This window comes from Hemiscyllium ocellatum, chromosome 37 (genome assembly GCF_020745735.1).
Source record: "Hemiscyllium ocellatum isolate sHemOce1 chromosome 37, sHemOce1.pat.X.cur, whole genome shotgun sequence".
NCBI lineage: Eukaryota > Metazoa > Chordata > Chondrichthyes > Orectolobiformes > Hemiscylliidae > Hemiscyllium > Hemiscyllium ocellatum.
In genome coordinates, this window is record NC_083437.1 from 12793586 (window position 1) to 12865674 (window position 72089).

Genomic DNA, 72089 nt, shown 5'->3' on the forward strand with positions numbered 1-72089 from the left:
CCATGCATCACCCTTTGTATGAAAATGTTACTCCCCAGATCCTTTATAAATTTTACCCCTGTTACCATAAAACTAAGTCCTGTAATTTGGGAGTCCCCTAGTCTAGGAAAAAGACCTTGGCTATTCAACATACTCATGACTTTATGAACCTCTATAAGATCACCCCTCAGTCATAGAGTCATAGAGATGTACAGTATGGAAAAAATATGAAAACCTTCAGTCCAACTCATCCATGCTTACCAGATATCCTAATTGAATCTCGTCCCATTCACCAGCACTTAGGTCATATCCCTCTAAACCCTTCCTATTCGTATACCCATCCAGATGCCTTTTAAATGCTGTAATTGTACCAGCCTCCACCACTTCCTCTGGCAGTTTATTGCATACACACACCACCTTCAATGTGAAAAAGCTGTCCCTTTTAAATCTTATCCCTCTCACCCTCAACCTATGTCATCAGTTCTGGATTCCCCCACCCCAGGGAAAAAGGCCTTGTCTATTTACCCTATCCATGCCCCTCATGATTTTATGAACCTCTATAAGGTCACCCCTCAGCTTCTGACACTGCAGGGAAAACAACTCAAGCCTATTCAGTCTCTCCCTAACGTGCAAACCCTCCAACCCTGACAACATCCCTGTAAACTTTTTCTGAACAAGTTTCCAACATCCTTCCTAAAGGAGGGAGACCAGAACTGAATGCATTGTTCTAAAACTGGCCTAACCAATTTCATGTACAGCTGCAATATGACCTTCCAATTCCTATACTCAATGCTCTGACCAATAAAGGAAAGCATACCAAACTACATCTTCACTATCCTATTTACCCGTGACTCCACTTTCAAGGAACCATGAACCTGCACTCCAAAATCTCTTTGTTCAGCAACCCTTCCCAGGACCTTACCATTAAGTGTATAAATCCTGCCCTGACTTGCCTCTCCAAAATGCAGCACCTCACATTTATCTAAAATAAATTCCATCTGACATACCTTGGCCCATTGACCCTCTGATCAAGACCCCATTGTACTCTGAGATAACCTTATTTGTCATCCACTACATATTTTGGCATCATCTGTAAGCTTACTAACTATACTTCCTATATTCACATCTCAAACCCAACCTATTCAGCCTCCTCTCTGCAGCTCAAACCCTCCAGTTCTGGCAATATCCTTGTAAATCTTTTCTGCACCCTTTTCAATTTAACAACATTGCTCCTGTAAAAAGGCGACCAGAATTTTACACAGTATTCTAAAAGTGGTCTCATCAATGCCCTGACAGCCGCAACATGACACTCCTACACTCAATACTCTGACTAATTAAGGCAAGCATGCCAAACGCATTTTTCACCATCCTGTCTACCTGCATTAATTCTGTTTCTCTCTTCAGATGTGCTGTCAGATCTGCTGAGTTCCTCCAGCATTTCCTGTGCTTGGTTCAGGTTTTTAATATCTGCAAAAGTATTTTGATTTTATTTGAGAAAAACAGTGTTTCTCCCTGCTATTCTCAGTCGCTCAAAACTTGATGAACCAGATTGGTCAAGGTTAGACAATTTGCATATACCATCATGGCTGGGTAGTCAATGAGTGTCTGAACATCAGCTGCAATTCATTCTCCAGGATCCATGTCCCACCAGAATCTATGGCCTGAAATCCCCTTCCTAAGACATGACATTTGTTCCTTTAAAATACGCCTTAAAACCTCCCTCTTTGATCAAGTGTGCAGTGTACTAACACCTCTTTAAAAAAAAGGGCAAAAACTACTAGAAATACTCATAACTGGTAGCAGTTGGGGGCAAGGAAATAGATCAGACCTTTCAGGTCAGAACTAATTCAGCAGCAAATTGTTTTTATTTCAGATTTCCAGTATCCATTGTGTTGTTTTTATCGTAATGTCTCCTTCAGTGGTTCAATGTCAAATTTTGTTTTGATTATTGCTGCAGTGAACAGAGTTGAGACATTAAAGGTAGGTGGAAATTAGCAATGACTTGGTATGTTCTGTTATTTTCTTTCTTCAGTCACTAGTCAAAGGCAGATCCATATCTTAGCACAGCAAGGTGCGCCACAGCTAGGGCAAAGAAAGAGAAAGATCCAGAATCCATTCTTGGCAGAAAAGAAGTCAAACATCATGCTGTTAAACCACTCTGACCCAGGGCAGCCAACTAACCCCTGTGGAGTTGGGGTTTCCTTTTGTGACAATACGTACTTTTACAGACACATAGTAGCTATGAAGTAGTAGGAGTGGGATTTCAAATGAGAAAGCTTGTTGGCTCTGATTGATATTCATTATTCCTGATGAAGGGCTTTTGCCTGAAACGTCGATTCCTCTGATTGATATTGTCCACTTGTGCCACAAAGTTTCCTCTGTTAAGGAATGACAATTGGTTAGATAGCTTGAGGGGCACTATCCCATATCAAGATTAGATTACATTAAATTCCCTACAGTGTGGAAACAGGCCCTTCGACCCAACAAGTCCACCCTCTAAAGAGTAAACCACCCAGTCCCATTTCCCTCTGACTAATGCACCTAACACTACGGGCAATTTAGCATGGCCAATTCACCTGGCCTGCACATCTTTGGACTGTGGGAGGAAACCAGAGCAAACCCACACAGACACAGGGAGAATGTGCAAACTCAGCACAGACCTGGTACTTTGAGGCAGCAGTGCTAACCACTGGGCCCCTTGAGTCCCTATGATTATGTGAAGAGTAGGTCCAAAGTCTACCTCAGTCAGGAACAGGTATTGGATCCATGGTCTTGGTGTTATTCTAAGGTGTACGTCAGAAATGAAAACAGATCTATCCTGCCAGAGTCAAAAAGTGTGGCGCTGGACAAGCACAGCCAGTCAGGCAGCATCAGAGGTGCAGGTCAGTCGACATTTCGAGCACAAGCTCTTCATCAGGATGAACAGCTTATGCTCGAAACATCAACTGTCCTGCACCTCTGATGCTAGCTGACCTGCTGTGTTTTTGCAGTGCCACTTTTTGACTGATCTTCAGCATCTACAGTCCTCACTTTCTCCCAGATCTATCCAGCCCCTTTGTAGATCATTAAGCTTGCTATATAAATGGTGGTGTTTATTTATCTCTACTGCAACAATGTCTGTAAAGCACAATTCACTATTGATGTTACCAAAACAATGAAATATGACTGAGTCACTTTCAAGGATTAGCTGTGCTCACAGGACATATTTCAGAATGGTCTGCCCCAAACAAGTGTTTTATTTCCTTATAGTATTTCCCAGATATTAAAGTTAGCATCTGTGCTAAAATGTCTTGGAATTATGAGCATTAAACATGAACAATACAATCCTAAACAACTGTTCTGCTTATTTTTCACAGAACAAGAATTATAGCAATTAAATTTTCTGAATGAGTTAAAACAAAGGCAAATTCCAATTCAGTAACCTCACCACGAGGGCGCTTCCATCCTCATACAGGGAAGATTTATAACATAGATATAACAGCAGGAACCAATAACCTCGACAAACTTTTTGACTCTAACCAGAAAACAAGAATCTTATCGAATTTGATGATACTGAATTAGACTGATGCATATAACCAATATGCAGAAATGTTTTAAATTAACAATGTGCACGTCGACCCCCCTAAAGTAACAAATGGAAGATACCCGACGTGAGCATCGCATAGTATGGACGGCCGTCGGGGGGAAGAGGGTTCGCTGACGTTCCACACACCAAGTGGTGACGTTTAGAACAGAGCATGATGACGATTCACACGAACGCCCTGGGAGAGCGCGTGTGGTGAGGTCGTGGGCGCCATTTTGTGCGCGATTCTTCGCTGAGGAAAGAGGCAGCTGCTCGCTCTCCCTCCGTCCGTCCGCAGGGGTTCACCGCCAGTCAGCCCCCCCCCCCCCTCACACAGCTCTTCTTTTTTCTCTCTTTGTCCGTTTCAATCCCCAGCTTTCACCGTGGCGATGGCAGAGTATATCCGTGTGGCGGAGGAGGAGTCGGAGGAACCGATGGAGATACCGAGCGAGGACGACGGCACCGTGCTGTTGTCCACGGTGACGGCGCAGTTCCCGGGCGCCTGCGGCCTGCGCTACCGTAACCCCGACAACCAGTGCATGCGCGGCGTGCGCCTGGTGGAGGGCATCCTACACGCCCCGGACAACGGCTGGGGCAACCTGGTCTATGTGGTCAACTACCCGAAAGGTGCCTTTGTTCGGGAGGGTCGGTCTGGGGTAGACGGGGTGGGGGGAGGGTCGGTCGGTGCGGGGTAGACGGGGTGGGGGGGAAGGTCGGTCGGGGTGGGGGGAGGGACGGTCGGTCCAGGGGAGGGGGGGGAGGGACGGTCGGTCCGGGGTAGACGGGATGGGGGAGGGAGGGTCGGTCCAGGGGAGGGTCGGTCGGTGCTGGGGTGGGGCGGGAGGGAGAGGCGGGTTACTCCCACTCCCCGGGGAAGGGAGGGAGGGTAGGTGCGCGGAGGCGGGAGTTGGCGGTAATCGCTTTCTCCTTTCATTCAAATGCAGTTTAGCGACGCCGTTGTCTCAGCCTCGTGTGCTGTTGCCCGGGCGCCATTAACTCACTCCCCCCCCCCCCCCCAAGTCGCTTCCAGCAAGCGTAATGTCGCCTCAATGACTCCTTTCTTCTGTTCTGCAAGCTCACAGCCCACCTTTTTGAAAACTGATTTGCTCTTTACATTTTTTACACCCTCCTAATGGTTTTATGCTCGCGATATTCAACGAGTACGCCTGGTGTTGCCGTAATTGGTTGGCTTAAGATATTTCAGTAGCAATTCCTATCCCCAACTGATTTCTGTCTCCTTGAAAATCGTTGCATTTCTTTGGAAGGGCGACTGCTAGTGATCAGGAGTGGTTTCTCTACAGTTTTTCCTAATGTCTAAACTGCCTTTGCAATCAGATTTTGGGGCGGAGTGGATGGTAAATTTTTTACTACTAAAAATTGGGTATGATGTCCATCAAAATGTAAAACAAAATGCATAGGCTGAATATTACTAGCGTTTTGCCATCCCTTAAGCCGTAGAATAGATTGCTAAAATAAAACAATGCAGTTAATGGCGATATGAAGCCAAAGATTACTGGAGAAAGTCAGCAGGTTTGCCAACAGTTCTGAAAAAGTTCTTTTACTCTCTACACAGATACTACCAGATCTGAGTTTCTCTAGCAGTTTCTTGTTTGAGTGGTTTGTTAGGCTATCTGAGGCCAGTATAGTCACCATAAACAAAATTTAATTCCTCTGATGTGGAATTCTAACTGTCTAAACCAGTAAATGTCTGAATTATATTAACTGCTCGTCCCTACGTTCAAGTGATAAACTGCACTAGTGCAAATATTATGAATGTATTAAGATGTTACTGCACTCTTGGATGACCAAAACACATCACTGGGGTTATGAAATATGCAGTGATTATGGCACGTGAGTGAAAATCTAAATTCTGATGCTGGATGTTAGATCTGCATGCATATGTGCAGACATACTTGGGCGTTTTAACACTTTTACAAGTGGCATTTTCTCAGCCATTCAATGATATGAGTGATCCTCAACTCCACTTTTCTACTTTTCCCAATCGAAGTCCTTTTCTGATTAAGATCTATATTGCTCTTAAGTAATCAATGACCCTGCCTCCACAGCCCTCTGAGGAAAACAATTCCACAGATTCACTACCTTCTCAGAAGAAATTCATCCATGTCTCTGCCTCAGATCAGTGAACCCTCACTCTCAGTGTATTCCTAAACTGTCCCACAAGAGGAAACAACCTTTCTGCATCTACCCTGTCAACGTCCATATGAATTTTGTTGAATTTAATAGTAATCTCTGTTCTAAATTCCAGTGAATACAGGCACAATCTACTCAGTCTCTCAAGACTTGGTTGTTGGCAATCACTTGAGTATCATTGTCCACCCAGAAAATTCTGTATCATTGGGCATAGCTTCCATGGGTTCTTGCATGGTTTGTGTCAGACCAATGTACCCCCAGTGCCATTATATTGTGCCTTTAATAAGGGGTCCAAAACTCTTCACCCTATTCTACCTGTGGTTTGACTAGTGCTTTGAACAGTTTTGGCAAAACCTCCCAACTTTTTATACATACTTCCCATTGAAATAAAGGCCAACATTCCATTTATCTTCTCTATTGCTTTTGATTGTTACTTTTTGTGATTTGTGGACAAAGACTCCAAATCTTTCCCCTGTTGCATTTTTCAGTCTTTCTCCATTTAAGTAGAACTTAACTCCTATTTTCCTTACTAAAATGAGAAGCATTCAGCTTCCCACATTATTTTTAACATTTTTCCCTCGTGGCAAGCTTTGAGAAGATTTGTAGCTCCAGTTGAGATTCCGGAAGCTTGTCCGGTGACTTTCTGAAGATGTTACTGAGAATGGTGACGAAACATCTGAAAACGAACCTTCCCACTCAGCAAGATACCTACATGCAGAATTTTTCTCCCTTGTTTAACCTGTTCTAAACTCTGTTGTCTTCCTATATGTGCTTATCTGCCAACTTGGCTGTACTACATTTGCTGTTCTCATCAATATATAGTAAGTAATTGCAGCCCAGAAATGATTGCTGAGCCAGTCCACCAATCTCAGGTTTGCATCCTGAAATGCCCATCTCTCAACTCTGGCTTTTTGTTAGCCAGTCCTCTTTCCATGCTCAAGAACAAGAACTCAAATTACTGGAAAAGCTCAGCAGGTCTAGCAGCATCTATGAAGAAAAATCAGAGTTCAAGTTTCAAGTCTGGTGACCCTTCCTCTGAAGTCTATCTATGCTAATATATTGCCTTTTGATACCATGGGCTGCATTGGTAAGGATGGTTATATGCTGTACCTTATCGAACACTGAAGCACTTGATTAGTCAGATTTGCTTAGGATGCTGAGAAACAGGTAAATGATGACTCATTTTCTCTCTGTATCTAGATAACAAAAGGAAAATGGATGAAATTGATGCATCTTCAGCTGTGAAGGTGAAGAGAGCAGTCCAGAAAACATCGGACCTCATTGTTCTTGGACTTCCCTGGAAGACAACAGAACAGGACTTGAAGGATTATTTCAGTACTTTTGGAGAAGTGATTATGGTGCAGGTTGGGTGACAATTTAATTTTAAATTGATAGTGATGACGCTGTATATGGTAATCACAAGATGGAATCCTTGAATTCCTGTGTAGAGCTTGTTTTAGTTTGGGCTATTGAAACTGTTGTTGCGGTTAGTAGTTATAATTAATAATTTTCATGTTATGCAGGTTAAATTTATCAGTTGGATCAAGTTCAGGCTTTATGTAAATGAACAAGGATGTGAATAATGTGGAAACATTGCTACTGTTTTTGTATTCAGTCTTTTGAGGTTTACAGAGGAACCTCAATTATCTGGCATTTGATTAACTGAATTTCAGATATCTGAACAAGATGGCAAGGTCACAACGCATGGCTAACTGTTATCCGGTATTTGATTAACCGAGTGAAATACTCACCACTCATGTCCTTCAGATAATCAAGGTTCCTCTGTGTACAAATTCTTTGGGATGCTTGTAACTAGTGTTACAGAAAATACTTAGTGTATTTTCAAGTTTCCCATAACCACCGTAAAGGGATTGAAATAGGTACATCAGTTTTTCAAAATATTCAAATTCCAGATCAGTGTTTCTGTTCCTTGTTAAAAAATCACACAACACCAGGTTATAGCTATCACAATTGTTAGCAGCTAACCCGAGAAGGCAACTTCAAAAAGAAGGGTTTTGTGATTTACACATGAAAGAAGTGAAACTATCACTGTATTCTAACAGATGAAAGGCTTAACAGACAATCAATTTTTCGATGTATAATTTCAGTTACATCACACCGCAAATTTTTGTTATAAATTCTGTTACGATCGAGCCTTCCACAATCACCTGATGAAGGAGCGTCGCTCCGAAAGCTAGTGTGCTTCCACTATAACCTGGTGTTGTGATTTTTAACTTTGTACACTCTAGTCCAACACCGGTATCTCCAAATTTGTTTCTTGTAGTATTTAAAGATTGTATTGAAATATATTTGCCATCATATCAATAATGGGATTGCTGCTTATGAAGCATTTGGTATAGAGAGGTTACCATAAAAATCCTCCTTTCTGAACGGTGCCCGAGATGTGGTAACCCTTGGCTCAAATCCATCACTAGTTATCTCTGTACTGAGCGAGCAGACCTACTGTCCTCTGGGACAGTGGTGTCTTTGTCTTTTAATTCGTAAAGTAAGTGTGAAATACTGGTTTGCTGAACACAGTGAACACTGTGGTGGATGTACATCCCAGTGATGAAAGGTTGAAATCTTGTTTTTGGTAATGAGCTATCCTGGTCCTCACTTTCAACAACCAGATTGTAGAATATGAAGTTTTTCAGTGTGTATGGAAAATGACATTTTGCTGTTTTATTTATGTTTGTGACTGATTCTATCTCCTTATTCACAGGTAAAGAGGGACACGAAGACAGGGAACTCTAAAGGCTTTGGGTTTGTCAGATTCACAGAATATGAAACACAAGTGAAAGTGATGTCACAACGGCACATGATTGATGGGCGATGGTGTGACTGTAAACTGCCTAATTCCAAGGTAGAACTTTTTTCACTAAAGTAACTGAATGCAGTTTTCATAAGAGTAAGCTTAAAAAGAAAAGGAAGCAAATGGCATCCATTTGGAAAGTGCTTAGTATCTAAGTGATTGTTAGGTGTACAACCTAAATTTCGGGGAGTCCTAGAGACAGTCAGCACACTGAGTCTGATTCTGAAGATGTTGGCTGAACCAACATACTCATAATCAGGCACTTCATCTGGTCAGTCTTTTAGCCCAAAGAAAAGCCAAGTGTTCAGCAGATTCAAAACAGTGTCCTTAAGTCCAGCCTTCTTGTTTTCTGTATATGAGCATACGTTCACTGATTGTTGTCCCTTTTCTTGTAATGAAGTCTCCCAAGACATTTTACAAGTTTATTAGCAAACGATTTGACACAATGGAACACAACCTCTCGTCTTCCATCCTAATTTTATGTCAGAGATTGGTCCTCAAAATCAAAGTAAAGAATGGAAAGATGGGGCAAGGACTGAATTATGGCTGCCATTTATGGAGCAGTTTAAAATTGACATATTTAAGAGAATGGAATGCACAGATCTCAAAATATAATAGGGCCAGAGGAAACTGGAATATGGATGAGCTGAATGTATAGGTTTAAATATAAGGGTGATTAACTTTAAAATGGTGTTGCCAGGTGTGTCGGAATGATGAGTGAACTTGGTATAACGAAGAATGAGGGAAGTTTATGGCAGGTGCAAAGGTGGGTGGCTGTTGAGACAAGCATGTGAAATAATCACATCTAGAGGTAGCAGATATGAATGAGAGTTTCAGCAACTGAGTGGAGGCAGAATTGAGTCGTATTAAGGCAATTGAAGCAGATGTGTGATTTGAATTTTACGATTAAGTCCATGCTAAGGTTATGGAACAGTTTAGTTCAGGTTGTAAAGGGCTGCATGCAGTATTGAACAGATACTTAGGAATGCACTTGTCTACATCCTGTGTTTTTTATATATATTTCTCCCAATCCTAGCAATTGCGGCTTTTTCAGTATTGAATTTTGCGTTAGTAATTGATTTATAAACTGTTCACGTTTTTTTTCATTGGATTCGGATGCAGGATTCCCTTCAATCCTGCTCGCCCAATTTTATAAGATAATGGCTGATCTGTCTGTCTATAATTCCACTTCACTGACTCCAATAATTGACAATGAAAAATTTATTCTTAAAGGCACAATTTGCTTTTAAAATGTCCATTGATTTGTCTTTGGTGAAGTGATCCACAGACTCTAAATCCAATGTGAAGAAAAAAGAAGTCTTAATATCTCGCTCACTCTCACACCTTATTTTGAACTGTGCCCTATTGCTAGACACTCTCAAAAGGGGAAATTCTCCTCCAACACTCATGCTGTGAATTTGCCTTGGGTCCTGTATGTTTCAATGAGATTGCCCATCATTCTTCTAAACTTGTATACACATACTGAATCTTTCCTGAAGATAACCCTTCTCTGAAGTGCTTATGTATTTTATCCTTAAGTCAACAAAAGTTATACACATCACTCTAAATGTTGTTCACCAATGTACAATTGTAACAAAATACCCTACCTATAAATTGCATTTCCCTTGCAATACACAGTTAACATTCCATTTGCTTTCCTAATTTCTTTGTCAAAATGTTTCATGTACCTGACCCCTCTGTACCGCAGTTCTGCAATATCTGTTGAAATGGTATACAAATTTTCTATCCCTGAGAGCATCTCAATTATTCGGAGAAGCATTTGCCAATTTTTGACCCACTTATGTATCAAGTCCTTGTCCATTGCTGACTTCCTATGTCATCTTCACAGCTTGCTTTATTAACTATCTTAATGTTGACACCTCATACCATCATACATCCTTCATCCGTAGACTTGATTTTAAAAGGTGTGAATAGTTGCCCTTGATTGATGCCCTTTGGAAAGTTTAAAACACTGGATCCAACTGTTTCATTTCTCGTTGAACAATGTTATCGTCTCTCATAGCTCAGGTTATCTGCACTATGCAAAATTATTCCTGGCACATTGCAAGTTGCCAGTGGTAGAATGGCCTGTTCTCTGGTTGGCTGTGGAGCATACTGATGTAAGAAAGTTTCTGGGGTTAGAAATCAAGAAGAAAGCAATCTTTGGAAATAAAGTTTAATTATTTGTGATGGTCTTTCATTGTAGCAAAATGCCGATGAGCCTTTGAGAAGCAGAAAGGTATTTGTGGGTCGCTGCACTGAAGACATGAGTGCTGATGAACTTCGTCAGTTCTTTTCCCAGTTTGGTGACGTGACCGATGTATTTATCCCAAAACCATTCCGTGCTTTTGCTTTTGTCACATTTGCTGATGACCAGGTACCTGTTCTTAGTATATATTAAGATATAGTGTTTTTGGTAAAGTTTCGATTGTCTTGCGGATGAGTAGCTTGTGCATGTTTTTGAGGGGGGCAGGCAGGAAACTTTAAAAATCAGAAATTTGCTCATGCAGCTTCTTGGTGATCAACGCCTGTAACCATGTTATGGCTGTTGAGCAGAATTGAACGTGAAAACCTCAGACTGAAATGCCTAAATTTTAAATTTATATCAGTGTGTGCCATAGCAGATGGTTTTCCTTATGGTCGTTTGGACTTGCATCATGAAGCTGTCTGTAAAAGCAAGTGATAGGCCACGCATGTCTTTAGGGATACAGGACCATGTAAAACTATTTTGTGTGCCACCAAACATAATTGGGCACTCCTGAATGAACTAAATGCTGGTCAGTGTTCCCTCTAAGCTGTACATTTGTACATGAATCTCTGTCCGGGCACACTATTAATAAATCAATTCCCTAAATGCTTTAATGGAACGGAGTGTTTAACTTAACTGCATTCCAGCAAAATAAGCTTTTGGGTTGTAATTATTTAACTTGTATGGATTTCCCACAGTTCCTGTAAGTGGTGTGAATGCATGAGAACACATATTTGAAAAGTACCATGCAGTCCACTAAAATATCATGACGTGCATGAATGACCATTTTCATAAAAAATGAACAAGTTCAAATTGGCAAGTACACAGTTTTAAAATATCTCAAAGGGTCATTTGACTTAATTTGTTTTGTAACCAAGCTACGAGTACTTGTGTTCAAGTATTATGTACATTTTTATGGGGCCTATATTTTTAACACAAAACTGGGATTTAAATAGAGAAATATCCCAAAAAGGGGTTGGGACCCAAAATGGGACTACCGGCTGAGATATTGGGCCATGAGCTTCAAAACGGCAATGTCTTCTGTAGAGATTTTCAGTTATAACAGTTGTCTCCATAGTTTCAACAGACATGTGACCCCATTCATGACCTTGCCCCCTTTCTGATCTCACTTTGGAATCGTGACAGTTTTTGTAAAGTGGGGTCACAGGGCAAAGATTTGAGAAGGACTGCTGTAAAGCCATTCCAAAAATGAGTATACGTTATATGTGTATTGATATTTTCAAATAAAGTGCAAAATAGCTGACTCCCATGATCCTGGTTTAAAATTAGGAATAAACCCCTAAAGAATGCTAAAGATGGCTTCTGGTATTTCTAAGACCATTCCTTATTTATCTCTTTACTCCAGCCTTGGCCATGGATGACTTGTATTCACTCATTGCTTTCCAACAGTCCAGTCATGTTGGAAGTTGATGTTAATTTCTGGATAATCTTGATCTTACAAGCTATCTTGGCTAACAATGCAGTAACATTAAAGTGTCTCACTAGACTTCCAATAAATACAATGGATTAAAATTTTTAGGGGGTTTTCTCTTTAAGATTAACCAATTTGAGTTTTGGGAACATGCCTAATTACTGAACAAGTTTGAGCTGTGAACAGTTAGAACAATAATGGCAGTTGTAGTAATGGAACATACTGGCTTTTGTTCTCTTCTTTCACTTTTGGTATGATAGTGTGACGAGTTACCATACATTATTTTAAGTTGCCCTGTGATTCCAGTTTGGTAAAAACAAGGCCTGCAGATGCTGGAATCCAGATTCTGGATTAGAGTGGTGCTGGACTTTTGCCTGAAATGTCAATTTTCCTGCTCCCTGGATGCTGCCTGAACTGCTGTTTTTCCAGCACCACTCTAATCCAGAACCTGTAATTCCAGTTTGTCTAATTTAAATTGGAACTGTTCCCTTGACATACATTCATGGAGACTGTGTGGGTTTTAGGTTTTGCTCACTGTTTAGTACTTTGTTAATTTGCACATGTAATTTCATTACAATTTGTTTTCTTTCACAGGTTGCACAGTCTCTCTGTGGTGAAGATCTGATCATTAAGGGGGTCAGCGTACACATTTCTAATGCAGAGCCTAAGCATTTGAATGCTAGACAGCAGCTAGATAGAGGACGATACAGTGTCAACACTGGAGGCTTTGGCAATCAGGGTGGGTTTGGTAACAACAGAGGTGGTGGGGGAGGCTTAGGTGGCAGTCCAAACAGTAATATGAGTGGAGGTGGAATGAATTTTGGGGCTTTTAGCATCAACCCAGCAATGATGGCTGCAGCGCAAGCAGCCCTACAGAGCAGTTGGGGAATGATGGGAATGCTAGCCAGTCAGCAGGGCCAATCAGGTGCAGGAGGGGCAAACCCTCAACAAAACCAGGGAAATGTACCAAGGGAACAGAATCAGCCATTTGGAACCAACAATAATTCATACAGCTCAAATTCTGGTGCATTAGGGTGGGGATCGGCATCCAACTCCGGTGGTCCTGGGTTTGGCTCTGGTTTTCCATCTAGCATGGAGTCCAAATCGTCAGGGTGGGGAATGTAAAATGAGTGTTAGGTGTTTAGCAAATGAGCAGATGGGAGTTTAGAATTCTAATAATGGTAAGTAAATAGTTTTTCCACGACATTTTTTTCTTGCTGCATAATTGAACATTTTTTTAAACGTGGTTGTGTTTTGTGATGTCGTTCAGGATACTGACAGTAAGGTGAATTTTGAAAGCTACTGTATTGAGGAACGGAACTTGCAATTCAGTAGTGCTCTCCCTGACTCATTGCAGTATGCAAATTTTGTCTCTGGTTGAAATCTTTAATATGCTTTATAATCTGTGTGCACATTGTTATTCCTTCTCCCTATGTTCTGGGTTTGTTAGTAAAGTAAGTCACATTGAGTCGAACAATGTGGGTAACTTCAGATTTTTCATGACTGCATTCTGATGCTATGCCTTCAATTATAAATTGCTAGCATGTTCTTCAATTAGATGCAACTTAATTCAAATGCATGGGAATGTTGCTACTTTTTATCTTATAGTAAACTGCATTCTCTTAGAAAAGTAACCTTTTCACTGAGTAAACTAGGTTTTCTCTTTTCTATGCAAGCTAAGTATCTGGAAGACCGTATCTTGTTTTTTAATCACGTTATATTGTATTTCCAAATACTGCATGTTGAATAGAGAAAATATTTTGTTAATCAAAAAATTGTAATAAGACCTGACAGTATGTAAACTAGGTAAGCTCACGGGTATCTTGTAAATCCCATTTTGGTAATGACTGGTTTGTTCAGATGCTGCACTGAATATAAATATTCTTAAGATTGATCAGCTAAACATCATTCTCTACCATTAGTTTTAAATGCCGTTAAAGACTAGTATTTAGTATCTGGCACTTTCTGGCTTTTTTTATCATTCTGGTCTGAAGTAATAATTCAAAACTAGCTTATTTAACTACATAATACAGTGAAGCAGAGGGTTGGGGTTAAGACATTCCATAAATTATTGTTAGGAACTTGAGTTGTGACCCACTCAGATTTTTGCAACTGTTTATTGTACCTTTGTGGAGTTGATCTGTTCTTCACCATTGCATATTTGGCTGAAGTGGAACCTACACTACCTAAGACACCTTTCAGTAAAAGGGATGAGTGAGTTTGCCTGTCTATGTAACTAGTTTCTTCAGAATAGCGAGTTTCGACCCTCAACGTTTACAAATAATGTTTCTTGTCTCAGATTCCTGGTTTACCCTCCAGTTTAGATGTTTTGATTATTGCCTTCTAATTCACTTACCCATACTATTTTTATTCTCTACGGTGACAGTACCATTTCCAGGGATACCACTTTCCTCCTTCCTGAGATGATTAGAAGGAGCATTCCAATTAGTCAAAAATATTACTCTGCTTGACCTGACTTAGATTTCTTGTATCATAAACATTTAATTATCTTTCCAAAATTCATATGCTTTTCAGTAGCTATCATAGTATATTTTGCCTAGTAACACTTAACGGTAATGGTTATGTCCAAAGGCTAGTATAATGTTTTTAATTTTAGCATCTTTAATGTATTCTTTGAGGTTTGCAGAGTCCATTATGAAATACCTAAAATGGGTTGCATGCTTTTTCTAAAGATGCAAGTGAATTGTGTGGGTAAACATGGCATTGTAAAACCGTTTTACTGTCGAGTCCAAATGGTATTCTTTCAACATTTTTGGGCCTTGTTTTAGAAAATAATATTGATAAGATTAAATGGCAGTCAACAAACTGCATATGCAATTTTGAAAGCAGTATGAAAAACCTGAAAATACCCTAGTTGAAGATATCTTTGGTTATTCTGTAGTGCTCATTTACTAAGCTTCTAGCATTTCAGTCTACATTGTCCTTTGCATATGAATGCAGTTGGTTAATCTCATCAGTATCTAGCAGTGCTTCCACGTGCACTTGGTTATGCTGTTTCATCCACATTCTATCCATCTTAAAATTAGTGAACTACTCCCACATTGTAAGCTATAAAGATAAAGAAGTGTGTCCATAATGTCACGACAGGTAAATGCAGCCTGACAAGGAATTGAAAGAACTATATTGTGGTGCAAGAAACTTTTTATATAAATATAGTTTGCAAAATCTTTAAGATGGCTGGAACATATTGAATGGTGTATTGTGTAGATTTTTCAAAAAAATTGAAATGTCTTTTTAAGGAAGTGGCCTGGATCGCCAAGCATGAACACCTACATACTGTATAGAAAATGCTTTCTCTAAACCATCTCTCTGCATTGCTTCAAGCTACATGGAGTTGCAGGTTCTGTTCAAAGGGACCACGGTGGGTGTTCCATTTTTGTCCTCTACTGTTCTTTTCAAGGATTCGTTTATCAGCGCTGTGAAACGAGATGATGTGCACAGAGCTGTGGTGACTTGATTTTGAAGCCTGGTGTGGGATTGATGCTTATGGTGTTGCCAACGAATGAGAGGGCTAGTATGAGCGAGGAAGGAGAGAGCGCGTGCAGAAACCTGGTGGTGCATTTTGAATTTTTAAACATGGCAAGATGTGGCTCTCAATCCCTTGGCATGGTGAGCGAATGCAGAGGAGAAGTGGGATACAGTACGAATGGTTTTTTCTTGCGTTCACAAAGGACTGTCCGTGACTGAGGGGCAAAAGACTCTAGTGTGGTGATACTTGCTTGTAACTTGAGTAATTGGAAACTGTTGGATGTGTTCAGTGAAATGAATATATCTAGGGGTTGAAACCGAGGAACATAGGGGCTCCACAAATTACAAAAATTGAGTTAAATTTACTTTATCTTATATTTCTTAAAACTAACGAGAATGTTTGAAAATTGATTTCAGAAAAGTTATTCTAAATTCTAATTCTGTCTTATTGGAGAACAAAAATTCTAAAGTGTGCATAAGGAATTGGTAACATAAATTACAGGTTGATATATAAAATTGGGCCAACTGTATTTGAGTTTAGTTTCAACCCCTGAATATTTTTTGTATCTTCCTTTTCCTTTCCCCTTCCCTTCCTGTTATTTGTGTGTGCCGAATGGTTGGTGATGTACTTTTGTATTACTGATATGTAAGTGTGAATAAGTGATATGATGTGGAGTTATGAAGGAACAATACTTTGTGGAGTGTATTGTGGCATTGCTGCCTGCCAGAGATGACTTGGGTGAGCTCAGTGTCCATCTCGAATAAGAGTGTACGATTGTCTGCTTTCTGCGAGTTTATTACGAATGCGGGGCTTAATAAATGATTGCTTGAGTTTAGTGTGTTTTGAAGCCCTTTTTTAATATCTGACTGTAGGGAATTCTTAATAAAATCTTGACTTGACTAAACATTTTTGTCTCTGCATCCTGACATGAAATGGGAAAAGCAACAAAACAGACTTTGATCAAAATGTCTATATGAAATATGCCAAAGCTACAAATCAATGTTCTGAACTATTTTATGCACAGATTTTACAATTCTAATGCTGAATCTGCATCCAGAACAATAACCAGTCTCTTGAATGTCAATGATTATGTATTGCAGGAATTTTAATCGGTAAATTCTACTTGTACATTCTGTCAAAGGTATTCATTTAGTGGTTTCTATTGGCCTATCCCCCTGAAAGTTAATGTGAAGTCCAGTTTCTCCCTATCGGGTTTATTTTTTCATGCTCTGATACAATTTCTATGGTGCTGACAACCCTCATCTCACCTAAGTGGGCAATCTATTCTCATCTGCCTGTACTATATCACTGTTTGTGGGCTGAAGAGCTGGGATAAAGATTTTCTGTGCATCGCAGCTATCTGCCACTGCTTAATATTTAATTAGAATCTGCATTCCTGGGTTAACTTGTTTCCAGACTAAGAATTGATCGTGTATCTTTTCTGTCAGCTTTAAGCACAATATATTCAAACATTGGACCAGATTTAACTTTGTTTTGATAACATTACCATTAATCTCATTTGGTTGAGTGTCCCATGGATTGCCAGTACAACAAATGAAAGACTAGGGAGAATCTACAGTAGAATTTGTAGATAGTGATAACTGCAGGTGCTGGAGATCAGAGTGGATAAAGATTTTTAACTTTGCACACCTCAGTCCAACGCCAGCAGCTCCAAATCAAAGCTTGATCTGCTGTGCTTTTTCCAGCTCCACTCTTTATCCATTCCTATCAATAGAATGACATGGAGAAATACAGCGCAGATGGTGTAAGGTGAATTTAGCTGAAGCTAGGGCTTGAAGATGGATTTTGTGGAGAATAATGAGCTTTTGGGTTACTTGAAGTTGGAATACTGTTTTCTCGATTGGTCCTCCAAATTCTAGAGTCTGTGGGGTTAATGCAGTGATTTGTGTCCTTAGGATATTTAAATAAAACTGACAGGAATGATCAGTACTGCTATTCCACTACTGTCAGTGACTCAGTTATAGAGTTAATAAGAGGAAGTGGTCAAATTAGCTGTGACTGACTTTGATGTAGGCATAACACCAGATGACATAACCTGCCAGTACTGTCAATAATCTTAATGCAGCCATTTGAGTCCATTCATTGTGGAACACTAATAGCAGATATGCAGGCTAGCAAAATGCTGGAGAAGTAATTGAAGGAAAATAATTACTAAAATCAATTAACTTAATTTAGATATTTATGCATTGCAGTTATGCAGATATGTATGTTTCTGATATTCTGACAATGGCAAGATATTAAGTTAGTATTTCTTTAAAATTAAGTGTCAAAAAACTCTTAATTCTGTAAGTGAAGCATTTACTAATGCAAACTTTATCTAAAGTATTTTGGAAGCTTTCTATTGATCATTTATTTGCAGGGATCTATTTATTGTCCAAATAAATTGACATTCCAAAACCAAAACCGAATACATAGGATGAGATGTCTGTTCTGCTTCCACCCTGGCGCTAATTAAAGAACAGTGGTGTCCTGGCCAAATCGACCCTCAGTCTACACCATTGAGATTAACTGACCGCTTAACTCTCCTAAATATGGGATTTTGTACAAAATGACTGTATACAGCAACTTTGAAAGAATTTATTTCCTGTGGTATTTGGTACATCAAGGAAGTGAAAGAAACTTGTACGTAAGTGATTTTGTTACAAGATATTCTACATGGTGGGGAATGTTGAAAGTTGTCTCTGTCTAGCCTTGTACATGTTTTGGTGATAGTATTTTGTTCTCGGCATATACAATTATAAATGTGAAGCTTTTCAATTTAAGAATTGTCATTTGTAAAATAATTCAGATATCGCAATGCCTCTGTAATAACTTGAGTACTGAGATGTAATGTCTGTCTCTGGCATTTTAAAACAGTGAGGCCATTTAAAATACCAGTGAACAATCTAGGAATAATCTATGGTTGTTGAAGTACAGGAGGGCGCTCAGAACCCAAGAAATCTATACTCTTGTCAAAATCTGCCTGACCACAATTCTCAAACTCCCCCGTCCCATTCCAATGTTGTAAAAAGCATACTGTATCCTACACAGAAGTTGTTGTTCTTCACTACATTATATGTATTGGTTGCCGAAAGGGCACCGCCATCACAGTTTATTTTGCTTGTTATCCACTTGGCAGTGTAATTCCTAGTATACGTACAAACATTTTAAGGAACCTTTGGCAGGTTTTATACCAAATATTCCACCCTCAAAGCCCTTACACCGTTTATTTAAAATTAGAGTTAAATGCCTCTCCTTGATGTCCTTCATGAATAATTGCATTTTCTAAAATGATTTTAACTGCAGGTAAACAGTGTTCCCACAAGTACTACACCATTTGAAATGGGCATCCACAATATGCAGCAGAAAAGGACTGAATATGACTCTGCCAGCAAAAACTTTATATTGGAAATTGTCAGGGAATTTCTTCCTTTTGTAAATCTACCAAAGATGCTTTGATCCTTTCACTCTACTGCAAAGGAATGTAAAAATAAATGTCATGGTTATGTCTATTTACTACCTTTTTTGAGATTGATAATTTGCTATCTGCTATAATGTTTCCTCTAGGACGAAGAGGATAGTGGACTTACATGCCTTTTCATCGACTGCTGTCTTTGCAGCTTTGTGAATGTCCAGTTATGGCCTCTCCCTACCCTGGCCCCAGTGAGATTTGAAAATCTAAGAATGAAGTGGTTTCTTCAGTCTATGGCTAACAACGTAGAAAACTTTCTAAGTGTGTATTAGTTTCTAGTGGTGTTTCAATAACTCCCCCTCAAATCAAACTTGTACATTTGGACATCATTCCCCAAAAATATGAACGTCTTGTGAAAACATGATAATCGGGCAGAATGATTTCACTTACCAAATTTTACATTGGCTTATTTATATTTTAGTGGTTCAGCACATCAGAATTGCTGTTTAATCAAACAGCTATTTAGAATGGATAATGTCACAGGAGGCTTCATGCGCAATTATGTCTGAAGACACAACTTGTGGGCCAAACCTGGCTCTGGTTATTTGAGGTAAGGTTCTTCGGGCTTATGCTACCTATTTGGTATTAAACATAAATAGTCTATTACATCTCCTCCAGTATGGATATTTGCATGTGTGGTGCATGTTTAAACTTTATAAATCAGTTTTGCGGTTTTACAGTTTACAAACCTACAATTCTAGTAATTATTTGCACATTGTCTTTTTGACAGTCAAGCTACACATTATATTGTGACTGTTGCCTCCATATTGACTTATCGGTTGTCTAACTTTAGGTTTTGTGACAAGGATGCCTTTTCTAATTTTTGGTAGCAAATGCATGCATGAAGCTGTTGTATGTTTGAAGTCTTTGTCATTTCTAAGCTTCAGTATACTTTCAAGTATTAGATTGTTGTCAACTATTTCAGTTATCACCCTAATACCATAAGATCTATGAAGACTTTGCTTCCCCTAATTCAGAAGTGACTTGCATTTTTATGGTTTGAGGAAAAACTGAAGTCACTTGTTTTTGTCCAATCCATTTGGCAGAACAGTTATATATCTGGCTGATTTGACCACTTAGTGACTTTTTTAAAAAAAAGTCACTAACTTCCATAATGTATGTAGAGGAGAGTGTTGATCTCTGTTTTGGAATTTCATTCTGAATGAGTAATTTCTAAATTGTATGTGTTTGCACCATATATACCTTCAAACATTCCTTTGCCTGGAGAAGGTGAAACCAGTATTGCAAAATTCAATGACTACGTTGAGTTTCAGAACACCCATTCACAATTTGCAGATCTGCACAAGGTTAATGTCGTCCAATGAAAGAGGTTAAGTGGAGCCAAGGGCTGCTCATTCTAACCAAAGAATTAGTTAACCAGAGAGACGCCTTTAGAAGTGTCTGGAGATAAGCTTTCCATTGAATTGGGAATAGAATATTCATGTCCACTTTTTAGATGAAATACAATAAATATTTAATGTTTTTAAGCATTATTTTCTTCATAACTGGGGAGTGTTAACCACTTATTGCTGCACTAATCTCAATAAAGAGTTCATTAAAAAGTTGTACGATGAAAGCCTTTTATTTTGTCATTGGCTCACCCTTCAAATATTCTTCCCGAACATTTAATGGGTTTGTTGTATGTTAGAGAAAACTAAATTAATCTACACACGAGGAAAGCGACTTGATATCACACTCTGCTGTGTCACATATTTACTTATCAATTACCTTATAGTCCTGACTCTTATTTACCCTACTATTGTATGATGTGTTTAAATTTGCTCACACCTTCCCAAGGTCTGAGCAATCAACCTCACTTCATCTTTTCTTAGTATGGATATGTCTGGAATTGACTCTTCCTTGAGCCTTGTTTATAAAGTAAATCAAAAATTGTTTCATTATGTTGTACTTTCTAATGTTTTAGGTTGGTGAGCTGCCATGGAAAATTCAGTTCTTGCCATTGCATGAACGAAACATATTGCCTCTCGAGTATGACAGCCAGTGTCAGAGTTCCTATTCAAAATACTACTTGTATCCTGTTTTAATGAGAGAGCGAGAGATGTTCCAGATTTAGCTATCACCATAACTCGTTCAAGTGCCTATCTTTATTCATTGAAAATGTCAGCTCACCAACTAAGGGGATAATTCAGCCAATAACCACTTGTTCTTCTCGAAATAGTCACTGTATAATATTTATGTCTGAAAACGTGGGCACATTACTGCTTATATAAAGAAAAGATTATGGTCTGAAGCAGAATTCTTTAAATTCATTGAATCCCACCAATTTTATGCTCACATTTTAATTCTTGGCAATATTGAAATTTAATGGTACAGTTTTCCTTCTGTATATTTGAGAGTTTGACCTGCAATCTGGTTCAAACCTATGCTTTTCTCGTAAAAGGGTTATTCAGTCTCATATCCATTTTGGCTGTCTGCAAGAACTCATTAAGTCTCATTCTGCAATCTTCACTGTGACCCTACTGTCCTGAACAGTTACTTCCAGATGCCAGTTACTAATGCAATTAGAAGTTTTCTTTCCTCTGGTAGCCTGTGACAAAAGAAACTAATCACGTTGATTACCTGTCAGTGGAGCTGTTTGTTTACTTATTGTTCATGTTGATTTTGAACATCTCCACAAAATTTCTGCTTGCCTGAAAACTAATTTCGCTGATGTCTTCATGAATGCTACGAAGTTTGTTGTCCTGAATTGGACACTTCCAGTGAGGCCAAAAATGTTACGTAAAGGTTTTCATGCCCAGTCTGGGCATGCACCTCCTGGACAGATGGGATTTTATCCTGTACATTCTGATCCAAACAGAGAATTGTGCTTTGTTAATTTATTTCAGTGTAAAATTAATTGACATTTGGCAACTCCTCAAAGAAAATGCCCTATGAGTTTTTTAGTTGGAAGAAAGTGAACAATGTCCATTTTTATTCCGACCACTAGCAAGCTCATAGTTTATAATGTTTTGAAATTGTCTCAACTCCAACTTTGGAACTGTTTTGTGTAAGAATAAAGTTAAAAGGTGAAATCCCATGTATTGATCAATAAGAGAATTCACTATTTGCTATTACCCTGTCACTAAATTTGCCTGGGAGTGGCACTTGCTCTTATGTAAACTAGTAAACGTGTTAGAATATGCTTCAAACACTTCTTGGAAGTACAAAAAAAGTGCTTCATTAGAATTAAATGCAGTACTTATTTGAGAGCATGAAATTAATAAATTCTTGTGCTTTTTGTTGCGGATTGTCTCTAAACTATTTCATAGTAAGAACATAAACAAAATTTTGTCCATTCACATTCATTGCCATTCAGTGAGATTTAACAGTAGGCAAGTGAAATGGTGGAACTTGCATATAAAGCTTCCTCTTGCATTTTTGTTATCCATAGTTAGTAACAATAGTTCAATCAAACAAATCTTCAACTGATGCCAAACAAAGATGGTTCAACTGATGAAACCAGTATTATGTAGAGTTGTTTCCTGTTGTTCAATCTCATTTTCTAATCTTTGACTAGCTTTGAATACGATCACTCTTTGGGACAAAAATACATTGAAGATTGCTGCAATTTGATACTAGTGTTGGATATTTGAGCTTTAAATGTACTTTTAAATTTAACCCAACTGTATCTGCTGACATATGAGTTAATCTATATTACTATTATGGATCATGTTGGCAAAGTAATAGAAAACTTTAGGAAATCAGGCAGTTCATGCACACTTACAAACAGGAAGCCTTAACACAGGTTTGAAGTTCATTCAGTTACAGTGAACTTCATACTGGTTGCAGCATGCATATAACTTCAGTAGATATTTTGTCTGTTCTTAATGTAAGGCTGCTTCTATGTCACTAGCCTTGACAGTCTGAGGAGATCAGAGTAAACAATATTCTATCACTTCTCCCACAACTCTACAGTGCAATAAACAATTTAATATTATCCAAAATTGGATTCCCTTCGGGAGGAAATGTTTCATTTCCAGCAAAGGGCGTAGATATTAACAGGAACATTGTATTTAACAGGCTTAAGTTGGTTAATAGTGTACTTACCATCCTCTTCTGTGATACTAAGATGTAAACTTCAAAGAAGTACAGTACCAAGGACTTCGGGCGAATAGCTTAAAAATAGAATCGAGCTGAGCAAAAACAAAGTGGGGAGTGTAGTAAAATTAGTAAGCTGTCAGAACAAGTCATTGCTTGGAATTGAGGTGGCAACATTGGCTGTTATTTAAGAATTGTGTACAGGACGTTTTGGGAAAGATACTGGGACAGATGTGGTTTTGAGCTGAGCACCAGTATTTAGTTCTAATTGGTAGGCTGTCTGCAATAAGCAAGTGGAGGAGGAAATTATAATATGATGTGAACTTTGGTAATCTGTGGCTTAAGTTAATGAAATATAGCCACATGGTAACAAGGTGAAGGACAATGAAAATAATTCCTGGAATGTATACTGATTATTGTGTTTTGATTGCAATGTAAAACTAGTGGGAAATTGTAAGCAGGAGTCTGACTGGAGAAGCGTACTCTTTCACAGATGCACACATGCACATGGGCAAGACATGACAGTCAACTTTACTGGTTACTAGAATGGCAGGCATGAACTTAATGGCTGGGTTTTTTTAAAATGGCTTGCTTCTTATCCTTGAAGTTTAACACAGCATTTTTTCTTGTCCTATGGATATAAGGTGTTTGATAGCTGTTCTATTAAAAATGATTATAATTTGGATTTTGTGGTGGCTTGTGAGTTTCCCCTCCGTAAATGTTTAATAGTTTCAGAAATACTAAGAATTCAATTATCATGTTTTCAAAGCGTGGCAGTGCTTTGGGTGATAGTTTGTTTGAATTCAGGGAGTTTACAAAGTAAATATTGAGAATTAGTTTTGTTTGTTTAAGGATGAGGAACTATTTCATGAGGGGTTTGAATGCATCGCTTTGAAGGCTTTTGTTTTTCAGTTGAGATCTTACTGGAAGATGGATACGTGAAATAGTTTTTCATGAAAAAATAAGATAGTTGAGAATGATAAGGAAACTGACTACCTTGCTGTAAGGATTTTAATTTGACAGTTCCAGTGCAGAAAAATTGGTTGGAAAGTTGATAAAATTTCAGTTGTGACTAATTGATGTAGAGACTCCTAAAGACTCGAGACTGGAAATTCAAAGAACAGTTTGGGACGCATGAGAAGGGAGCCCTTTCTGGTATTTGTATACAAAGCATGTTGGTGAGAAGGATTGTATTTTTTTTACTGTTTTGAACCCTTTCAAATTGTTATGTGTAGATAGTTTTATTCTATTTTATCTTTACATAATAAACAATTTATTGTTGAAACCAAATCTGCAAGATGGTTTGCTTGTTTCGGTGAAATACATTTTATTAAATGATGACATGATCTGTCAAGCCAAATTTCAGCCTGGTATTTGACTTGTCCAGCAATAACAGCTGAGATCATAACACCTATTTCGTTCAACCTTTCTGCAACTAATCCAGCAACCTTCAAGAAGTTTCCCGGTTTCTTTTTTTTTGCATTTAGCATTGTTTTCAGCATGGAGGTCCAGTCTTCCTACACTTGCATTGTTCTGGGGGTTAATGTTGGGTACTTCACTTCGTCCTCAGGTCAAATCTGGCCAGAATTATGTCGAACAATGTTTTCTTTAATTCCACTTGGTTTCTCCAAATGAAAAATGGCAGTCTTGAAAGATAAATTGGTCTTGGAATATGTACCTTTTTTGTCCATATGGAATATTATTTGTTGACACCCTATTCAAGATACCCCATTTCAGTCCTTTGTTCTTCATTTAGTACAATAACTCTTGTTAACACCAGTTTAATGCTGTCATCCCTCAAGATAGAAAATAACTGCTTTCAGTATTCAGATTCATCTTTTACATGGTACATAACTGTTTCTTCCTTATGATTATCTCCATTGTAAGCCCAACAACTCTTGCAGTTATCTCAATTAATTTCCTCAAAATTCTAGTTTCTCTATCTCCACAGCATTGGTTCTGCCAGCTTCCTGCTAGTGCTGCAATACGTCCTTTTTCTTCAACCAACGATTCCCTCCATGGAGGTTGACTGAAGTGACAGCCTGTCCACTTGCTACATTACTGCCATCATTCCTTTGTTTCTATCCTAGAAGCATCATATAGTCTGCTGCTTATTAACATCTGTCCAAGCAAAATCAATATTCAACTGATCTATTGCTATTTCCAATCCAATGCTACAGTTGTGGCACCTTCCCTTTCAATCCCATTTCTCCCAATGTTAAGGGAAAATCCTGTGTGCATCCACCATTTTTAACCTTTTAAGTGAGCTCTGCACTTAGCGGGTAAAATTTCATTACCTTTATTTCCAAACATCCACAATCTTCATTTCATGGTTTAACTTGTGTTTCAATTTCTGGTGGAAACAACCAATATCTGCAACAAATTGAGTATTTGGCTACTCTGTACTTTTTGTCCTCTCCTACTTCCTGTCAGGAATCTAACGCTTTGTTTTTTTTTCCCCATTCTAATTGTTTAAATAATAATGTCATCTTCCATGCCAGTGCTTCCATTATGTCTTTTTCTTCAGCTGAGAATTTTCCACCATTGTGACAACAGGACACTTGACTGCACCATTCTATTTCTACATTTCTGCTTTCATCAATTAACCTGTCTTGAGAACCTCCTTCACTTTAGTCACGAGCCTTCACATTCAATTAATCACTCTCCAAAGATCTTTTTCCTTCCCGATTCAACTCTGTAAGACTTGCTGAGATGCAATATGTTGGAGGAATGTGCAGTCACACTGGGAGGGTGGGAGTGTTATGCTGGGGCTTTTTTTGTGCTTGATTTCCAGCTGTAAGTCTGGATATGCCTTGCAAATACTACAACACCACAATGGGGCTAACAACATAGGCAAGGGTAGAATGGAGGACCTGTTTGAGGATTATCAAGCGCTAGAAATGAAATTAATGAACAAGTCCTCAAGGGTCATAATCTCCAGATTACTGCCTGAGCCCAATGCAAGTTGGCCTAGGGAACCAAAAAAAAACTTGACTAAGGGAATGGTGGGAAAGAGGGGTTCCATTGCATGGGACATTGGCATCGGTTTTGGAGCTGGGGAGGGTGATGGAGGAGAAGAGATCTGTACCGATGGGATGATCTCCACCTGAACTGTTCTGGAGCCTGTGTTCTAGAAAGAAGGTCATCACTAAGACTTCAGATTTCTCCAGCTTCCTCATTTCCCCTCCCCCCACCTTGTCTCAGTCGGTTCCCTCAACTCAGCACCGCCCTCCTAACCTGCAATCCTCTTCCTGACCTCTCCGCCCCCACCCCACTCCGGCCTATCACCCTCACCTTGACCTCCTTCCACCTATCCCACCTCCATCGCCCCTCCCCCTAGTCCCTCCTCCCTACCTTTTATCTCAGCCGGCTTGGCTCTCTCTCTCTTATTCCTGATGAAGGGCTTATGCTCGAAACGTCGAATTCTCTATTCCTGAGATGCTGCCTGGCCTGCTGTGCTTTGACCAGCAACACATTTGCAGCTGTGATCTCCAGCATCTGCAGACCTCATTTTTTACACTAAGACTTCAAACAAGAGTTGAAAAGGGAAAACAACAGGAAGTATGGTGATACACAAAAAGTTAAGCAGCAGGTTAGTATGTATGCAGGAGAGCAAGTTCAAGACAGACTATGAAAGAAGCAAAACTGAAGGATAACTTGGGAGGTATTAGAGATGTCAATCAAAATGGTAAGAAAGCTAGCATAAAGGCACTTTACCTGAATGCCCGTCGTTTTCATAACAAGGTTGTTGAGTTAATGGCACAAATCGTGAAGAAGGGCTCGTGTCCATTACGTCAATTCTCCTGCACCTTAGATGCTGCCTGACCTGCTGTGATTTTCCAGCAACACATTTTCAGCACAAATCATCGTGAACAAATATGATTTGATAGCCATCAAGGAGACATTGTTGTGGAATGGTCATGATTGGAAATTAAATATCCAGGGATACCAGACTACTCAATGAGACAGGAATGCAAGAGGTGGTGTAGCTCTGATATTCGAGGACAACATCAGAGTGGTGCTGAGAGATGATATAGGTTCTACGAAGCATCAGTCGAGTCTATTTGGAAGGGAATTAAGAATTCCAGGAAGAAAATGTCATTGATAGCCTATAGACTAAACCTATCAAATAATATCACATTCAGACAGGCAATATAAGGAATAACTAATGCCTGCAAAAATGGTACAGCTATTATGAGGAGATTTTAATCTGCATACAGATTGGTGGGGCCAACTCAAGTCGGATTAGCCTTGAGGGGTCAATTGAGAGTATCCATAATAGTTTTTGTGAACCACATGTAATGGAACTAATGAGGGAACAAGGGCAGGTCATGTTTCATGAATCTCCTGGAATTCTATGGAGACATTTCAAGCAAGGAGTAAAACGGCGATCCAGTCAATGGGATGTACCTAGATTTTCAAAAGGTCTTTGACAAGGTGCCACACATGAGGCTGCTGCATAAGATGAGGATGCATGATATTAGGGGTAGAGTATTAGCATGGATAGAGGGTTGTTTGACAGGAAGCAAAGAGTGAAGATAAATGAGTGTTATTCTGGCTGGCAATCAGTGACTAGTGGTGTGCCTCAGGGATAGGTGTTGGACTGCAATTATTTACAAATTATACAGATTTAGAGTTGTGGACCACATGTACGGTGTCAAAATTTGTTGATGCTGAGTGGAGAACAAAGTGTGCAGAGGAACATTGGTTCACTAGGTTGATTCTGGCGTTGGGGTTGACTTATGAAGAGAGGCTGAGTAGGTTGGAATTATATTCATTGATATTCAGAAGAATGGGGCGGGGTGGTTCTAATAGAAACATAAAATTATGAAGGGAATCGATAAAATAGAAGTATGATGTTTCCACTGGTAAGAAAGACTTGGACAAGAGGGCATGGCCTCAAGATTAGAGGAAACAAGTTTAGAACTGAACTGAGAAGGAACTTCTTCATACAGAGGGTTGTTAATGTATGGAATTCGTTGCCCAGGGAAGTAGTTGATGCTACTTCAGTAATCACCTTTTAAAGCTAAGATAATACTTAGAAAAATAAAGCAATTAAGGGTAAGTGGAGCTCAGTCCACAAAATTGCGTGGCGAAGCAGGCTCGAAGGCCTGGACGGCCTGCTCCTAGTTCTTATTTTCTTACACACTGTTTTGAACAACTGGTGGCCATAATTCTGCTATACCCACTTACACTCCTTTAAACACAAAATTTGTTTCTTGTCACATTGCCACCTCCTCTTGGCTTGCATCATTTGTTAATTCATCATCCTTGCTTTCCATCCTATTGGAGGTCTTCCTTTTGTTCCTCTGTTCCCCCTTTTCAAGCCTCTCTCTTTGCTTAATACCTATTACATTTCTAATCTTTGTCTACTGATGAAAAGTTATAGACCTAATAGGTTTCCATTTTTACAAATGTTGCCTGACTTGCTGAGTATTTTCATAATATTTTGCCTTTATTCATGATTGACATTCAGAGTGGGGGTTGTCAGAAATATTATACAAATAGGCTCGTCAGCCCCTCATTCTGCCAGTCATCAAGCATCTAACCTCTGGGATGCCCGGACCAACCAACCCAACCACCCCGTGGCTCAACACTTTAACTCTCCCTCCCACTCCACCATCGCCAGAACATAACACGACGGTTGGAGGAAGAGCGCCTCATCTTCCACCTGGGAACCCTCCAACCACAAGGGATGAACTCAGATTTCTTCAGTTTCCTCATTTCCCCTTTCCCCCCCCCCCCCCCCCCCATCTTGTCTCAGTCGATTCCCTCGAACTCAGCACCACCCTCCTAACCTGCAATTTTCTTCCTGACCTCTCCGCCCCCATCCCACTCTGGCCTATCACCCTCACCTTGACCTCCTTCCACCTATCTCATCTCCATTGCCCCTCCCCCAAGTCCCTCCTCCCTACCTTTTATCTTAGCCTGCTGGACACACTTTCCTCATTCCTGATGAAGGGCTTTTGCCCGAAACGTCGAATTTCCTCTTCCTTGGATGCTGCCTGACCTGCTGCGCTTTAACCAGCAACACATTTTCAGCTCTGATCTCCAGCATCTGCAGACCTCACTTTTTACTCATCTATTTATTGTAATTCTATTTTCAGTATTTGGCCCATAGCCTTGTATGTTGTCATAAGAAAAAGAACTGCAGATACTAAGATTTTAAAATAAAAATAGAAATTGCCAGCAATTCCTGATCTTGTATGTTATAGTGTTTCAAGCACCAATCTAAAATTTCTTAAATGTCTTTGAAGCTTCCTGTCTACTAGAATAAGACAATATCCTTTATTATAATAGAATATGCTGGCCTCTTTGGCAATGAATTCCAGACACCCTATGTGCTTGGTGTGTGAAAAAATGTTTTTTTTTCTCATTGACTCTCAACTGTCTGCTCCTTGCCTTTTAAGTCTGTGCTTCCTGGTTACTGACCCCTCTAATAAGGGGATAAATGTCTGCCTATTGATCCAATCAATGTCCCTCCACTTTGTATGCCTCAATCAGATTCTGTCTCCTCTTTCTTCCCCTACACACTCCCACTCTTCACTACTCTGGGGGGTGGGGGGAAGAGAGGTTGTCTTTGAGAAGGTGGAGTGAGCTGCTTTCTTCAACCACTACTCTTTGTTTTTGGCAAGCCCACAATGGCATTAGGGAAGGAGCAGCAGAATTTTGACCCAGTGACCTTGAAGGAACAGCAATATGTCTTCAAGTCAAGAGGGCAACTTGCAAGTGCTGATGTTATCATGAACTGCTGTCCTTGATCTTCAAAATGGAAATGGTTGTGGGTTTGGAAGATGCTGTCTAAAGAATTTGGTGAATTTCTTCAGTGCATATTGTAGATGGTACGCACCACTGCTACTGATGGTCAGTGGTAGATGAGTGCTAAATTTCACAGGCACCGTTCCCAAAAACGTTCCTTCAGTTTTACTACTGCAATGTTATATTGCTGCTCAGAGTTGACTGAAGTCGATCCTTGCAACCAAAAGCTTATTAAATCATACACAATAATTACAAAGGTAAATAGGAGACACGGTTCTATAACCTCTGCTCAGTTTTCAGCTGTGCCTAATGATAGCAGGCATCACCAATGAGATATGCTACTCATTAGCAAAACAGGACTTAATGATTAACCTACCAATCTCAAGCAAACATTCCCCGAAAGTTAATCTTACATTTGAAAACTAGAAAAGTGATCACTCCTGCTTCAGTTTTTACTTGGTGCCTTATGTTCTCAATAAAATGTCAGTAAAAGCAACAGAAGATATTTGGTTAGTTTAATGCAGCTCAGTAGATTATGAATAATTGTCAGGCATCTCTCAAGCATTTCATTGCCATTTCCTGATGTACCAAGGCTGGCGTTTGGATTGCAATTTCGTGGTTACACTTTGCGGATGACTGGAAAAGAAGCAAAAGGTGGCGTTTTAATGGAAAAAGGAACTGTCAGTCTACACCAGTATCTGACACACGAACTGGCTATAAACTCTACTAGTACTAGTGGATCAGGGAAGTGATTGTCTCCCGAGGACTGGCACATTTTCAGCTCATTTATTTTATAATACTGAAAAATTGCCAATATGATCTTCCAACACGAGATGTGTTGATTATTGTAATTGCAATGCTAAAACTAAATGCCCCATGAATTTATAAAATATTGGCTTCTAAATGTTTTACAATTTTCCTATTTTGGTGACATTTTATCCTCTTGGTTCATTTCTTCTGTTTAGTTCAATTTTGACCTTTTTAATCTTGTCAATCCATTTTGCTTTTTTAGGAAATTTAGATTTTTCACTTGCCTGATTATTTCTGATGATTATATCTCTGCTTTGGAAGTGAAGTAAAGGTCTATGGTGTAGTTATATTGTAGCAATTGAGCTTACGTTTGTTATGACTGTTAATTTACTTGCACTGCCAGTAATAAGTTAGTCTCATTTCACATGATACAACAGCAACCTGCCTTTCTTGGAAAGGCAAATCAGGACAGGAATTATTCAGTTAATGGTAAGGTCCCGAACAAAGAGACCTTGGAGTGCAGGCTCACAGTACCGTGAAAGTAGAATCACAAGTAGACAGGGTAGTGAAGGAGGAGTTTTATATGCTTACCTTTATTAGTCAGTGCATTCAGTACAGGACATTGATTAGGCTATTATTGGAATACTGTGTTAAGTTCTGCTCTCCCTACTATAGGAAGGATGTTGTTCAGATAAGACTTACAAGGATGTTGGAAAGTTTGAGCTATAGGGCTAGGCTGAATAGGCTTGGGGCTATATTAACGAGAATGTCAATAGGCTGACATTTTAGAGGTTTATAAAATCATGAGAGTATGGATAGGTTAAGTAGAGAAGATTGTTTCTCTGGGGTGGTGAGAACTAGACAGCATAGCTTTAAGGTGAGAAGGGAAAGAGTTAAAAGAGACCTAAGATGTAACATTTTCATTGAGGGTGGTGCATGTGTGGAATGAGCTGCCAAAGGAAGTGGTGGAGACTGATACAATTAGAATGTTTGAAAGGTATCTGGATGGATATATGAATAGGAAGGATTTAGAGGGATTTGGGTCAAATGCTGGCAAATGGGACTAAATTAATTTTTTTAGGATGTGCTCACCATGGATAAGTTATAGACTGAAGTGTTTGTTTCCATGCTTTATAGCTCTATGACTCTTTGGTAATGCAACCCAACGCTGTATGTGGTTGAATTTTTTCTTGGAACATAAATTATATCACACTTTGATTTAAGATCAGAGTTTCAGTTTGTTGAACTTGACATTTAACAGGTTGTTGTCAATATAATAGCAGTGCATGTTAAGTTTCAGTAGAAGCTTATTTTTAATTACCTTTTTCAGGCAGGTCCATGACAAATCTGAGCCACAGACTTTCTGGCCCAGAAGTAAGAACACTACCACTACACCACATAGTAGAAGCTATGATGCCTGTATAAACCTTATAGATGAGGGAATTCTAAGCAATTTTAAAATCTCATTCCTGATCAAGACTTTGCTTCACTTACCGTAAACTAATGACTAATTTATGTTTTTATTGAAGATTCTGTTTCAAATACCAATTTAACTGGTTAAAAATTCCAGCTGTGAGACTTTGTAAAGTATTATTGATCACTTGACTAATTGGGATATATCAGAAAGAGTAGCCATACTCATAATAGAGCCTGCAGACACCTACAGCTTACTGTCCCATGAGCTATACTTTTGCTGGGAGCTCTTCTCTGATGAAAGAAGGCAAAGAACTATCCCTGAGATCAGTATTCAGTTTTCATTAAACAAGTGAAAGGCCCGTATCAAAATACCCTGTGCATTTTTTTTCTTTTTCTCCCCATTGATAAATACCCATTCACTACTTGAAATGAAAAGCCTATTTTGTGGGGAACTGTAGATACAGTTCTGTGTCCAGTTGCTTCATGGTGCTGTGTTTTCAAGTAGACCATTAACAGAAATGAGAAGCTGTGGGTCGAGGTTCAACTCTGAGCCCCACAATTCATTTCGATTTTCTTACCTCTGCAGATCTTGTTATCTGAGTCTAGGAAGTAACCTGGCTTACAGGAGCAGTAGTACCCTCCCAGATAGTTATGGCAGTAATGGTCACAGGATGGTTCTTCAAAAGCTGTCTGATCACACTCGTCAATGTCTAACAAGGCAAGATGAGATAGAAAATCAGTCCTAACCTAAATCAAAGGTGGAACACTTTCGAGAGCTCAATGGTTTCCTCTTTCTTTTGCTTTTATGAATCCTATCACCTTCCCGTTTACAGCATCTTACAGCATCGTTTTCAGAGTTGTAAATGAGTCCACTGTCCTATTATCAATTTGCCTTCACAACTATCATGGTCTGTGTAAAGAAATACTTCAACAACTTGCAATTCAATATAGATCTTCATGAGGTCACCAACAAGCCTTTTTTGTTTATAAAACTCTTTTAACTTAGTAAAACATCAAACTCTCTTGACAAAATTATCATCAAACTGACAGCATATTAAACCCTGAGGAATTGAAAGAAGACTAAATGCTTGACCAAAAAGATGGTGGATCCCAAAATAGGAGTGGGAAATAGTAAAGCAAAAAGGTGTATGGAGAATATTCCAGAACTTCCAGACTAGAAAGCCACAGGCACAGCCACCTATTGTGGGACGATAGAAATTGGGAATGCCAAAGAAACTTAGAATGGAGGATCACAGACATCTTGCAATATGAGGGGAGTTTACAAAACTAGGGAGAAGGTGAACCAAGTAGGGAATTGAACACAAAGAATGAAAATCTTCAGCATTTTTTGTAAAATATAGAATGCCTATGGTGTGGAAACAGGCCCTTTGACCCAACTCGTCCACACCGACCCTCCAAGACCCATTCTGCTATTACTCTACTTTTACCCCTGACTGATGCATCTAACCTACAAATCCCTGAACCTAAGAGGTAATTTAGTGCACAAACCCACATGAACCTTGCACTGTGGGAGGAAACCCAAGCAGGCACAGGGAGAATGTGCAAACTCCACACAGTTACCCGAGGCTGGAACAGAACACTGGTCCTTGCTGCTGTGAGGCGGTAGTGCTAACCACTGAGCCACCATGCCACCCAAACTTTATGCTCTCACTTTATGGCCTCATTGGGAGGCTTCCACTTGTACATTGACTACATTCAGCTATATCGCTCCTACTGCCAATTTAAGCCCCTTCACTGCTCCTGTGCTGTTTTAATGCTCATTTGACTACCCCGTGCTCTCCTGTACTGAGCACATTCACATCTATATATCTCAGTATAAACATTGTGCAGGATACTGTTCACTCAAACTTAAATAAGTGGGGAAGGTGATGGGGTATTATTGCTCAACTTCAGGAATTGACAGTCAAATGATGACTGTAAAATTGATTGCTGTAGAAACCAAGTGTGGTTCACTAATGCCCTTTAAATAAGAAACTATCCTCTTTATCTGATCTGACCGAAATGGGGCACCAGCAATGTGGTTGACTCTTGACTATCCTCTTGGCAACAAATGCCGACCCAGCCAACTACAATTTGATCTATTATGGACTGAGCACAAGGGTAATAAATGGATGGGATTTGTAGCAACATCTTACAGCATGTTATAGAAAGATGAAACAACAAAGAGGAGAGAAAATGAAAATAATGACAATGTTAGATGTCTAAAGCTTTGTGGGGGAAAAAAACAGGATTTTACAGAAGCTCTGGAAAACAGATGTGGAAGGATTTTGAGGAGGAGTTCCAGAAGACTGAGCAATAGCTGAATGAATGGTCACTGGTGGTAACACTGAGGACAAAGAAATCAATAGTCTCCATGCAGTGGAAGGTTCATGCGTTGTCCTGTTAGGAAGTCAAGGACCTTATAGTGAATGCATTTGGGTATAAGGTAACCTGCAGGGCCAGGCAAGGTTAAGATAGGAATCGCTTGCCATTTGTTCCATCCTAGCCCTTCACAGCTCTCTTGCATACAGATTACGTCTAAAATAACTTCTTACCTACGGCTGCATAATGTGCAGCAAATCCGGTGTAATTCTTCTCGTTTGAGTAATCAGTTCTGAATATCACTGTCATGTTGTTCCCTGTGGAGTAGAATCGTTTGTCACCGGGAACCTCTTCTGTATCTGTGCTAGTCTCGCCACACAGCTTGGCCAACTGTTTTCCATCTGTCAGGATCTGACCATAATTATAAAATATTTTGGGATTTCTTTTAAATTAGCTCCTTTTTTTTGTATCTGCTATTTTATGCCTACTTTTCTATGTTGCTCTAAGAATTAAAATCGATTGTATTAAAAACAGCATGTACATACAGTATACCTCTAGGACTTTAATGATTAACATTTTACACACTAGGGAATTTTATGCAAGCGACATGCTTATTAATTTCTGACAATTTTAAACCATTTTTCCAGCTTTTTTTTTTCTTTTTTATGATCCTTGTGCTATTGTTCATTCAGTTTTTTTACACTGAAATTGAAAGATACATTATTCTCTCAGTTCACAACTCTATCCCAATCAGCATAATGGGATGTCAGCTTTCATTCTGAACTCACTTTGTGGAATTAGCAGTTCCTGACTGCTCGTTCTCCAGCCTTCCATCACTCTAGAGTAATGTTAAGCACTTTGACTTTCACATGAAATAATCATCAACATGACCAGTTAGCTCATTGCATCTCTGTTTGCATCAGCTGCTGGTAATTACAGTAAACTCTGAGTCAAATCCCAGAGGATCTGTCTTCGAATCAGGTTAAGCACAGCTTAACCAGCCAAGACATGCCCATTTTCCACATGAATGTAACTTTAGGCAATCCAATTGGTTTACAAACGTTTCTAATACTTAAAACATTGAATTAGAAAGAACCTTTTTTTTTAATCTTTATTTTCATTTATTCATGCTGATGAACGTTATGTCCAATCTTGAGAAAGACTGGCATTTAAAATTGGAAAATTCCAAAGTAGTTTCTGTATAATGTGTTGATTTCTGACGAGTACAATGCAGTTTGTCACATCATCATTGGAGTCAAACATAGTACTGGTGTTTTGATCCTGCGTAATGGAATCCTGGAATATCTAATGTTCTTCAGAGCATTGGCCAGGGAGATAGGTGAGCAAGCAGGCAGTCATTCATCTGAATCTTCAGAACCATCTGCTGAAGAATCCACTGCAGCCATCATGCATTTCTTGGAATAACCTATTGCAGTCAAGATTGGACTCCACTCCAGTTTCCTGAGGGTGAGGGGAAAGTGTCTTGGTATTGGGTTGGTTGGCATCATCCTGCCCGTTGTTTTGTCTTGTGCAGCTGAAAGCTGCTTGAACCCTGTGTGGTTGGAGCCTCCTTGTGCTTGTGGCCTCTTTTGTCACCCTGCAGATCTTGTCTAGCATGAACGTAGCTGGCAAAGCAGTGAGATTGCTGTCCTGCTTCCAATCAGTGCACCCAATAGATTGTCATGGACTTTTCACATTCCTAATCATCCTGATACATGGGGCTAGAGCCTGGCCATGATGTTTGGAGGCAGGATTGTCATTTGATGATCTTCGGAACTGTGATGTCAGAGTTCGTGAGCAGTTGACGGAAATCTCCCTTTTCTTTTGTTGATTCATTGTTCCTCACACATGTCTCAATTTCTGGAAAGCATCCAGGTGTTTAATTTGTCTTGTACTGTGTGGGCAGTGTCTTCACTTTCACGAAGCCTCACAGCTTTTCAGTGCTATCCGTGTGGTCACAAAGCTATAATGCAGTCTTTGCCATCATATGTGCTCCCTTAAACATCAAACAGTGGCCTGCCAAAAGACAGTAAATACAACCCAATTTCATCCACATTAAAATGTCTTTCTGTCCAAATTCATTAAAGATAAGCATAAACCTATTTTGAGAGTCATTGCTGTCATAGCAACGGTGCTCTCACTTTTCACCAACCAAAAGACAATGTTGTGCCTTGTCTTGAAGTGGTTCAGCCATTTGTTGCTGCAGGTAAACTGTATGGTTGCCATGGAGATTTCCTTTCCTGCAGGATTGGGTTGAGATGGGAAAGTTCTCTAATGGCTGCCTTGAATTGCGTCAGTTTAGCTTCTCCAATATCTGGCAAAGCAGCCATTCTCACTCTCTTCTTATCGGAGACCATGTGTGTCATCGTTGAACCATTCCAAGATGCATCCTTGGTTTTCATAATGGTGGACAAACCTGAGGGTGGAACCTCACACTCTCCCATGAGGTCCACTTTCTGGTTCATGCAATGGGTTTTCCACTTGTCTTCTCTCCAATTTGGAACGCAGTTAACTTTCTCAAAAGTTTTGTCAATCCCACTACTTTGCAAGTTGCCTCGCCTGCGCATGTTTAGGCCCTACTGCTCCTTTTGATTGGCCAGGGAGATTGTGATCCTTTTTTGCCATGATTCCTTCTGGCAAAATTCAGATTACCTGAAATTCTGCACTGGTCAATCCAGGCTATCTGTGATCACCTGATTCTATAGTTTTTACTCTGCTGCTTGAGGTTAACTTTGATACAAGCAGAATTTTGTATCATCCAAGTGAGGGATATAGATAAGGTGAATGATAGGTGTCTTTTCCCCAGGGTGGAGAATATCAAGATGGTGGGGGTGGGGGGATAGCGGTGGTGGTATGTTTAAGGTGAGAGGATAAAGATTTAAAAAGGGCATGAGAGGCAACTATTTTACACGGAGTGGTTCATGTGTGGAATGAACTTCCAGACGAAATGGTGGATGTGGGTACAGTTACAAAGTTTAAAAGTTATTTGGATAAGTATATTAATAATAAAGGTTTGGAAGGATATGGGCCAACTGCAGGCATGTGGGGTTAGTTTAATTTGGGATTAGTTTATTTGGGATTATGGTCGGCATGGGCTGGTTGGTCTGAAGGGTCAGTTTCTGTGCTGTGTGACTGTCTGATTCTTTGCAGTTTCAGTTTATTAAATTTGCAACCGTATGAAAATAAACATTTTTGTACATGCTAAATTCAACAACAATCAACGCGTTTTTCATTATCATGCACAGTGATATGAATCTATTTTAAAAGCTCCACCACGTTTCTAGTAAAATCACGAACGTTTTTGACAATATAGATACTTTGTTGGCAACACCTGCAGCGAGAATCCTGTGAAAATGAATTCCAAATGTTGCTATAAAGACCAGATTAATTCTTACACCAATGTTGTTCCAGGATATCAGGTCTGTTGTTCAATCTATACCCAATACTTTCCTAAACTCAGTTATTCAATGGAAGTAGTGATACCTTAATGTGGTCATATTCACAGCGATAAGATGGTTCAAGGTTGAAGTGTGAGAAATACAGTTTTATCACAAATCCACTGGGGACAGAGATGTTCCAGGTCTGGTAGATATTATCTCCATATGCACTTGGAAAACCGGGAGATTGCAATTCCCCAAACCTCTCATTCAATGGAAAGCCAAGAAGTGCCGGAAGCATGGGTGAAACCCATAGGACTAACCTGGAAAAAACAATGACTTTAACTGAAATATACAATGTGGAATTGACTGGGCAGCAGCAGTTAGGAAAACTTTTATTTTCATGTATTTTTGTTCTCACTCCTGCCCAACTAGGTAGCCTCCAAGAACTCCATGCTCATCCAATTCCAGCTTCTTGTGAACACACCTGACTTTCTGCATGCCACCATTGGCATCAAGTCTTCAGCTGCTTGGGCCCTAAGATCTGGAATTTCATCATTAAATCTGTTACTCGTCCTTTAAGATGTTCCTTTCAATCTTCCCCTTAATCAACATTTTCTTCACCAACCCTGCTGCCTCCTTGCTTGTGATAGTGTCACATTCTGTCTGATGATCTGCCTGTGAAGTATCTTGGGATGTTTTATTATGCTAGAGATACTACGGAAGTGTAAGTTGTTGTTGCACGTTAGCTTGAAGATAGCCCATAGCAGGGAATTAAATATTTTTTCAATCTGATATTCCATGGCAACAATTAACTTTATAAAGCTCCATCTGCTTCAATGCTATTCCTCACCCACAGAGGATTACCAACTACTGCCTTGAATCATATAACACAGTGAGATCTCTTCTGGAGTACTGTGTCCAGTTCTGGTTGCCCTGTTAAAGGAAGGATATTATTAAGCTGGAGAGGGTTGAGAAGATATTTCCCAGGTTATTTCCAGGAATGGAGGGCTTTGAGTTATAATGAGAGGTTAGATAGGCTGGAACGCTTTTCACTGGAGCACAGAAAGTTGACTGGTGACCTTACTGAGTTTTATAAAATAATGAGGGGCATAGATAAGGTGAATGGCAGGTGTGTTTTCCCTGGATTGGGGGATTTCGAGACTAGAGGGCATATTATTAAGGTGAGAGGAGAAAGATTTAAAAAGACATGAGGAACTTTTTTTTATACAGTGGCTTGTGTGTGGAATGAACTTCCAGAGGAAGTGACGGAGACTGATGCAGTTACAATGTTCAAAAGACATTGGATAAGTACATGAATAAGGAAGATTTGGAGGGATGTGGGCCAAATGTAGGCAAATGGTATTCGTTTGAGATGATGGTCGACATGGGCTGGTTGAACCAAAGAGATCTTTCTGTGCTTTATGACTCCATCATAACATCAAGCTATTCAAATGTTCAGCCCATTATGTCTGTGCAAAATTAATTTCACTCCCCTGTGCGTCTCCCATTGTCGTCCACAAGATAGTGTATGGTTCATCCTGACAGTGCCAGTAAGTGGCATTGTTACTTTAACGCTGAGTTGTGTGGGCTGGTGCTCAACTGAAAGTAGCTTTCAGCAATCCCAAACAGATTTCCAATCGTCCCCTTAGAGCAGAAGGAGCCCCTCCCTGTCACAGCCACCCAAGTTAGGCTCAAAACCCAGGAACAGCAAGCTGAAATTCCAATTCATTCTGCTAAAAAACTGGCATTTTCCACTTGAATAAGTTTTTTTTTAAAGAAAGTTAAAAGCAGTATTTTATTTTTAAGCCTCCAAGTCATTCCAGCTCAAACCTGGTCTATTGATGGATGGTTTTACACCCCCTTGCCAAGTTAATGTTGTATCTGCTTCACTTACCACATTGTCAGAGATTGCTGCATTTTCTCCTGTCTAGTTGATAACCTCCCTGCTCACCCCAGTTTCAGTGAGCTCCTGTCATGTCTGCACATGAGCAGAAATGGTGAGTTTGTTTATTGTCTGATTAACCTTTTGCCTTTGTATCTGTGGTTATTGAACTGCACTATCACCTTCCCTGTCCAAATAAAAGTGGGATTTCTTAAAGGCATACTGCCTTCTTAAAGGTCTACGTCCTTCTTATCCTTGATACACAAGTGACTATCCTTCTCAACTCCTCCCCTTGCCTGTAGTGTGGTGACCCTCGGGTTAAACCAGTCATCTCCCCTTTTTTTTTGTAAATATTTTTGTTAAGAACAAAGACGTTAATTTTTTTTACACTATTTTGTAATTTTGTAACAACTTTATAATATGATGACAATAACAGAAAATAAACTACTACTCTATTCCACTGACCAGTGAGAAACAAAATCTACAAAAACTACAATTCAATGAATAACTAAGGAAAAAAACAATTAAACCAAGTCATACCAAGGTAACTTAAGTTATATTCAGTTAAATTACTACACTTAGTAATAGTAGTGTAATAGTCAAAGCAATAGTAAGCAAACCCGTATCCGTTCAGGATTCTTTTCCCCCCCCTCCGAGGACCCATAGACAGCCAGACATTGCCCTCACGACTGCAATGTTCTATAAAACAATTTCATTTTCTGGTGTACCATACTTGTAAGAAAGTCCATAGCTAATCCACAGCAGCCCGAAAGTCCCAGGGGTTTCTCTGATACCCAGCTCATTAGAATGTTCTTCCTTGCACACAGTGAAAGAATATTAAACAATTTCTTCCCATGCACGTCCAAAGGGGAAGATTTGGAATACCCAAGAGGAGGGACACTGGATCCAACCTTAACCTCAGTTCCCAAAATCAGTTCCAAAACACTCACACTGGCATCCCAATGCCCACAAAGCTTTTGGCATGACCACAAGCAATGATTAAGAATGCCAACATCTGTTTTACATTTGAGGCACATTAGAGTCACTCCTGTCTTAAATTTTGCTAGCTTCGGTGACAGATGAGCCCTGTGGAGTACCTTCAGTTGCTTAGCCTGCATCTAGTTACAGATCAAAATCTTAGTTACGTTCTCCCAAATATCCTCCCACACCTCTGACAAGATTTCCACCCCCAATTCCCGAGTCCAGATTCTGCTTAGTCGCTCAATGTCCTTTGAAACATTACCCTTTATCACTTGTTAGGAGGTATTGATCGAGAGAGCGCCCATAGATTGGAGCACTCTCTTCTCCATATCCAACTTGTAGAGACTAGTTTTTTTGTGTATAAAGTCCCTAATCTGAAAGTGATGGAAGAGGTCCTGCCTAAATAGCTCATATTTCTGACTCAGCTGCTCAAAAAACATCATAGCCTCCTCATTAAATACATTTCCCAAACAGCAGACTCCTTTAGACTCCTGGAACTTAAAGCCATAGTCCATAGACCCCTGGCAGAATCCTAACATTCCCACTATGGGAGTGAACAGGGAAGTTTTTTGTAAGTTGCCCTCACCATGCCACATCATTCTCCATGTTTTAACTGTGTTAAGGACAGTCGGGTTTCTGCAATGGTCCATAACAGTCCTCATCTTGTCCATAAACAACAAATTGATGAGGAGGCATTTTGCCTGGGAGGCCTCAATGTCCGTGGGTCCTGGTAGGCCCAGTCAGCTACATAGAATGGCAAGGAACTCAACTGATATTTCTTAAAGTCCGGGAACTCCAAACCTCCCATCCCCTGCGGAAGCTGCAATTTATCCAGCTTAATAAGAGGCTGCCTATGATGATAGATAAAAGATGCAAGCTGACAGAAAAGCCTGTGCAGTGCTTGTCTTGGCAGCATCAAAGGGAGCATTCACCTGGGATATTCTGCCCAACCGAGGTATTGGAAGATCCTGCCTTTTTTTTCTCTAGCAACTGTACAAAGTTAGCTTTATATAATTGATCAATGGCTGGGGTAATAAAAATGCCTAAATACAGGAAACCTCCCTGTGACCACCTGAAAGGGAAACAGGTTCCATCCCATAGGTTGGATATTCCAGTAAGGCCCCCTACAGGCATGGCCTCTGACAGAACAAACCAAATAGATTAATTACTTTTATTAAACAGATGTCATCACATCAGTTAAAAAGAGGAGACCATCATCCGCATAGAGGGTGATCCTATGCCTGCCTGACCCTACCTCCTGGGCAGTTATATTGGGATCCCTCTGAATGGCCTCCGCCAGCGGCTCAATCACCAATGTGCGTAACAGCAGCATGAGAGGGCACCCTTGTTGGCTGCCTGTGCCAATATTAAAATTATCTGACCTTATACCATTGGTGAGAACCAAGGCTTTCGGGTCACTATAAAACGCTGCCAACCACTTGGCAAAAACCCCTCCAAGACCAAACCACTCCAGTACATAAAAGAGATACGGCCACTCCGCTCAGTCAATTGCTTTCCCTGCAGCCAGGGAGACTACCAAGCCTGGAATTGACCCTTGCTGGCATACCTGGACCATGTTTAATACTCTCCTAATATTATTGGGAGATCTATGACTCTTGATAAAGCCTGTCATGTCCTCCTTTACAATGAATGGCAAAACCTTATCCAACCTTAACGCCAGCATTTTCGACAGGATTTTAAAATCCTTGTTCAGTAACGATTCGGGCCTGTACAAAATGCAATCCTCTGGGGCTTTTCCTTTCTTAAGAATAAGAGAGATATTTGCTTCTCTCAAAGAGGATGGGAGGCAGTCCTGACTGGATGAGTAGTTGTACATATCTAAGAGTGGCCCAGCCAGCACGTCCATAAACTCCTTATAAAATTCCCTTTGGGTGGGTGCTTTGCCACTGGAGCAGCCTCATCACCTCCTGTAATTCCTGGATTGTCAGGGGGGCATTCAAAAAAGATGGCTGCTCTGAAGTTACACTCGGAAGGTCCAGGGCCTTGACCTCCATACACACTGCCAAATGATCGGAAACAGCTATATTCCCTATTCTGCAAGATAGCACCGAATTCAAGAAAGTCAATGGGACAAAAAAAATGTCAGTTCTGGTCTAGAACTTACGTGGATTAGAGGAGAAGGTGAAATCCCTACCTTCGGGGTCCACACGTCCACCAACCCCAGCTCCCTGTTCAGGTCCACCAACTGCTTGGATTCTGGGAACATACCCGCATGACCTTTAGGCATCCTGTCCACTTCGAGGTCAATAAGATGATTAAAGTCTCCCCCTATAATTGTATAACGCGTCCCAAGGGCCATCAAGCTGGAAAGCGCATCAATGAGAAATGGAGTGTGCCGGGGGTGGGGGACAATATCCCATACATTCCAAATCCCCATATTCCTCTCCATGTATTAAAGCTTTAAGAATTATATATCGCTTCTATTCATCCTTACTTTGGTCTAACATTTGAAATGGGAGATTCTTCCAGGTGAGAATAACAACTCTACTTTTTGAATTAAAGAATGAGAAAAGCACCTGTCCAAATCCTACCTGCTGCAACTTCAAATGCTCCTTATCGGTTAAATGTGTTTCTTGCAGCAAGGCTACATTGACCCTCTCTTTTCTAAGGCTAGACAGTATCTTCTTACTGTAAATTAATAAATGACTCTCCTTAACATTCCAGATGCACCATTTAAATGAATGGCTAGCCATGATCATCCAAAACAGTCCGTGATCCTCCCTCCCCTGAGGAGGAAGAAGCCCACTCATAGCGCACAGAGTGAAAACTGTAAACAGTTCATATAAATTTTAAAATATAACTTGCAAATCTGCCAAATCAAAACTTCTAACAGCTACTTCTACAACACACCAACATAAAACATAAATGAAAGGAGACTTTCCCCCTTGCCCACAGAGGGCGCTCATACTCACCATTAATCTCTCCATGGCTCCTTCTAGCTGAAGCCATTCCCCTGCCCCAGACAACACAAAGTGAGAAAAAATACACACATCTTATAACAAGAACGTTAAAAGTGGGCACTCAACTCTCTGTACTATAACCGTAGGCACTCCTGGTAGAACAGAAATAAAAAACCTCTCCCCGCTTCCCCCAAACGAATCCCCCACCACCCTATACCAGAAAAGAAGAACAAAAGGAAATGATACGAAAGAAAAGGAAGAAAGGTTGATGGGAGAGGAGAGAGAAGAAGAAAAATGAAATAATTATGACCCTGACATATATTTAAAATAAACCCCCTGACAACCAGGTAAACCAGGCAAATTACAGAGAAAAACAAAATAAACATTATTGTCCATACTATTCAAGCGAGCCAGTCAATTTTAAAACATCCAGGAAGTCCTTTCCCTTTTTCAGTGAGTCAAAACTGAACACGGACCTTCCATGGCTGAAATGTAATATTGCCGGATATCTAATGGAATACTGGATATTCAAGTCCTTCAACCGCCTTTTTACCTCATCAAAGACCTCTTACAAATCACGACTGGAGAAAAGTCTTGGATAAGCATGATTTGTGATCCTTTGTATATCAGAGCCTGTGGATCCTTCTCCAGTACTCTAGAGGCTTCCAGCATCATTTGTTTATCTCTATAATGCTGGAGCACACAAGGACTGGGCGGGGGCGCTGGTCTGCTCCAGGCCTACGTTCTGTGACCCGGTGGGCCCGCTCAACCCGCACCCAGCCTACCTCAACTTCCAGCTTCAAAAACTGCGGAAGCTATTGCTCCAAGAAGCTGACAAGCTGGCCTTCCTCCTCCCCTTCAGGAAACCCCACCAGACAGATGTTCTTCCAACAACCTCGATTTTCGACACAATACCACTTCTTCAGACTTGTTTTATCAAAAGCTCCATTAACTCATGAATCTGTGCCCTATTTGAGGACATTAACCCACCAGGAAAATAATGGAAGTGATAAGGGAATTGTTAAATGGGAATCTCCAGAGGTAAAAAGTAAAATACAATTGGGCTAATGAATAAAAAGGAAAGGGCATTTTCAGGTGATTCAGTGGTTAGCATTGCTGCCTCACAGCACCAGAAACTGTGAACACCAGGAACAATTCCACCCTCAGGTGATTGTCTGTGTGGAGTTTGCACCATCTCCTTGTGTCTGTGTATGGGTTTCCTCCGGGTGCTCTGGTTTCCTCCTACAGTCCAAAGATGTGCAGGTTAGGTGGATTGCTATGCCACATTGATGCAAAGTGTCCAAGGTTGATTAGCCATGATAAATGCAGGGTTCTAGGAATGGTCAACCTGCTCCTTCAAGGCCCGTACCTGCCATTTCAAGGCCTGGACCCGATCCGTCAATAATTCCGCTGCGGTTTTGGAGGCCACAGCCTGTTACTCCATCCCCCCCCCCCAACACGCTGCCTGAGGAACCAGATCTCCTGCTCATGCCTATGCAGCATGACTGAGATTGGGTCAAGCCTGGCCCGGATCTCCTCCCTAGACAAATAAACCTTCTCTCGGAGTTTCACAAACTCCAAGCTCAGGCTCTGCTCCAAAGGTAAGTCCCCTGGGGCGACTGCGGAGACCAACTCTGTGGCCACGGGCGTGTCTGTTGTTGCGGGGGTTCCCTGCTTGTTGTAATCCTCATGGTCATTTAGTCATTTTCCTAATTATTTTAAACTGACACTAAACAATTTTAGCGGTAGAACATAACTCTTTCTACCACATTGGGTAATAAAGGGAGGGTGATAGCACCACTTTATCTGCCTTCTGATGCAAAGCTCAGCAGGGCAGACCTACTGGATCACCACCATCTTGAATCCCCCAATCATCTCCCTTTAATGAGAGTAGACCTGTGGTCTGTTAAGCCTATGGTGACTTACCTTACACCTTCATCCAATTGCTTATAAACACTATTACATAAATGTTAAAATACAGAATTAGCCATCTTCGACACAATTTAAAAGAAATTTCTCAAGACCAATCTAATTCTGCCAAGTGATGGGTTTCGCAAACACCTTCACTGAAGATGTGGCCCCTCTAAAGCAGCCCTGGTGGTCAGTCTACTGCATGAGCTGGCAAAAATCGTTGAATGCTGACTGTGCAGATAGAGGCTATGCAGCCCATTGAGTCTGCACCAATCTCTCAAAGAGTATCCCACCATTCCTAGAACCCTGCATTTATCATGGCTAATCAACCTTGGACACTTTGCATCAATGTGGCATAGCAATCCACCTAACCTGCACATCTTTGGACTGTGGGAGGAAACCAGAGCACCCGGAGGAAACCCATACACAGACACAGGGAGATGGTGCAAACTCCACACAGACAATCACCTGAGGGTGGAATTGTTCCTGGTGTTCACAGTTCCTGGTGCTGTGAGGCAGCAATGCTAACCACTGAATCACCTGAAAATGCCCTTTCCTTTTTATTCATTAGCCCGATTGTATTTTACTTTTTACCTCTGGAGATTCCCATTTAACAATTCCCTTATCACTTCCATTATTTTCCTGGTGGGTTAATGTCCTCAAATAGGGCACAGATTCATGAGTTAATGGAGCTTTTGATAAAACAAGTCTGACGAAGTGGTACTCTGTCCAAAATAATAATTTTGCTTTCTCTCCATCGATGCTGCCAGACCCACAGAGTTTCCCCAGGAACTTCTGTTTCTGTATCAGATTTCCAGCAACCACGGTTCTTTTTTCCCCTTTTTTCACTCATTTGTTCTTTTTATATAATAAATCACATGCTCGTGATGGAGACAGTAATTAATCCAGGAAGTAATTTCCAGAGCAGAGTGGAAAACAGCCCCAGCCTGTTCAGCCTCTCCCTGTAGCTCAGATCCTCCATGGCACACAAGCACCCATAGAGTCATAGAGATGTACAGCATGGAGACAGACCCTTTGGTCCAACCCGTCCATGCCGACCAGATATCCCAACCCAATCTAGTCCCACCTGCCAGCACCCGGCCCATATCCCTCCAAACCCTTCCTATTCATATACCCATCCAAATGCCTCTTAAATGTTGCAATTGTACCAGCCTCCACCACTTCCTCTGGCAGCTCATTCCATACACGTACCCACCCTCTGCGTGAAAATGTTGCCCCTTAGGTCTCTTTTATATCTTTCCCCTCTCACCCTAAACCTATACCTTCCAGTTCTGGACAATATCTTTGGACATTGGCATCTGATAAGTGCCAGCCTCTAAAAACCGTCATGGCACACCTCTGATCACTGATAGGACCGGCCCACAAAGCAAGGCATCCATTTCTCCCTGCCAACACCACCACCCCCTCCCCCACTCACCATGGCTAGGGCAAATGTCAGGAACCTTGCAGGGCAGCTTTGGACTGACAGCGCTGGTGAGGGAATTCCAGGATATCCACTGAGTGCGGGTTATTCTGGGAACAGCATCTGGTAGATGGGGTGAAAAGCAGATGTAATAGAGTACCATGGAACAGAGTAGGAAGTTACTGAGGTGTGTTTAGTAAGTTACAGCGAGAGAAATCGTTAGACCTCATGGTGACAAATCCTGCAAAATGCTTGATACCATAAGACATAGGAGCACAGTTAGGCCATTCAGCCCATCGCATCTGCTCCACCTTTCAATCATGGCTGATATGTTTCTCAACCCCATTCTCCTTCCTTCTCCCTACAACCTTTGACCCCCTTACCAATCAAGAACCTATCTATCTCTGTCTTAAATACACTCAAGGACTTGGCCTCCACAGCCTTCTGTGGCAATGGGTTCCACAGATTCACCACCCTCTGGCTGAAGAAATTCCTCCTCATATTGGTCTTAAAGGATTGTCCCTTAGGACTGAGCTATGCCCTCGGGTTCTATAGCGGAGACATCTTTTCCACATCCACTCTATCCAGACCTCTCAGTATCCTGTGGGTTTCAATCAGACTCCCCCTTATCCTTCTAAACTTCATTGAGTACAGACACAGAGTCCTTAACCACTCCTCACATGACAAGCCTTTCATCCCCGGGATCATTCTTGCGGATCTGCTCTGGATCCCTCCAAGGCCAGCACATCAGAAATAATACCCAAAACTGTTCACAATATAGAGTCATAGAGATGTACAGCATGGAAACAGACCCTTCGATCCAACCCGTCCATGCCGACCAGAAATCCCAACCCAATCTAGTCCTACCTGCCAGCACCCGGCCCATATCCCTCCAAACCCTTCCTATTCATATACCCATCCAAATGCCTCTTAAATGTTGCAATTGTACCAGCCTCCACCGCATCCTCTGGCAGGTCATTCCATACACGTAACACCCTCTGCATGAAAAAGTTGCCCCTTAGGTCTCTTTTATATCTTTCCCCTCTCACCCTAAACCTATGCCCTCTAGTTCTGGACTCCCTGACCCCAGAGAAAAGACTTTGCCTATTTATCCTATCCATGCCCCTCATAATTTTGTAAACCTCTATAAGGTCCCCCCTCAGCCTCCGACGCTCCAAGGAAAACAGCCTGTTCACCCCTCAGCCTCCAACACCCCAGCCTGTTCAGCCTCTCCCTGTAGCTCAGATCCTCCAACCCTGGCAACATCCTTGTAAATCTTTTCTGAACCCTTTCAAATTTCACAACATCTTTCCGATAGGAAGGAGACCAGAATTGCACGCAATATTCCAACAGTGGCCTAATCAATGTCCTGTACAGCCACCACATGACCTCCCAACTCCTGTACTCAGTACTCTGACCAATAAAGGAAAGCATACCCAAACGCCTTCTTCACTACCCTATCTACCTGCGACTCCACTTTCAAGGAGCTATGAACCTGCACTCCAAGGTCTCTTTGTTCAGCAACACTCCCTTGGACCTTACCATTAAGAGTATAAATCCTGCTAAGAAATATTTCCTATGCAGTCTAACCAGAGCCTTACACAGCCTCAGTGGTGCATCCCTGCTCTTATATTCTAACCCTCTCAAAATGAATGCTGAAATTGCATTTTTCTTCCTAACTGCCAACTGAACCTGTATATTAACTTTAAGAGAATTTGGATTCCTAAGTTCCGTCGTGCTTCGGACTTCGGAAGCTTTTCCCTGTTTAGAAAATAGTCCGGGTCTCTATTCTTCCTATCAAAGTGCGTAACCCCACACTTGCCCATATTGTTTTCCATCTGCTACTTCTTTGCCCACCCTTCGAGCCTGCCCAAGTCCTTCTGCAGCCTCCTTGTCTCCCGAACACTACCTGTCCCTTCAACCTGGATAGAACTCGGACTTAGCCAAAACAAAAATGTGATTCAGCCCATGATGATGCTTCCCGTTCAGACTGACCCCTGTACAGCATGAATGCCAATCTTACTTTCCCCCATTTGATATAAGCAGCTGGCGTTCAGGCTGATTACAAGATGATTGCTTTTGGAAGAACTTTCCGACAAATGGCTCCGAATGTCACAGGTGCTTGTCTGAAATTCAAATGAAATCTTAATGAGAAGGCTGTGCAAAATGTCACCATTAGATTAGCAGGAACAGAATGGAGATGTACAGTCAAAAGCATTTAAGTAAGAGTTGACAGCTTGCCGGAATTGAAGTCGATAGGTAAGGCCTCAATAGACTATAAATCACAATCCCATTCTACATCTTCTAACACATAATCTCAGCCGACTCTTCAGTGTATTATAAATCTAGTATCTTCAACCAAGTTCAGTAAACATATCAAGGCCGTGAGATATAGGTTATTCTCAGGTTAGTTGATTTGTGACAATGCTGCTGCTTTAATAAGGTTATACTGTCCTTGGCTTCTGGTTCAGGGAGGTCTTAAATGACACAGACACTGAAACGTCTGGGGGGTAGGGTTTTAGGGCCAGCTTGATTATAGCTAACAGATACTGTCTCAGGCAGAAGGCTGTCAAGTTAAAAAAAAAACTTGTACAATGAAAGGGGAGTGGCCAGTTCTCCCAGCTCAGCTTTTCTCTGGCTTGGTTTTTAGCAGGACTGTGGAAAAAGCTGCTGGACTGAAAGAAGCAGGTCCAGGCCTGTCTCTCTCTGACTTCTCTCCTGTAAGACCCCGTGTTTGATTTTTCCTTTTGTGCTAAGGCGTGTTTATGGGGATTGTCACATGTATTTGGAACAGCATCATTAAGTTGGGATGATCTGGTGGGTTTTCAGATAGGTTAAATTATTCGGTATTCTGTTCTCTTTTGTCTGTGTTTCATTCAGCAATCTTGTAAATAAATTCTGTTTTGTTTAAAACAAAGTGAATTAACCAGCTGCATCCCTCCTGGAATATCCACTTCACACCTGCTTAAAATAATCAGCAAAGTTAGGGTCTGGGCTACTCTCTTGAAATGTTTTGAGGGGTCTGGCCTGGTTCATAACAGATTTGAAAATGAATAACATCACCATATCACTAGATGAAGAGATAAGTGAAAACAAGCCAGGGAATGAGAGATCAGCAAGCCTGACATCAATGATGGGCAAGTTGTTGGAGGGAATCCTGAGGGACAGGATTTACATGTATTTGGAAAGGCAAGGACTGATTAGGATAGTCAACATGACTTTGTACATGGGAAATCATGTCTCACTAACTTGACTGAGGTTTTTTGAAGAAGTAACCTAGAGGATTGATGAGGGTAGAGCGGTGGACGTGATCTGTATGGACTTCAGTACGGCATTCAACAAGGTTCCTCATGGTAGACTGGTGAGCAATGTTAGATCATATGGAATACAGAGGGCAGTAGTGGAGAGTTTCTTTCCAGACTGGAGGCCTGTGGCCAGTGCAGTGCCACAAGGAACAGTGCTGGGTCCATTGCTTTTCATCATTTATATAAATGGATGTGGACATGGGAGGTATGATTAGTAAGTTTACAGATGACACCAAAATTGGAGGTGTAGGGGACAGCGAAGAAGGTTACCTCTGAGAATAAGGGGATACTGATGAGATGGACCAATTTGGATAAATGTGAGGTGCTGCATTTTGGAAAGGCAAATCAGGGCAGGACTTATACACTTAATGATAAGGTCCTGGGGAGTGTTGCTGAACAAAGAGACCTTGGAGTGCAGGTTCACAGTTCCTTGAAAGTAGAGTCGCAGGTAGATAGGATAGTGAAGAAGGCATTTGGCATGCTTTCCTTTATTGGTCAGAATATTGAGTACAGGGGTTGGGAGGTCATGTTGCAGCTGTACAGGACAGTGGTTAGGCCACCTTTTGAATATTGTGTGCAGTTCTGGTCTTCCTCCAATGGAAGGATGTTGTGGTACTTGAAAGATTTACAAGGATGTTGCCAGGGTTGAAGGGTTTGAGCTATAGGGAGATGCTAAATAGGCTGGGGCTGTTTTCCCTGGAGGGTTAAAGGCTGAGGGATGACCTTATAGAGATTTATAAAATCATAAGGGGCATGGACAGGGTAAATAGACAAGGTGAGAGGGGAAAGATTTAAAAGGGATCTAAGGAGCTATTATTTCATGCAGGGGGTTATGTGCTTATGGGATGAGCTGCCAGAGGAAGTGGTGGAGGCTGGTACAATTACATTTAAAAGGCATCTGGATGAGTATGTGAATAGGAAGAGTTTAGAGGGACATGGGCAAAGTGCTGGCAAATGGGACTACATTAATTTAGGATATTTGGTCGGCATGGAAGAGTTGGACCAAAGGCTCTGTTTCCATGCTGTATTATCTCTATAACTCTCTGACTCTACGAGATGTTTGTCTTAAAACCTTTTGGTGCACATTTTGTAACTCAGAAAAATCAGGCTGTTCCACTTGAATCCAGTCATATCTTGAAGGGGCTCTACTCTGCGTCTACCCACAACCTAGTTACCAGAAGAATAGTCTTCCGGCTGTGTCAGGTCAAGTCTCGAAAATGGAAATAGTGATCATGCATTGTTTTAAACGCCATGTTCTTGTTTAACTTTTAAAATGATCAGTGTTGGACTAAACAATGCTGCAGGCCAGGCAGCGTCCGAGGAGCAGGAGAATCGGCGTTTCGGGCATAAGCCCTTATACCTGAAACATCGATTCTCCTGCTCCTCGGATGCTACCTGCCCTGCTGTGTTTTTCCAGCACCACATTTTTCAACTCTGGTCTCCATCATCTGCAGTCCTCACTTTCTCCTAAACAATGCTGCAGCTGATCATACAATGCAAATTGACCACAATTTCTGGAAGTGTTTCAGTTAGTTGGTACCAGGACAGACTCAGACATCATTCTCTGGGATGTCCCACCCTTCTATTGTGGACAAACACACAGAGATCAATGGATAAGGGGTGTGCCCAGTCAATTCTGAACAAACGGGAACTTTTGAAGTTGTGATTGAATTGAGTTAACAGCTCACCATTACATCTCATACAAATGAACAATGGTGCTGGTTAGAGAGGTAGAAACCAATTGTTGCATGGAAACTACTTCTTTAAATTGAAAATGATTCATCCAGACAATCTATCACATGACCAAAAAGTCATGCTTTTTGACAACAAGTTTAATTTCTGTGCTGCCTCTGCCTGAGACCGCCATGAAGCAGTTTGCTGTTAACACTGAGGCAATCTACAGAAAAGCTAACAGATGACACACAGCCAATACCTTCACTGGCCCCAAACTTTCTGGACTCGGGTAATAAAATCATGTGATTCATGCCTATATCTTTGAGCTTGAAATTATTCTTAATGATAAACTGCTTTCCTTCACTTATTTTCGGCTTCCTGTACATGTCTGTGAGAGTGTGTGTGTGTGTGTGTGTGCGCGTGTCTGTGTGTGTGTGTGTGTGTCTGTCTGTCTGTCTGTCTATCTGTCTGTGTGTCTGTCTGTGTGTTGTGGCAGTCATTCCCCTGGTTTGGATGCATAGAGTGATTCAGCACATAGAAACAAACCCTACAGTCTAACTTCCGTTCTGACCAGATTTCCCAAACTAAACCCATTTGCCTGCATTTGGTCCATATCCCTCTAAATCTTTCCTATCTATATACCTGTCTAAATTTCTTTTAAATGTTGTAACTGTACCTTCATTTATCACTTCCTCTGGAAGTTCATTCCACATGCAAACTACTCTCCGTGTGAAAAAGTTGCCCCTCATGTTCCTTTTAAATTTTTCCCCTCTCACCTTAAAGTTATGCCCTTTAGTTTTGAACTTCTCCACCCTGGGGACAAGACCCTTGCCATTAACTCTATTCATGCCCCTCATGATTTTATAAACCTCTATAAAGCCACCCTCAACCTCCTACACTCCAGAAAAAAAAGTCCCAGTTTATTCAGCTCCTCCTTCTCACTCAAACCTTCTGATCTCAGTAATATCTTTGTAAGTCTTTTCTGCACCCTTTCCAATTTAATAACATCCTTCCTAATGCAGGCTGATTAGAATTGTACACGGTATTCCGAAGGCTTAAAGGGAGTATTTTGCTGGTCATTTTAAAAAATAATGCACTTCACAGACAGTGAGATTTGGAACACACTCAAAGTGTGGGGAACACAGCCAAGGCCAATTTCAAAAGGAAAGAGAGAAAAGAAAAAAAATGTTTCAGGCAGGAGAGAACAATAAAATAATTCATTCCACTTCTGTGGTTTATCTGTGACAATCTGAATATTCTATTCAGGATTGAAGCACTGCCTTCTCCAATATGATTCTGAGGCAGGGGGAGGAGGTGACTGTGGGGGAGGGACAGTCAGTTTGGAAAATAGCCTGTCCATGACGATCAGGGAGCTCACCCGACACTTTATTCAATAATATTGAGTCAGGTGTCATGACAAGGTTCCACTCAATTATGTGTGTCCTCATTGGATTAAAATTAACCACCTGGATTTTTCTTTAAAGGGGATTGACATGATATTTAAAGCACCCAGAGTAAACTGGTTAGCTGGCCGGCTGGTTAGCAATGCAGACTGATGCCAACAGCGAGGGTTCAATTCCCACACCAGCAGAGGTTACAATGAAGAACCCCCTTTCTCAACTTCTCCACTCGTCTGACTGTGATGACCCTCAGGTTCAACAACCACCCTGTCATCTTCATCTCTGGTAGTGACTGTAATGCGCTGATGCCCAAAATATGGGCGGCACGGTGGCACAGTGGTTAGCACTGTTGCCTCACAGCGCCAGAGACCTGGGTTCAATTCCCGCCTCAGGCGATTGACTGTGTGGAGTTTGCACATTCTGCGTGTGTTTCCTCCGGGTGCTCCAGTTTCCTCTCACAGTCCAAAAATGTGCAGGTTAGGTGAATTGGCCATTCCAAATTGCCTGTAGTGTTAGGTGCAGGGGTAAATGTAGGGGAATGGGTCTATGTGGGTTGCGCTTCGGCGGGTTGTTGTGGACTTGTTGGGCCGAAGGGCCTGTTTCCACACTGTAAGTAATCTAATCTAAAAAACCCAACAGTGGGGCTAAAATTTTTATCACCAGCTGTACACAAACACACTTGCTAACCTCTTGAATTATTAAAATGAGGTTTACTGTGCAATCACTGATCCAATTGCCAATTGGATCTCAAACCTGCCTTTGTGAAAAACATCCAGAATATTATGTTTGGAATGTCAACATAGTCAAAGGCCCCTCCCACCCCAGTTATAACCTCTTCCATCAGGCAAAAGATACAAAACCTTAAACACAAGTACCAACAGATTCAAGAACAGCTTCTTCCTTGCTGTTCTTGAATGGACCATTCAAAATTTAAATTTAATGTTGATCTCACTCTTTGTGCATCTTCTCTGCAGCCATAATAATGTATACCTCGCTCTGTTCTATTACTCTAATGTTCTTTGTGTGGCATGGTCTACCTGTACTGCACACAGAACAAAACATATCACTGTACTGAGATGCATGTGACAATAATAAATCAAATCAAATCAGAAACTGCACTACTGATCCAAGGAGACTCCCCACAGAACCAAATGGGTTTGTAACCTTTGGAGGCTCACTCTGACAAAAGTGCAGCTTGTTTATTGGAGGAATTCTTACCATTTTGCATAGAATGGAGAAGGTCATTTTGCCAACCCGACTCAATTCTATGATCAGAAATTGTTAGCAAAACTCAACAGGTCTGGCAGCACCTGTGGAGAGAGAGCAGAGTTAATATTGAGTTCAGTGACCCTTTTTCAGACTTGGATTGAAATGTTCAGTCTGCTTTCTCTCCATGGATGCTGTCAGACCTGCTGAGTTTCTTCAGCAATTTCTGATTTGGTTTCTGATTTCCAGTATCTGCAGTTCTTTGTTTCAATTTTGGTGTCAAATCTTTTTCTTCGTGTAATCTGTCCTGTGTTAATATGCGATCCTTGATTTGATTCCCATCTTTAACCAAACTCGTTTTGCCCCCTGACGTGCTGAACACTCTCCATTGCTAGTGACAGGGACAGAAACCAAGCTCCCCAGTGATGCTGCTGGTCTAAATCTTTGACCAAAGCACAGTGGGGTCTCCTAGAACTTCAAGCTCTAGTTATTGGGCTGTGCTGTACCCCTCTGGGTCCTGCTCCACACTAACTCCCCCCCTCCACACTAACTCCCCCCTCCACTCTCTGTTCTCATGTGGCCCCACACTGTTCCAAGTTGTGAAAGAGGGCATCAAACTACCAAGCATAAAATGGATATGGATTAGCAACTTGTGTTCTTGCTTTCTCTTAAGGACATGCACGATGCTTATCAAACTAGCAACTCCACTCCTAACAGCACCAAAGGGTCTGACAGACGGAAATTAGAGGAACGCATCAGGACATGAAAGCCCCTGCAGGCGTGTTCAGTCTGTCCTGGTTCTGTGGGATTTGCTTACAATGTAAGTGGGACAGAATTCATTTCAAGAGAAAGTATCAGCGAGCCAGTTAAAGTGAGACTCTCTGTAATTTAGACATGAGACAAATTCTAAATGAATGGTACAGGGTTCTAGGTTGTTCCTTACTCTGTGGAGGAAATTCACTCATTTCTCCTCCTGCAAGTTTTCCCAATAATTGTCACTCCTTACCATCCTTCTTCCAAAGGTATCCTGTGATCCTCTCTGATTTTCCATCATGACCCAATTTCCTTTGTACATGTGAATCTCAAAGGTGAACAGTGGCCAACTTTTCGACCACAGGGACCATCATGGCTGACCCCCACCATAATCCAGCTGAATAGCAATTCTCCAGGAGAAGGAGCAAGCTATCTTGGCTAGGCTTTTACTGCCTCCTGACCCTCCTCTCCTGGTCCAGGAGCTTTGAAATGAATTGTGACAAGCCAACTACAGGCCAGCTCTGCACAGCTGCAGAATGAGGTGTTTGATGTGATGTTACAGCAGCTCAATACATTAACCCACAAACTCCGACTCCTACAGAAAAACAACTCGTGTGCGTAGGTTTCCAGTTTCCTATGACCCAAAAATTCCTGAAAACTTGCCACGATTGAATAACAACACAATATTTAAAAACCAGACCCAGAAAGAATTGTTAAGAGAGAGAATCTTCCCAAGGGATGCAAATGCTGAAGAATGCCAGAAGTATTAAAGAAATGGCTGATAAGTTTATTAAGTTCCCAGTCCACTGACTGGCAGTAAATCTCTTACAAATCTCGGCCCTGTGTGGCCTCGGCATGGATGTCCAACCTCAATATGATTCCAGAGCCTGCAGATGATGTCTGGGGCGGTCTGGAGGCAAGGCCTGATGCAGACTAGACACTAGGTGACAGCGTGGATTGGGTTGGAAGGACTGTTATTGTGAACTTTTTGTTTCTTATTCTATATGGTTTCCCCTACGAATTTGTATTTAAGGATCTGTACCTAGTTTCCTTTGTACCTAATATGGCACCATAACCGGCGACTTGTAAACTTTTCAAAACATCTGCAAGATACTTGGCAACCTGTAGCTGAACCTGCACAGCAAGGCTAAGGTTTATGAAGACACTGCTTTGGGTGCAATCTTCCTTCTCAATAACTTTAATAACATTCTGAAATCCATTTGAGTACATATGGCAATAGATCTAATTCTAATTCTACCCTTTAACATGTAAACAGTTAAAAATGCAAGTTTGCTTACTGCAAGCAACTCTTCCAATCAAAAGGGTGGCTGTTTATCCCCATCTACACTGAACCACATTGGCCCTTGTAGGATGTGTGACTGGAAGGTTTTGGTGGCAGCACAGATTGAAAGGGAGGGGGGTCCAGAGCAGGGGTGAGTTGGGGGGATGGTAGTTGGATGGCTGGCAAGATTCGGCCAAGTCTAATGGATAGGAGGATTGGTGGGGATTCCAGTCTGGTCTTGTCCGGGCTGTGGGGTCAGTTGCCCATAGTGGAGGGAAAGCAAGTCAAAGTGAGTGATTAGATGAGGGTGAGGGTATGAGTGTGAGTGTGAATGATTGAGAGTGAAAGTGAGTAATTGAGTGTTAGTGATGGGGTTGAGTGTGAGAGTTTCAGTATGAGTGAGTGATTGAGTGTGAGAGATGAAGCATGAGTAATTGAGCTTGATTGAGTGAATGTGAGTGATTGAGTGAGAGATTGGGTGCGAGTGTGAGAGATTGACTGTGAGTGATTAAATGTGAGTGTGTGATTGAGTGCTTGCGAGTGATTGAGTGTGTGTGAGTGATTGAGTTTGAATTATTGTGTGTGATTGAGTGAGTGTGTGTGATTGAGTTTGAGTGATTGAGTGTTAGTTTTATAGTGAGCCAGGAGTTAGGACAGGTTTTAATTCCTTAATTTATTTTAGCAAACTATTGAGGTAGTCAGAAGTCTCTGACTCTTACTCAGATTTGAGGATATCTTGGAGGATTGTAATTTCCAGGACAATTCCCAAGGAATCACCTGTATCAAGATGTCCTCTATGTCCCAGCATCCACCCTGCAGGCTGCGTGCATACTCTGTCAACCCAGAGACCAGAAGATCTGGGGAATTGATTCAGATCTGGTTACCTTGCTCTTGCAATAACTTGTTTTTACCACGAGGTGTCAGTATAAGCTGCAGCAAAGAGGGATGTCCCTGACAGCTGCTGTCGATTACCATTCAAAACATTTCCTGCCAGAACATAATAGAACATTTAGTGAGAAGATTGCTCCTGGATAATGGAATTATTATGTCTGTTAGGTATTTATGATTTTGCTGCAGAAAGCTTCTAAAGATAATAATCTCCTTCAGAGGGCTGGGTATTGTCTGCATTTGTAGCTCCCACAGAAGATTCACGTTTACAAACAACTTTCATTTGTTCTGTTAATTGCCAGTTGGAAGAAGAGAGTTCCCAGCTTTGGAGAACGTTGCTTGATGGATAAGAAATTGGACCCTGATTTGTTCTTTTTTCAGTTTCAAAACAAATCTAGAGGTACCTTTGCAATGCACTGCCCAACACCCCAACTTCACCTAGAGTATGTGACAACAGACAGGCAACGTAATATTGAGGTGGAGTAAGTTAAAAATCACACAACACCAGGTTATAGTCCAACAGGTTAGCTGGAAGCACTAACGTTTGGAGCACTGCTCCTTCATCACAACCACCTGACGAAGAAGCAACACTCCAAACGCTAGTGCTTCCAATTAAACCTGTTGGCCTATAACCTGGTGTTGTGTGATTTTTAACTTTGTACATCCCAGTCCAACACCAGCACCTCCAAATCATAATATTGAGGTGGACACATCAGATTTTGGGGGTCTTATGAGATGAGCATGAGGTATTTCCCAAGTGTTAATGAGGGGCCTAGTCCCTGTTAACCAACACCAGCGAAAGAATGAGAGAAAACAATGAATGAATCCCTGACAGAGATGAATATAGCAAAGGAGAAAGTGACGACTGCAGATGCTGGAGATCAGAGTCCAGAGTGTGGTGCTGGAAAAGCACAGCAGGTCAGACAGCATCAAAGGCGAGTCGACATTTTGGGCATAAGCCCTTCATTGTCCTGCTCCTCGGATGCTGCCTGACCTGCCGTGCTTTTCCTGCACCACACTCTGGGCAAAGGTATATCAAGGATCTGCAACTATCTTTCACTACTTCCAAACTGAGATCTGTAAACATACTAGTACAAAAACCTCACTTGGAAAGCCTTTGGATTAGGGGGTTCAGATTCCCATGGAAACCAGTGGTGATGGATCTGATGGTGGATTCAAACACAATGCACTGAAGATAACATGACAGAAAATAGTGGGGACGTTGGGCAGGTCAAGCAGCTGCTGTCTCTGAGAAAGAGAAACCAAGACACAGAATTGTATTTTGTGAGGGGCATCAGGACCCCAAGACCAAGGTGAAAAATGGGTCTCAGGTTCACATTTGCCACCAGCAGCAATTTTACCATAGCCACCGCATAATTGATCCACCATCTAATTAGTGGTGAGGTAGGGGGCTCCAGAGGTTTCTGGTCCATTCAGAGGGTCAGCAGATCTGAGGTTTTGGAAGTGAGAATCCTTGCTGATGATTGCACCATGTTCAGCACTATTTGTGACACCTCAGATACCGAAGCAGTCCATGTTTAAATGCAACAAAATCTAGATAATAGGGTGAAATATGGCTAGTAGCATTCACGCCACACAAATACCAGGCAATGACCATCTCCAACAAGACAGAATCTAACCATCATCTCTTGAAATTCAATGCTGTTATTGTCACTGAGTTTCCCACTAACTCTGGGGGTTCCCATTGACCAGAAACTGAATTGGACTAGTCATATAAAAAGTGTGGCTATAAGAGCAGCTCAGAAGCGTGGAATCCTCCAGCAAGTATCTCAAACCTTGACTCCCCAGAACCCGTCCACCATCTATAAAACATTAGGCAGGAGTGTGATAGAATACTCCCCACTTTCCTGGATAAGTGCAGCTCCAACTATACTTAAGAAGCGTGATACCATCCAGGGTAAAGCAGCCCGCAACCACAACCATTAAGACCCCTCAACACAAACGCTCTGTAGCAGCAGTGTGTACTATCTACAAGATGCATTGAAGAAATTCACCAAAATTCCTCAGACAGCACCTTCCAAACCTATGACCACTTCCATCTAGAAGGATGAGGGCAACAGATACATGGGAACACCATCACCTGCAAGTTCCCCTCCAAGCCACTCACAATCCTGACTTGGAAAATAACATTGTTCTTTCAGTTGAGCTGGACCACACTCTGGAACCCCCATCCCTAATGGCATTTTGGATGTACCCACAATGAATGGAGTGCAGCAGTTCGAGAAGGCAGCTCACCACCACTTTCTCAATGGCAACTAGGAACAGATAATAAATTCTGGCCCAGCCTGCAACATTCAAATGCCTTTAATGAATATAAAAAGGCATTTTATGCCCCCTTGCCTGATTATGTTCTCACTCCTCATATCCCTCCATGCCAAGCTGCAGTACTTTCATGCCCATTGACCTGCTCAACAAAGTGTAGAAATAATGAGTCTTTGTTCATTCACAGAATGAGGGTGACTCTGGCAAGGCAACATTTATTGCCCATCCCTAATTGCCCAGGTATCAGTTAAGAGTCGAGCACATTGTTATGGGTCTGGAGTCACATTTAAGCCAAATCAGATAAGGATGGCAGTTTCCTTCCCTAAAGGGCATCAGTGAAGCAGATGGGTTTTCCAACAGTGGCTTCACAATCATCACTAGACACTAACTTGAATGCCACCATGTTAGGATCTGAACCTGGAGCCTCAGAACATTATCTGGGTCCCTACATTGACAGCCCAGTGATAATACCACTAGGCCATTACCTCCCTAGAGTGACAATACAATGTGTATAACAAGTTTTCCAAATCAGTAATTCATTGATTACCTTCTACCAATATAGGTCATGTCAAACATTAACCACCTATTCTTATTAAATATCAACAGCAGAAACTGAAAGCACTTGAAACCCCTTAACTTTGTGTGAGCAAATTTCGTGAAAGAGTCTGGAGTGCCTGAGCTGTGACTCAAGCAAGGACTTTCCCTGAACCTCAGTGGTTTTGAATGTCACGAACTGGATGCTGAGTCCCTTAGCCAAGACTCATAATGCATTCTGGGTTATGTACTGAGGCTGTCGAACTGCTGCCCATACCCACAAGCACCCCTCACCCACTAGAGCTAAGGAGACTCGGACCAAGCTAGATATTTTCCCAACTCCCAATACCTGCCTCAACGAAGGAAAATCCAGGTCAAAGTAAAACAATCGGAAAATAGAAACTTCATTGAGTGGTGGCGGGAGTCAGAAATTTTCACTCCCTTCTCCCCCCCACCGCAAACAAAACATAAACAAGGGAACAAATGCGGGGGGTAAAATGGGTGAACTATAACTGAGTTGAGTTGAAGGGTATGTTTCCATGTTGTATGACTCCATGACTTTACAACCATTGGCAAAAATGGAATGTTATGTTACGGGAATATGAGACTTCATTCAGTACCCCTTTTGGCAGTGTGCATTTCTCCTGGGTGGACAAAAACAAATATCTTTCACATCCTTAACCGGCCCTGAATCAATGCAGCCAGGAAAGTAATGAAAAGAAGGGAGCAAAGGGGAGAGGTTAAGCAAATGATGCACTCAACAAAGACAGTGCTAAGATTCGCACACCTCTGCGCAAAACACTTTAATCTCAGCAATTTTAAGTTCCCCTCACCAGAATCTGGTCTCCAAATTTGAGGAAAGACATTCTGGCTATTGAGGGAGTGCAGCGTAGGTTCCCGAGGTCAATTCCTGGAATGGCGGGATTACCTTACACTGAAAGACTGAAGCGACTGGGCTTGTATACCCTTGAGTTTAGAAGACTGAGAGGGGATCTGATTGAGACATATAAGATTATGAAAGGATTGGACACTCTGGAGGCAGGAAACATGTTTCCACTGATGGGTGAGTGCCGAACCAGAGGACACAGCTTAAAAATACAGGGTAGACCATTTAGGACAGAGATGAGGAGAAACTTCTTCACCCAGAGAGTGGTGGCTGTGTGGAATGCTCTGCCCCAGAGGACAGTGGAGGCCCAGTCTCTGAATTCATTTAAGAAAGAGTTGGATAGAGCTCTCAAGGATTGTGGAATCAAGGGTTATGGAGATAAGGCAGGAAGAGGATACTAATTAGGAATGATCAGCCATGATCATATTGAATGATGGTCCAGGCTCTAAAGGCTGAATGGCCTACTCCTGCACCTATTGTCTATTGTCTATTGATGATGTAGACTGTAATACCTCAACTGGGGAAGTGGTGAATGTTACCAGGTGGCGTGTTTAAACTCTCCCCTCCGAGCCATATAGACCTGCTGTCTGGAATGTGTCGAAACATTCCTTCGTGACGAGGCTGGATGTCGGAGAAATTTGCCCAATAAGTTAGAGGTCACCAAGCGCAGTTCGATGTGAAATTGAAAGTGAAAGTTTATTACAAGCGATATCGCTGGAAGAGAAACAGACTAGGCTGACCCAGAACTGACAGTCTGTACAGGTAGGTCAGGATTTCTCTTCCCAGAGCTGAGGATGAAACCAGTTTTTTTTATAATAATGCTGTACAATAAGGCTAATTAGAAATGGGGAAAATACAATGTATCTGGAAATGGAGTAATCTAGTTACAAAGATGTTAATTGGAAAATAGTTATCGGATGAATGTCCTGTACTTCACACAATGCAATATTCTGACAGTATCGATGGTTCCATTCCTCCTGACAGTATCGATGGTTCCATTCCTCTTCACAGGTAGGTGTTAATGCCTCCTCTGAGTGGTGAGGTGCTTCTATTGTCTTGTCCTGGGAGCAATCCTCTTGCTGGTGCCTCTCTGTCTGACCTGTTCTTTGTGTGGCTTTGGTATTGCTGGGTTGTGAAACTGCCCTGAGGGCTTTGGGATATCTGTGATGCTCTGTCATCGTTAGTGGGAGGTTAAAGTGCATTCCCTTGTCTGTAAGTGCTGCCTAGTTTGGCTTGTCAGCCTGCTTGGTCCCTGCTGAGACAGTCTGGGTGTTTTTTGGTACCATTGGACAATTTTGCTTTTGTGGGCCCATCGTGGGTTGGCAGGGTGGCAGATCTTTTCCCACACTGGGACAGACATGTCTTGGTGAAGTCTGAAAGAATGTGGATTGAATTCCCATCCATCCTTCACCGTCCGCCTCCATGTGAAATCCTACCCACAGTCTTCCTTCTTCTGAGGTACGAGCTGGAAAATATTAAATGGGCTTCACGCCGAGAACTGGAATAACGTAGCTACAGAGATCGAGAATATACTGCTCACTGAAGCAAAGCCATAAGCCTATACATGGGCACCTTGTGACCTCGCCACTTTCTATTTCACAATAGCTGGAAGATACAAGCATTAAAAGCTTGTTCTTCCACAGAAGAACGAGGACCTGACACACAAAAGGGCAGCAATTGCATTTCCCCATCACAAATCACACAGTGTATGAATCTCCAAAGCTACGAGACTGAAGTGAACAATAATTGACAAGTCAAAGGTGACCATGCACAGCAAACCTCAAATGTAATGAAAGTAATTGACGCAGTCAGAAGTGAGATGGAAAAATAAATACATTTTTTGTCACCAACTTTTCACATGTCTATTCAAGCAGAAAACTAGCTCTTAGCCCTGGGGCTAACAATTGAGCAATTTCAAATTGGCTGCTGCTTTGAACATTTTGCATCAGTTTTTAACAATAATTTATTCACTTTGGCTAATTTTGTACCTTGCATGCTAACCTTCAGAGCTAGCGCTGTTTGTGCAAAGTGTAAATTAATTTTCTATTTAATCAGATACCTACAACAATCATTATAAAACCTCGATGCTGAATATTATCTGAGCAGCACATAAAAGGGACATGAAAGATTCTGGCAAAAGCATCATTGTTCCAGTGAACAGACCTGAACTTATAAATTTAAGACTTGCAAAGTTTTATAATATTTGCCCGTTAGAGTAAAATCATGAGCTATGGGGTCTGTGCTAGCTTTCTGCTCCCATGAACTAACAATGCACAAGTTAATGGTTAGTAAAGGTTAACCATACCTATATCTCAAGAACAAATGTAATCTTTTTTGAAAATGGACAGTTTTGAGATATTTTCATTTGAATTAATATTTATCATGAAGATGTAGATGGAGTTGTGTTAGTAGTTAATATCTTACCTGGGTATAAACAGAGACATTACAGAGGAGGATTCATGGCATTATGTTAGTGGCCATGAATAGTAATGTAAGTAAAGTATCCTGTGTAAATAACAGAAAGAGTTGGTGACCTTTATGATGACCAGAGTTATGTAGATTTGGATCAGTCATATTTCAGGTCTAGGTAGTGAAGTAACTCCAAGACAGCCAGTATCTCATCACCAATTCGCCCGTTATTTACATGTGCACAGACATGACACTTACCCAGCCAAGTCAGAGCTGACTCCTAGAGTGAACAGAATCTGTGACACTTCTGTTTATACCTGTCAGCCAGGACTCCCTGATTATACCAAGTTAACTGCCCCTATCAGGGAAGTCATATTCTACCAGGTCAAAGCAAATTGGTCTGAGCAATCTAGATGAACAGTCATCTAAACTCGAAACATTAGCTGTCTCTCTCTCTCTCCATGGAGGCTACCTGACCCACAATGATCTCCAGCACATTTTGTTTTCTACGAGGTCCACCTGGCTAACCTTGTTCCAATAACTATGAGTAGCAGCATTACAGAGTTACAAGTAATGGGAAAGTGCCTACTGTCTTTGAAAACTAGAAGGGTTAGGGCAGGAGTATGGGGTTGAGAAACATATCAGATAGGTAAAAACAAGGACTGCAGATGCTGGAAACCAGATTTCGGATTAGTGGTGCTGGAAGAGCACAGCAGTTCAGGCAACATCTGCTCCTCGGATGCTGCCTGAACTGCTGTGCTCTTCCAGCATCACTAATCCAAAATGAGAAGCATATCAGCCATGACTGAATGACAGAGCAGACTCGATGGGCCAAATGGCCTAATTCTGCTCCAATATCATTTGGTCTTATAGTATTTCCAGATACTGAAGTGACTCCCCAGCAATATTATTCACCAGGGCTGCGTAGCAAGACATGTCTACAAGGAATTTATCCCTCTATGGTCTGCGACATTTCATTGAGAATTAAAAGTTTCTACTTCCAAGAAAGAACTTTGAGAATGCAGAACACTCCTGTTCAGACATTGCTGAAAATGTGTTGCTGGAAAAGCACAGCAGGTCAGGCAGCATCCAAGGAACAGGAAATTCGATGTTTCGGGCATAAGCCCTTCATCAGGAAGAAACTCCTCTACTACTGCCTTCCTGTTCAGACATTGCACCCAGTACACACAATACCTAGCGGGACATGTTAACTGTTCAACCAGATTGTGCAGTTTCAAGACTGTGTTCCTTAGTAGCAGTTGTATTTAGTAATCTATCTCAGCAAATTCAAGTACATGTCTGTATTCCATTGAGAAGGATAACATGCTCAAAGGGATTGATTAAATGCTGTCTTCTTCTGAGGTACTGAGAAACAAATCAGAGAATGAGATTAATATATCCATTTGCAGCTACAGACTAGTGATACAATAATTCTGAAACAGGTTTACGATTCTGGTGTAGGCAGTTATCTTTACCCATGTCTTCAGACCAATAAACAATCAGTTCTTTTACTTGAAAGGAGAACAGCCTTTTCATCACAATTAGGGATACACGTGGGAGTATGCTGTTTGGAAAAGCGAAAGATTCAGAATGATTAGTCACGTAAATGCAAGCACTTTTGATGGTTACAGAGACAAACTATGCTGGGAAGGTAGGAAACCAATCATCCAATAAATGGAAGCTCATCTAAATTTGAGGGGTCACGGAGGAATACATGCATCAAAACCACTCTTACAAAAAGAAAGACGTGCATTTACATAGCACCGTCAAGACGACCAGACATCCCAAAGCATTTTATGGACAATGAAGTTTCTTTGAATTGTAGTCATTATTGTAATGTATGCAGCAACCAATTTTCACCCATTAATCTCCCAAAACAACTGTGCTGGAGACCATATAATCTATTTTGTAATACTAATTGGACAATAATTGCTGTTCAGAATACATGCCACAACTCCCGTCTATAAAGACAGAGAGCAAAAAGGTTCTCAATTTAAATTGTTCACGAATATTCTTTTGAAATAGTTGCAATTCAATTGTTTATAATTGAAAGCAGAAGGATCTTGGTTTAAAATCTCAACCTAAAGCTGCACCCTCAACAATATAATAGGTCCTCATTACTGCACTGAAATGTCAATCTTAATTATATGCTCAAGTCATGGAGTACAACTTTAGACCACCATCTCGGGATTCAAGCAGGAATCTTACCAGCTGAATCACAACTGATACATTCGAGGTAAAAGAAACAAAAATAGAGATTGCTGGAAAAGCTCAGCTCCACAGATCTGGCAGCAGCTGTGGAGAGAAATCTGATTAGCATTTCAGATCGAGAGACCCTTTCTCAGAACTAGTTGCCAAAGGGAAATAAAGTAATTGTACTTTGGTGGATTACTTCAGGACCCACAATGGCAAGATCATAATGTGATGTCAAACATACACTTCCTGGCAGAGTCATAGATTCATTGTGTCATACAGCACGAAAACAGACCCTTTAGTCCAACTTGTCCATGCCGACCAAGTTTCTCAAACTAAACTAAACCCTTTTGACTGCGTTTAGTCCATATCCCTCTAAACCTTTCCTATTTATGTAACTGGCATAACTCCTTTTAAATGTTGTAACTATTCTATATCTGCCACTTCCTTTGGCAGTTCATTCCACATATGAACTACCCTTAATGTGAAAATGTTGCCCCTCAGGTTACTTTTAAATCCCTCTCCTCTCACCTTATAAGTATGCCCTCTAGATTTGAACTCCCCTCCCTATTTATCTTATCTATGCACCTCATGATTTTATAAACCTCTATAAAGTCACCCCTCAGTGAAAAAAGTCCCAGCCTACCCACCCCACACCTACCTCACACCCTCTAGTTCCTGCTACATCCTTGTAAATGTTTTCAACCTCTCCAATTTAATAATATTTTCCCTAAAACAGGGGTGACCAGAACTTTCACAGTTCTCCAGAAGTAGCCTCACCAATGTCCTGTACAAGTAGCATGTTGACCCCCCACCCCTATACCCAATGGTCTGAACAGTGAAGGCGAGCACCTTCTTTACCACCCTGTCTATCTGTGACACAACTTTCAAAGAACCATGTCCCTGAACCCCTAGATCTCTCTGTTTGACAATAGTCCCCAAGGCCCCACCATTAATTATTTAAGTCCTGCCCTTGAGTAGTCTCCGAACTGGCAACTTCCACTATCCCATTAAGGACAGTGAGTGTGAGGTAAGCACTAGGAGCTTTCGAGGAGATATCAGAAAAAACTTCATCCAGAAGATGGTGAGAATCTGGAATTCACTGCCTGCAAGGGTAATAGAGGCAGAAATCCTCATAGCATTCAAGAACCATTTAGATGTACATTTGCAATTGCCAATGTATATAAAGCTGAAGTCTGATTGAAGATTTGTAGCTCGGGTATCCGTTGTTGTGGTTCTGCTCGCCGAGCTGGAAGTTTTTGCTGCAAACGTTTCGTTCCCTGGCTAGGGAACATCATCAGTGCTGTTGGAGCCTCGTGTGAAGCGCTGCTTTGATGTTTCTTCCGGTATTTATATTGGTTTGTTCTTGCCGCTTCCGGGTGTCAGTTTCAGCTGCAGTGATTTGTATGTGGGGTCCAGGTCGATGTGTCTGTTGATGGATATTCTTGCCGTTTCCGGGTGTCAGTTTCAGCTGTAGTGGTTTGTATATGGTGTCCAGGTCAATGTGTCTGTTGATGGAGTTTGGGGATGAATGCCATGCTTCTAGGAATTCTCTGGCTGTTCTCTGTCTGGCTTGTCCTATGATAGTGGTGTTTTCCCAGTCAAATTCATGTTGCTGGTTGTCTGAGTATATGGCTACTAGAGATAGCTGGTCGTGTCGTTTTGTGGCTAGCTGATGTTCATGGATGCGGATTGTTAGCTGTCTTCCTGTTTGTCCTATATAGTGTTTTGTGCAGTCCTTGCATGGTATTTTGTAAACTACGTTAGTTTGGCTCATGCTGGGTATTGGGTCCTTTGTTCTAGTGAGTTGTTGTGAGTTCATCAGACAACAACTCACTAGAACAAAGGACCCAATACCCAGCATGAGCCAAACTAACGTAGTTTACAAAATACCATGCAAGGACTGCACAAAACACTATATAGGACAAACAGGAAGACAGCTAACAATCCGCATCCATGAACATCAGCTAGCCACAAAACGACACGACCAGCTATCTCTAGTAGCCATACACTCAGACAACCAGCAACATGAATTTGACTGGGAAAACACCACTATCATAGGACAAGCCAGACAGAGAACAGCCAGAGAATTCCTAGAAGCATGGCATTCATCCCCAAACTCCATCAACAGACGCATTGACCTGGACACCATATACAAACCACTACAGCTGAAACTGACACCCGGAAACGGCAAGAACATCCATCAACAGACACATCGACCTGGACCCCACATACAAATCACTGCAGCTGAAACTGACACCCGGAAGCGGCAAGAACAAACCAATATAAATACCGGAAGAAACATCAAAGCAGCGCTTCACACGAGGCTCCAACAGCACTGATGATGTTCCCTAGCCAGGGAACGAAACGTTTGCAGCAAAAACTTCCAGCTCGGCGAGCAGAACCACAATAAAGCTGAAGGGCTGGAAAATGGGTGCCAGAAGACTGGAGAATTGCAAACATTCTGTCCTTGTTCAAGAAAGGTTGTAAAGGATAATCCCAGCAATTTCAGACTAGTCAGTTTATCTTCAGTGGTGGAAAATAATCTCAAGACATATCTTCAGGATAGAATTAGCAGTTACATGGAAAAGGGTGGGTTGATTAGGAAGAGTTAACTTGACCTTTTAAAGGAGAAATCATGTTTACCTAACTTGTTGGAGCCTTTTTAAAGACGTGACTGAAAAGCTTGTTAAATGGTAACACTGTTGATGTTGTGCTCATGAACGTTCAGAAGGTGTTTGACACGGTTCCACACAACAGACTTCTAAGGGATGGTATAGGTCATGGGATAGAAGTGCCAACAGGAATATGGAAACAAATTTGGCTGAGTTACAGAAAACAGATAGTAACGATCAACCGTTATTTTTCAGGCTGGGGGATGGTCTGTAGTGGCATTCCCCAGGGGTCAGTATTACTTTTCCTGATCAGTATTAATAATCCAGCTCTAGGTGTGGAGAAGGTAATTGCAAAATTCAAAACTTGGAAGAATTGTAAACTGTGAGGTGGAAAATGTTGATATAGACAGTTTGGTGAGATAAAGATTGATGGCTACAAGTTTCAATGTGGAGGAATATAAGATAATGCATTTTTGTTGAAGTGACATTGAATGACAAAATATAAAAGTGTGGGGGGGTGTACAACTCCAAGGGGAGCAGAGGAACAGTCATTATTTCACTTCTACAGTATTCGTGTTGTTTGATTAAATTTATTGATGAGAGGGCACAAAATAACGTGAAATCTCATAGAATATTGGAAACTTTCCCATCCTTTATTACCGGACCAGTCAGCTGTAACTTCACAAATCAAAAAGTAAGGCTGGAGGCAGATGCCAAACTGCTATGTGAGGTTGCTGAAAAATACAAGCAAGTCGATAACAACTAGGGACAATGCCAGAGAAACTCAGCAGGTTCAGTAGCGTTTGTGGGGAGAGAAACTGTCAACAATTCAAGTCATCAAGAGAGTTTGTCCAGCATTCCCAGTGTTTGTTTCAGATTCCTAACATTCGCAACTTTTTGCCTTTATTACTCAGCCATGATTTCCAACCAAGAACATTGATTTGGGGATTCCAAGATTTGGGAACCATGGATGACTAAAGGTATTGAAAGTTTAGTCAAAAAGGAAACGGAAGCATGTGTAATGTTTAGACAACCAAAAATGACAAGGCCCTTGAGGAACACAGTGTAAAGAAAGCAGAAAAGAACTTAATCAAGAACTCAGGACGGTGAGAAAGGACCATAAAATGTACTCGGCAAGTAGGATTTAAGGAGTATCCCACTGCATTTTAGACATATATTAGGAACAAGAGGCTAATGTGGCAAAGGGTAGGTCTACTCAAGGACAAAGGTGGGGGTTTATGCATGGAGCCAGAAGAAATAGGTGAGATTATTAATGAGTGCTTCACACTAGTATTCATTTAGGATAAAGAGATGGATGATTGTAAGATTAGGGAAGGGTTGTTGATGTTCTGGCATGTGTCAATATTAAGAAGGAGGAAGTGTTAGGGTGTGTTGAAAAATGTTGAGGTAGATACCTCCCCAGGGTCTGAGGGGATCTATCCCAGGTACTGAAGGAGGCAACAGAAGAGATTGCTGGGGCCTTGATAGAGATTCTTGTATCCTCTTTAGCCACAGGATATTTCCTGGAGAATAGCCAATGTGGTTCCTTTGCTTCAGAAGGGCAATCCAGGAAATTTCAGCTGATGAGCTTATACCAGTAGCAGGAAATTATTCGAGAAAAGTCCTAGGAAAAGGACACACTCGTGTTTGGAAAAGTGAGTTTATCAGGGACAGGCAGTATGCCTTTATGCAGGGGAGGTCTGACAAAGTTGATGGAGATTTTCGAGGAAGGGATGAAGATGACTGATGAGGGGAGGTCAGTGGATGCTGTCTATGTGGAATTTACTAAAGAATTTGACAAAGTCCCTCATGGTAGGCAGGTCCAGAAGATTAAGTTATTTCAGGTCCCTGTTAAGTTGGCAAATTGGATGTGAAGTTGGCATGGCTATAGGAGACTGAGCGGAGTTCTGGAAGGGTATTTTTTCTGACTGAAGGCCTGTGATCAATGGTGTTCCACAAGGATCAGTGCTGGGACCTCTGTTGTTTGTAATATATGTAAATGATTTGAATGAAAATATAGGTAGTCTGATTAATAAGTTTGCTGACGCCACAAAACATGGTGGAGTTGTGGATGGTGAGCAAGGTTATCAATGGATACAAAAGGATATAGATCAGTTAGAAATGTGGGTGGAAAAGGACAGGTGGAGTTTAATCAGACAAGTGTGAGATGATGTATTTTGGGAAATTAAATGCAAGAAGAAAGTGTACAGTTCATGGCAGGACACTTAGAAGCATTGGCAGGACTCTGAAGTGCATTGAAAGACAGAGGGATCTGAGGGTACGTGCATAGCTCCCTGAAAGGGGAAATACAAGTGAATAAGATGGTAAAGAAGGCATACAGGATGCTTGGCTTCATCAGTCGGTGCATTAAATATAAGAGTTGCCAAGTCGTGTTGCTGCAGTATAAGACTTTAGTTTGGTCACATTTGGAGTATTGTGTGCAGTTCTGGTCCCCATGCTATTGGAAGGACGTTGAAAATGTGGACATGGTGCAAAAGAAGTTTACCAGCATGTTGGCAGGATTGGAGTGTATTATCATTAAGGAAAGGTTAAACAAATTTGGATTATTTTTGCTCTAATGTTGGAAGCTTAGGGGCAACCTGATAGAAGTACATCAAATAATGAGGAGTACTGACAGTTGGAGTCTCTTTCCCAGGATAGAAATATTAAATACTAGGGTGTGTTGGTAGATTGTCAAGAAAAATAATTTACAAAGAGGGTGGTAGGTGAGTGGAGCGCACTGCCATTGGAGGTGTTAGAAGCAGATGTGTTAGCAGCATTTATTCAAGCAGGGAATGGAGGGATACAGACAATACACAGACAGATGGGATTAGTTGAGAATAGCATCATAGTCAGCACTGACACGATGAGCCAAAGGGCCTGTTCCTGTTCTATGTTTGATGGTCACCAGGATGGTATGTGTCCTGGCAATCTATACCTTCATTTTGTGGCCACGTTCCTGGGCAGACAGCTTTACCCCAAGCTAATCTCAAGAAAATTCACTCACTAGCTGACTAAACTGAATATTGAATAAGCAACCAAGAGTCTTAACTCTTACCACATACAAACTGAGTTCCAGTTGACTAAAATACAAATAGGAAAGTTCAAATACTCACTTCTTGAGTGGGTTTAAACTCCATTACAAACTAAATTTGCCCTTAGGGTAGCAAATTCAATTTCTCTAATCTTATCTGGAACTTCCTTACAATTATAACACAATTAAATTCTCTGTTTGCTTCTGGTTGTACGGAAATTTGATTACATTTCCAACCAATAGCCCGTCCTGGTGTGATGATAAATCTTGGTTCTGATAACAGTTGAAGCCTGGAGTTTAACAATTACTTATTACACTTGCTTCAGTCTAATGTACGGACTTCAAAAGCAGACTAATGCAGCTGTCTCACAGAATTACATTTGAAAACATCAAAGGTATTCATGAAAAGGCGTAGGAGCTGTGAAGGGACATGACTTAAAGGGATATTAAAATCATGTTTCTTCTCATCCTCTCCTGAAATTTCTACTCAAGCTTGGCTCCATAGAGACGCAGTGTGGGAAGAAGGGCAATGCCAATTAATCAGAATCCTGATTAAGTAAAGAAGCAGTGATTATGCACTTACTCTCCCCACATCAGTGCACAATGGAAACTATGTGTACAATCTACAAGATATCGTGCAGCAACTTGCCAAGCCTCCTTTGACAGTATCACCAGAACCTGTGAACCCTACCATCAAG

The 72089-nt window shown here is 41.2% G+C and overlaps 2 protein-coding genes across 2 annotated transcripts; one reads left to right on the forward strand and one right to left on the reverse strand.

The window, feature by feature from the left end:
- Window positions 1-3766: 3766 nt before the first annotated feature.
- tardbpa (TAR DNA binding protein a) lies at window positions 3767-16578 on the forward strand. The gene is made up of 5 exons (XM_060851836.1): window positions 3767-4168; window positions 6893-7056; window positions 8415-8555; window positions 10711-10881; window positions 12779-16578. The coding sequence occupies exons 1-5, from the start codon at window positions 3931-3933 to the stop codon at window positions 13307-13309; spliced, it is 1245 nt and encodes a 414-aa protein (XP_060707819.1). The 5' UTR covers window positions 3767-3930; the 3' UTR covers window positions 13310-16578.
- A 13984-nt stretch (window positions 16579-30562) lies between these two features.
- Window positions 30563-38109, reverse strand: LOC132833554 (mannan-binding lectin serine protease 1-like). The gene is made up of 4 exons (XM_060851916.1): window positions 37915-38109; window positions 34665-34842; window positions 32688-32819; window positions 30563-30579 (listed from the first exon to the last, which is right to left on the reverse strand). Exons 1-4 carry the CDS (start codon window positions 38107-38109, stop codon window positions 30563-30565), a joined length of 522 nt encoding a protein of 173 aa, XP_060707899.1.
- Window positions 38110-72089: the final 33980 nt, after the last annotated feature.

Excerpts from the sequence above, each read along its gene's own strand:
- tardbpa (XM_060851836.1), top strand. The coding sequence starts at position 3,931 with ATGGCAGAGTATATCCGTGTGGCGGAGGAGGAGTCGGAGGAACCGATG. Across the intron at positions 7,057-8,414 it reads GAGAAGTGATTATGGTGCAG|GTAAAGAGGGACACGAAGAC; the intron begins GTTGGGTGACAA and ends CCTTATTCACAG. Across the intron at positions 8,556-10,710 it reads GTAAACTGCCTAATTCCAAG|CAAAATGCCGATGAGCCTTT; the intron begins GTAGAACTTTTT and ends CTTTCATTGTAG.
- LOC132833554 (XM_060851916.1), bottom strand. The coding sequence starts at position 38,109 with ATGCTTCCGGCACTTCTTGGCTTTCCATTGAATGAGAGGTTTGGGGAA. Across the intron at positions 34,843-37,914 it reads GTGAATATGACCACATTAAG|ATCCTGACAGATGGAAAACA; the intron begins GTATCACTACTT and ends AATTATGGTCAG. Across the intron at positions 32,820-34,664 it reads TGCACATTATGCAGCCGTAG|ACATTGACGAGTGTGATCAG; the intron begins GTAAGAAGTTAT and ends TTGCCTTGTTAG.